Genomic DNA, 72,089 nt, shown 5'->3' on the forward strand with positions numbered 1-72,089 from the left:
ACAGGGCAAAAATTTTAATTAGAAATTTTAAAGGACCCAAGTAAAATCCGCCTGCCTCTACCTGTAAGAGCTCACAGACAAGGACTGCAGTAGGTCCCCTCCAAGAGGAAACCAGCACTATGCATGTGTGTGCATGTGTGTGTGTGCATTTGGGTGTACGTGTGTGTGCATGTATGTGTGTGTTTGGGTATATGTGTGTGTGTGTGCATGTGTGTATGTGTGTGTGCGTGTGTGTATGCGTGTGTGTGTGTGCGTGTGTATGCGTGTATTTGGGTGTGTTTGGGTGGGGATAAGTCAGGCAGGAATCCCCCTCACATGCACAACTCCCACCCTATGTAGTTCTGGGAAGGAAGTGAAAGTTCCCCTCTGGGGCCCCATCACACCCTCTCTGTCTGTGGTGAGCTCAGCAGGGTATCCCAACCACGTCCTGCACACATTACAGAGGCTGCCAGAGCTGAGTCCCAATCCTGGCTGCACTCCGTCAAACAAGTTCTTGTCACTGCTGCCAACCTCAATTTTCTCACTTTCAAATGGGCCGTTGGCAATATTCTCTTCGATGGTGCTTATGTGAATTAGATAACTGTTTTATTGTTATAAGATATAGCTGAGTTCTTGCTACTCCATTAATAAGCACCCAACACATCAAGATACACTGCATTTCTGTGACTTAGTATCAGACCCTTACCATAGAATCTAATTTTTCATGTTATGATTTTACCTTCTCAAAATACTCCTCATTTCTTTAAAATTAGACACTTTTAGGATTAAACCTTCTAAACTATATCAAATGTTTCTCTGCTAGCTAAATGACTACTCACTATTAAACACTATTTATCTTCTTTTCAGAATGGCCTGAAGTCCTTACTATAAAGTGTGTCCATCAGGGGACAGGACCAATGTCTTCGATAACTTACACTTAATGTCTTTAACTTATTTGTTGAGTAAGATATTGTATTATTACATTATTATCTAATGCATCAGTCACAGCGACCTCACTTTGCAGATTGTTCCAGTTTCACAGATGAGAAAACTGAGGCTCAGAGGATTTGAGTAAAATGTTGAAGGTCAGCCACATAGAAGGCAATGAGGACTCAAACCCAGATGGAGTCCCAAAGCCTAGGTTCCTTGACGGTCCATGGTGCAGTCACATCCTCCACTTATGGCTGGATCCAAGAAGCTTTCGTTGTATAATAAATGCTACTCTGTTTTTGTATCCGACCTTAGAGTTTGTGGAGCTACCTTTCTTTAGTTTTTTGGCTTCCTCTCTGTAAAGGATTCTTGTTACATTTTCGTGCTTTAAATTTTTTTTTAACATTTATTCGCTTTTGAGAGTGAGAGAGACGGAGCATGAGTGGGGGAGGGGAAGAGAGAGTGGGAGACACAGAATCCGAAGCAGGCTCCAGGCTCTGAGCTGTCAGCACAGAGCCTGATGCGGGGCTCTCACTCACAGAAGGGGAGATCATGACCTGAGCCAAAGTCAGACGCATAACCAACTGAGCCCCCCAGGTGCCCCATTTTGGTGCTTTTAACCTGTCCTACTTTGGGAAATGACATAAGCAAATGTCTTATGATTATATCTAAAGGCCAGTTGGCTGTCAGTGAGGATCTAAAAGTCTCCCCACAGGTGTTCTCACAAGTGAGATGCAATGACCTGGCGACTTGTTCTTTGGTTACCTAGTGGCTCTTTTGGCCTCCTTTGGGCTCCCCAGCTGCATTTCAGATCATTGAAGTTCTTTAAATTATGAACTCTGAATACAGGGGATTCTATCATCTAACAAGGACTTATATGCTAAATTGTTGCTAGTTTCTAGTAAATGCCTTTTCTGTCCCACTGTTATTTATAGACATTGCTTCTGCAACTTTGAAATGCAAGTGCTCCTGTCTGCATTTTCTAGGCGAAGAAATGGAGACTCCAAAGTTTCCACACCTGGCCCAAAGCATTCCGTTGAATAGTTCCCTTCACATCAACATGTATATGTAGCATGGGAGTCTCACTAAGGATTTACAAGCAGTGTGGGTTTCTTCATCATCTAACTAATGAGAATTATGAACATTTGCCCACTGTGTCAAACAGGCCGTCCTCATCTTAATGCCTGGAGTTGGTCTAGCCCACATAGAGCTGGGCAAGGAGTCTGCTCTGCACACCTCCAGGGGGCAGCCTTACATTGTGTTCAACCTGGTTGGTACTCCCAAGGGCATATACATCGTGCAGACATCTGAAATGGTGCCCCGGGACTGCAGCAGAGCATCCTTACCTGGGAGAAGGGGAGAAGGTGTCACAGCTGGTGCATTGGAGGACCATCAAGTAAACAACATGAAAAGCCCCACAGGAAGGACCATCAGACATGAGGACAGGATGTGTCTTGGATCTGAGATTTAAAACCAGCCTGACATGGTCTCAAACTCCCTTGCCCTTCTCCCTGGTGGGGAGAGGGGAGAGATCAAATTTTGCATATAACATAGCATTCCTTCTCTGTGAGGTAGGCAGACTCCATTTAACTAACCAGAGTGTCAAAATCCATCTCAAAGTTTTTAACTGTCCAAGTAAAGTGAATTCTTTACAAACTCAACTATGTCTGGAAGCCTCAGACAAAAGTGATCCAAATAAATCATACGACCTTTGTCCAAGCAATCCCTTTTTCTAAGAATCTTTTCCAAACATCAGCCCACGGATGGGGACAGCGCCCTTGAGGAGAGCCAGCCAGGCAGGGACTTCCCAGGCCAACGGTGCCCCTCAGCCCTGAGTGGCCACACAGCCATCGAGTGGCCAAGCAGCCTGCCAAGATTCAAACACAGGTCTGTCCCTATTTGGTCACTGGCCCTAACAGTGCCCTGCAGGCCATCCTGTCACATCTGGGAGTTTTTCAGTCCTCACCCAGGGGAATTCTCCACCACAACCTCTGAGTCTGATAGCTGCAGATGGAAACAGAAACACAGAAAATGTGATTCTTGCGCAGGAAAGTTGGAACAGAGAAGAGTTCAGACGTGGGCGGGTGTGTGTGTGTTTAAAAAAAAAAAAAAAAAAGGGTGGAAACCCCACCAGCCAAGTCTGCAGAAAAAAAATAAATGCAGTCTGCCTATCTGGGGCCAGAGCCCCTCCCCTCGGGCCGCCGGAGACCGTGACACAGGTGCCGCTTCCTCCCGGCTGCTGAGGGTCAGAAGCAGGCCCGCGCGCCCCTCGCCACCGCTCGGCTTCTCAGTGCCCCTGGCCCGACCGGCGCCCCGCACCCGCTGGCGATGAGCAGTCTCAACAGCACGTCGCCGCCCGACCAAGGTGAGTGCCCGCCGACGCCCCGCGGGGTTGCGCCCCAAGCCCCCGGGTCCTGCCGCTCCGTTCGTGCCTCTGTGCGGTGGCCGCGCGTATCCGCCGCGGGAACTTGCCCCAGGCCGGGAAGTAAGGAACCCCTGCGCGGAGGGAGGGGACAACGCCCGCCATGTGGCTCGGCCGCCCCGGGACGTGGGGGCAGATTCCGAGTAAACTTCAGGAAACTCAGCCGGTGCCCTGACTCCTCTCTGGGGCGGCGGGAGGGACGTGCACGCGGCGGGGGCATCTCTGGCCTTGACCCCCAGGGCGTTGTAATTCCTCTTTCTTGTTAAGAAGGCACATGCTTTCCTGCTGACGGGAAAGAGAAATCGGATACCCCGAGCTTCTCTGTAAGGGTGTTGGGGGACCTGGCCTGGCCTCCCCCACCCCTCCTCTGCCAATGGGCTTTTGCAGTAACAATATCAACAACAACAAAAACTTAAAATTTTCTTCTTAAAAAAGTGAATGTTTATTCCTCTTATCCCCAACTCTGCCCAGGTCTGCTCATTAGAAACTGTCAGAGGAGAGACATTCTGAGTCAGTGGTGTCATCCTGTTAAATAATTAATGTGATAATAGGGGTACTGGGGACACCCGCTCCTTTACAAGTCTTTAACATCCAGGTGGTTCTGTGGCCTCACCAGCGGAACTGGAGCATAGTGTACTGTGGCTAGGTCTGTGGTTGTGCACTATGTGCCTGTGTGTGTGTGGCCACTGGCATGCTTGTTTGGGGGTGAGTGGGGACAGGAGTCCTGGGGGGAGGGCCCCTCCGCCTACATTGGCATCAGGCGTGCCACTGATTAGCCAGGGGCCTGAGGCAAGCCAGCCTCTGTCTTAGCTCCAGCACCGTCCTCATCATCCGTGAAATGGGAACATAGGATATTCTTCTTTGGGTCCTGGGAAGGAAGCTCTGTGTAAAGGTCCCAGCATGGAGATGGACCGCTAAGGGCCCCATAAATGTCAGTCATCTTCATTTTTCATTTTACAGGAGACTGGATCTGGGAGCTCATGTTGGCTCCTGTTTACGTGTGTCCGTGAGTGTGAGAGTCAGACACTAGTGTGTGTGTGTGTGTGTGTGTGTGTGTGTGTGTGTGTGTGTGTGTGTTGGGGCCAGGGGTGAAGGGCAAAGCCACTGAGGAAGTGCAGGCAGGCTGCCACTCCCCCTTCTGGAGAGGCTGGCTCCCTCCCCAGGAGCCCTGCCCCGCCCCCTCCCTTAAGCAGTTCTCTAGGCTTCAAGTTTCAGACCATGACCAATGGCTGCAAACACTTCCCTTCTGGAGCTCAGAAGGATGCAGCCATCACTTGCATGCCATTCTAGATTACCCTTAGGACTCCATTTATGGCAGGCTCTTTGCCGTGAGAGAACTGTGGGGCCCTCTCTCTTGCTGCTAACTCAGGCAGGATGTGTCTATATCCTGTGTCAGTTTACATCACTGCTTCTCAGAACCAGAGGTTAGGAGAGGACCGCTTGGGCTCCGCCAGGCCTGTCCCCTACCCTCTGGCCTCAGCCAACTCCCGTAAGCCAGAGTGCCACAGTTACTGCGTAGGAGTCATGTGCAGAAATCCATTGCTTTGCCCTTGGATGGAAGGGGTGATTGCTCAGTGAGGAGATGGTCAGGTTTGTAGACTTTATTCAGAATTCACTGCCTCCGGCAGAAGCAGAAAGGGTTGCGTTAAGTGCCAGGTGAAATTCCATCTCAGACGTTGCCCAACGGCTCCAGATATATCCATGGCAGGAGGAGTCACAAGGCATTGGCACAATCAGCAGCTGGACCTTTCCAAGGGTGTCTGGGGTTGGGCAATTATTCCTGGGTGTTTGGGCAACAGAGGGGTGTGGGGTAAGAGGCATTCTGTGTTTGCAATGGAAACACGTGAGCCCATCGATAACGAGGAGGAAGAGGCAGTGCAGGGAGGTTGGCACCCCAGATCAGTTTCCCTCTTTGCATGGCAGATATTCATATATCAAATGGCCTTCTGCAGCCCCAACCAAAACACCTTCCAGAGACTGTGTGGCCACAGTGAGCCCAGCAAGCTCAAACTAAGAACAAATTTGAACAATAAATCAAGAGTAAATAATAGGAAAGAGAAAGATACCATCCCACCTCCAGAGCAATTTATCAATTTGTGAGAATCCTTCTAAAGTGTTATGTGTATACACAGCTACTTTCTGTTTTACAAAATAAAACTCACTTTATATATTCTCCTTCATCTTGCTTTTTTCTCATAAGAATATATGTTGAAGATTATACTTCATCGTCAAATATAGACTAACTCATTCTTCTCAGGGCGTTGTATGAATATATAAATAAATTGGTTATTTTATTTAACCAGTTCCTACACCAATGGGCATTTAGGTTATGGACAATCTTTATTTGATTAAAAAAAAAAAAAAAACAGACACAGTGCAGCCATGACAACCCTTGTAAGCAGGCTTTATGTATTTACACCAATAGGTATAAATACATGTGTTTGTATAAATTTCGGGCAAATGCCCTCACACACAAATTTGATTTCTGGGACAAAGAGTGTGAACATTCAAAATGTTGAAGATACTAAAAAAAAAAAAATGCCCTCTAAAAAGTCACATGAATTTCTAATACTCACCAGTAGCCCATGAAAGTCATTATTCCCCGCCCCCCATTCACCCTGTGTGGTTTACCTCTTAGCCAATCTAGTAAGTGAAACAGGTTGCCATTTTTGAACGTGCCTCTGTAATTCTAAGTGAGGTTCTGCATGTTTTCATATCTCCATACTGGATTTGATCCCACCTCCAATACCTGTGGGCTTTGAGGAGGTACACACTATAGCAGAGCCTCAGTTTTCTCATCTGTGAGTGGGAATAATAACAGTGGCTTCGCAGGGGTCACGTGATGAATGAGAGAATAAGGGTTTGGCATCATGCCCAAGAATGGTGGTGACTGTGGCTGCTGTTGTGAACAGAATTTATCACAGTAGACCTGACCTGTGAGTGCTGGTAATCTCCAAAGTCTCCTTTACAGACAGTTGCTGTTTTGGCTTCTGATAACATAACAAGGATATCAGTACCCACGTGCTGAGCCTTGTGGTAGGGCCTTGCGTGGGTCACCTTTCCATAGCCTGGTCTCATGGGCATTTTCTTACCTGTTTTGCAGATGAAACACTGCAGGCTTGGGGGACGATGTACCCCAGGCCCCCCAGGCACTGAGGAGGGCACAGCCAGGCTATGGACACAGGCTTTCAGACCCGAGAGCCAGCAGGGTCCAGCCTGAGGGGTGTGTGCAGGCAGGGCACTGTGGGGGCTGTGCCTGGGAAGTCACCACTGTAGTTTTGCACACAGAGGAACTGCATGTGGCACGGGCGCTGAGAACCTGCCAACCAGGCACAGTTCCTCGGCCGAGCCTGTGTTCTAACCACAGTCTATGACCTCAGTCTACCACTGCCTACTGTAGTTCCCTGTTCTGTGGTTGGGCCCGACCCACACCAGGCCAGCTGCTGCCCTTCACCCTGCCTTCCACAGCCTGCTGAGGCTGTCCCCTGGAGCCTTTTCCTGTGGACTCTCCTGATGCCCAGACTGCCCTGCCTCTCTAGCTTCATTTCCAGGGCTCTCTGGGTATCCCCACCACACATGTACCCATGCCCGTGCACTCGCACATTCACACCCACATACACACACACAGCCTGCCTGCCTCACTCCTGTTCATCCCATAAAGCCAAGTTTATGACCCCCAACCTCCCTGGGCCTTCCCTGAACACTAGAAGACCACCCACCGTGGCCCTGGGGACACTGTAGCCACCCCCCAGATTCCTGGATCTGTCTGTTTCCTGGAAATTCTGACCTCCTAAGGGGCTCCATGACCTTACCCACTCCCTCCTTGAGGCCTGGTCCAGAGAGGTGAATACTCCCAGGTCTGCATCCATTCCACACGCTGAAATTGCCTTTTAAAAATCATAGGGGCTCCTGGGTGGCTCAATCAGTTATGTGACAGACTTTGGCTCAGGTCATGATCTCACCTTCTGTGAGTTCAAGCCCCGCGTCGGGCTCTATGCTGACGGCTCTGAGGCTGGAGCCTGCTTCTGATTCTCTGTCTCCCTCTCTCTCTGCCCCTCCCCCACTCATGTTCTGTCTCTCTCAAAAATGAATAAACATTAAAAAAAAAAAATCATTCACTCAATAGCTCCTAGTCCAGCACTTGGCATATACATGGAGGTCAGTGACTAATAAGTTAAAATGGACAGAAAGTCAAAACGAAACAAACTCTAAGAACAGGACTGCTGGGCCCTGGCACTCACCGCCTGGCTCTTTCGCACTCCTGCACTGATTCTCACCTCCTGTTCTCCCCCGACACCCCAACACCTTGCCTAGGGTTTTCTCCACATCTCTCTGTCATCTGAACTTCCGAGGCAGTGCTGGCTCCTGCCTTTAGTTAGTACGCATTTTCACTCTTGCACATTCTTCCAGAACAAATAGCGTGCAAAAGTGTAGCCAATGGCAGATGCTGACAAGAGCGGTTTTCCTCTCGTGCCAGCAGGCGCTGAGCCCAGGACACTGGATTCCATCACAGGTCAGGCGGGCGTGGCAGGCTCTTTGCATGACTCCCTCAGAGAGCCTGCAAGGTTGTCACCACTGCACACACAGCCCCTGTGGCCCCAGCCACAGTGGCCCAGCGGCCCGGCACAGCGGTCTGAGCCCTTCCTCCCCGCCAGGCATCTTTACCCCTCTTGTTGGTAACTCTGACACTGACCGGTTGCTGGAGGCTCAGTGTGGACCACTCTGAGAAGTAGAAACTCCAGGGGGACCCGGTCAGAGGGAGCCCCCACAATTACCTCTGAGAGCGCGACCTGGTTCCCACAGGAAAGAGAGGAAACTTCCCTCAAGCTTCTTAGCCGGGGAAGGGAAAGGTTCACATTTTGATATCGACCAGAGCACCTGTTGTTAACAAGGCCTCCCTCAGCAGAAGCTACGGCTAACTCTTGAACACCAGGGCTTTGAACTGTGTGGGGCCACTGTTACGTGGATTTTTTTCGATAAATACAGTACACGCTGTAAATGCATTTTCTCCTACTTATGATTCTCTTAATAACCTTTTCCTTCCTCTAACTTTCTTTGTTGTGAGGAAACACTACATAAGCCATATAACATAACAAAATCTGTGTCAATGGACTGTTGAGGTTATTGGTAAGGCCTCTGGTGAACAGTTAAGTTTTGGGGGGAGTCCAAAGTTACATATGGATTTTCACCTGTGTGCGGGGTCAGCACCTCTCACCCCCTACGTTGTTCAAAGGTCAGCTAACCCCCCAAAGGTATCATTAGAACCTATCTGACCTGGAGGAAGGGACATAACCAACACCAGCCCACCCCACCCATCCTGTCCCACCTGAAGGGTGAAAAAAGAATGAGAAACACTTGTGAAGTTCACGGTCCAGAGGCACAGGCTCCTACTCACAGAACCGTGGGCCACTTCCTCTGCCCCACCCCACCACGCTGTCACTGCGGTTCCTTCTACCCAATAGGTCATGCCCGACTGTCAACAAAATTACAAGACCCACTAAAAGGCAAATAATACAAATTGAAGAGACAGAACAAGCCTCAGAACCAGACGTGGCAGGGATGTTGGAAGCTGACCCGCACGTCACTTGCAGAGCCCGTGTCCCCTTTACCTGCACACAAGGCATGTTTTTAAGAGGGGTACAAGCATACAGCCGCCCAGCTGACCCCAGGCCGAGCCCTACCATTTCTTCCCCTTGGAAAAATTTTCTCCTGGAATGGAGAAGCTTTGCGTTTTAGCCGTGGGCACATATATTCTCACCAGAGTCTTAGAGTGAAGGACATTACGGTTTGCTAAATCAAACCCAGGTAATGCAGTCATGCCTGCCTGCCTTTTGTGTTGGGCCCCAGTCTGTGATTTCTGCATTCACCAGGCAGCATGGCCCACTGGCTATGACATGGTACTTGCTCCTGAGAGGCTCACCAGACTCCAGGACCTTGCACGCCACCTTCAGCCAGCGGAGGCTTCGCGTTCAGGTCCCCCTTCTGCACTTTTGAAAACCGTTTGACTAAATTCACTTTGTACCAATTTGCTGGTGATGAAGAGGTCAGACTGAAGAGGTCAGAGGTTTGAATCTGAACCCGTTCTGACCTGCCTGTGGCCTTGAACGTGTCGCTGGGCTCCCTGCGTCCAAGTTCTTCCTCCAGGACAGTGCTGGCTTTGTCCTAGACAGTCGCACAGGACCCCCACCCTCAGAGGGCCCCACACTCTCAATGCTCTGCAGTCACTCCCTTGAAATTCTTCGCTTTTGTAAAGGGGCCCCTGTTTTCAATTCGCACTGGGCCCCACAAATTCTATAGCCAGTCTTGAGCCACTAAATGGGGATAATAATAATTTCTACCTCAGGAGTTTGTTCTGAGGATTAAATGTATTAGCCTAGATAAAATTCCTCCCGTAGCACCTGGTGTATGTTAATCACTGCCACTTACTGAGTGCTCGAGTGTGTTGTAAATGAATGCTGGCTCACTCCCCCTGCCCAGCTCCCTCCACGCTCCTCAGTCTCGTCCAGGTTTGCCCATTTGCTGTTGAAAATAGTACCTGAGGCCAAGATGGCAGAGTCTGCCCAGGTCTGTAGGGCCTGGTCGAGGACCTCTCCAATAGCTCTGGCAAGCTGCTCCCTCCCGAGCTGTGAGTGAATCAGAGGGGGTGCAGTAGGGGGAAGGTAGCCCAGAGAGGGTGTGCAGACCACTGTGACCTCAACACCAGCTGTGGCCTCAGCAATGGGTTTCCTTACATGGTGCCTGGTGGACCCTCCTTGTTCCATTAGCCTCATCTGAACACCAGCCCCTGAACAGTAGGGGCTCAGCTGTCCTGTTCTCCATGGGGAAGAGTAGACTCCTAAAAACACTGAATGAATGAATGAATGAATGAATGAAAAGGTCTAGCCCATGCAGGCCAAGCCTGATGTACACAAAGTGCAGTGGGTCCCAGTACTCACCTCCCCACCCCCATCCCCTAAAGTGGCCTCCGAGCTCCTCTTGGTTGAGCCCACCAGCTTGTCCCAGCCCTGCACTCCTTACGCACCCTAACCTGTGTTACCCCCCTACCCATCTCACCCACCACCTCTCAGTGCCTTCTCTCCTGGCTCCCTTCTCTTTTTCTTCAATGCTGCCAATTGTGTGGGTTCACAGCCAGGACTCTGCCAGGTGCTCCTTAATGCCCGGGCTCCCCTCTCTCCTGGAAGGGCTCCCCTTGTCCAGCCTACAGCCCACCCCTGAACTCCTGCAGGGGACCTGAGCCTTGTTTCCTCTGAGACTGGCTTGTCATTTGAATTGCCATCCTTCCACTTCTACCAAAATTCTCGTTTTAGTGAATTAATTTCAGCTATGGCTGACAATCCCGAGTGATCTTTTTTTTTTTTTAATTTCACAATCTCTTTTTTTTCCCTCTTGTTACAAACTCTAAATTATCCTTACTCACTGTCCTCTTATGGTGATGGTCTCCCTGACTCAAAGGACAGAAAGTAGACTTCACTTCCCATATGCTATCTCATTTTGCCTTGTAGCCACCCTAACTAAGGGAGGTATTTTTATCTCCATCTTGCATATGATGGCACTGAAACCTAAGAGGCAACCAGCGTGGCTTGCGGAGAGAGCCACAGCCAACCCCTCACACTCAGGCTCACATACGGTGGATTCAGGCTCACGTTCAGCGAGTTTTTCTAGGAAGGCTCAGCCAGGATTAACCCACACAGCAGGCAAGTGCTTAGAACCCAGGGTGCTTTTAGATATCCACAAAAATGTACATTTCTTTTACAATGAAAAGGAAGAAAGGGGTGCCTGGGTGGTTCAGTCAGTTAAGCATCTGACTCTTGATTTTGGCTCTGATCATGCATGATCTCCCAGTTCATGAGTTTGAACCCTGCATCAGGCTCTGGGCTGACAGTGCTGAGCCTGCTTGGGATTCTGTCTCCCTTTCTCTCTTCCCCTCCCCTACTTGCTCTCTCTCTCTCTCTCTCTCTCTCAAAATAAATAAACATTTAAGAAATTTTAAAAAGAAAAGGAAAAAATGAACTTTTGAGACTAAACATTACATTTGTCTTTATACCTATGCCACTGTAAAATACAGCTTTTGGTATTTTGGGGGAGAAGGGACCCATAAACATAAAGCACCGAGGTCCAAAACGGTCACCCTGCGGCCCTGCCTGGCTCAGCACAGCTGAGGCCAAGGGACCGGGTGCCTGCCTGCTGCTCCCTGCACTGCCGTTCTCCCCGCCGGACTCTGCCCTGCTCCCAGCACTGTGACCCCTGCTCCCAGCACTGTGACCCCTCTGCGCATCTGTCCTGCCTCAAATCCTCACACTTTTTTCCCCTGGCAGTCCTGCCTAACCCAGCAGAGCCCTGGGGGCTGCGCAGCGGTAGTGGCTGCTTCTGGGCCTGCCCTGTACCCCAGCCTTCAGGAGATTTAGAGTCAAAAGTAAATGCTTGAGGGAACCTAGGTCTCTCTCTCTCTGTCTCTCTTTCCCATCCCACCCCCCATCTCTCTATCTTTCTCTTACTCTCTTGGCTATTTAAGCCATGAAATTAGGTTGTTCTCCACTTTAAAAAGTTTTGAAAAGAATAAGTTTTCTTTGCCCTGTTTCACTATAACAGAAACAATCACGTTCGCTGGAGAACTATGTGTATGACCAAGAGGAAAGGTATAGGACGACTGTTTCTAGAGCGGAGGTGACTTGGAGATGCATGTGTGTCAGGCAGGTGACAGCTGGAAGGCAGTTTCAGAGAGAGATCTGGGCAAAGATAAAGACGGCCTGGGGGCCCCAGTGAGGAGCTGGGGGCTGTGAAGAGCCTGCTGGGGCTGCACGGATCACCCCAGACAACGTGGGTCTTCACACAGGCACAAAGGGGCCGGGGGCGGGGGGGGGGGGGGGCGGAGAGCACTTTGCTCCATGCTGTCTCTGTTCCCCTCCAGACCCAGCGACCATATACGGGATACCTTGTTTCATCCTGAAGGCGTTGCACACACGTAGATGTTGTTTGTTCCAGTTTAGGAATACGGAAACTGAGTTTTAAAAAGTCGTGTCCCCAGGCCCTCGCCATGCACCACAGGCACTGTCCAGCCTTGAGCTCCGTGTGTCTCCCTCTGCCTCTTGGATGTGGCTCCCCGCCAGGGCAGAAGGGGGGCTGCCCGTGACCCCGTGCCCTTCTGCTCAGCTCTATGCAGCTCCGAGGTCACTATCAGAAAAAAAAAGGCCTTTTTTTTTTTTATCCACCCACCCCAGGCCACTTGTGCTCAGCTCTAACCTCCTCTGCCAGCCCACACCTGCCAGCCCAGCAGCTGCTAATGAAATGCCCGCAGTGGCACACAAGGGCCGGGCTGTGGCTGTGAGTGCCTTGCCAGCCAAGGCCAGCCCACACATAGGTCTCACTTTCCCCCAGGGAAGCAGTGGGCAGCTGCCTCTCAGGTTCACCGCAAGGACACTGGGAGAGAATGAAGCCCCCACCAATTCCTCACCAATTCCTGGGATGCCTCCACCACAGAACCACCCCTGGGCTGGCAGCTTTGTCTTCTGTTAAGATACTGTTAAGATACTAGCAGCCGCAGGACCTTTCCTGCATTGTGCGGTACTTTGCCAGGCACTTTCAAATCTGTTCCCCTTCTTCATTCAAGAGAGACTGTTCTCCCTCTCTATGAGGAAACAAAGTAAACCTCGGAGAAGTCAAGTGACTTTTAAGAGTTCCCACAGCCAGGGGTAGTAGATGGAACAAGGCTGTGACGCAGGCTGAATCTTCTGGGGGTGTGTTGTTTGTGCCACAGAAACTCATTCATCAGGTTCTGAAGGGGGTGATAGGATGCAAGGACTACAGGGTCACCGAAAGGGAGACACTTTGACACTGACCCTACATTCTCCTGTATATCCACATGTACACACATGCACAAGCACACACACACACACACACACACACACGCATACTCACGTACACACGTGCATGAACAGGTGCACACACATACACACACACACACAGTCCTTACCACTTCCTTACAGTCATCAGCAACAGACTGGTGTCACCCCCAGGTTCAAGGTGGGGAGGAGCTCTTTTGGGTTCTAGTTTGGCCTGGGGCAGCGTGGACAGGCGTTTAGTCTATGGGTCCTATGACCTCACAGAGACAGCTGGAGACAAATGTGAGAAGTGCTGTCTACAAGCATCTTTGGCCTTAGGCATGCTTTTGAAACTATTTCCTCTTCCACTAGTTTTCAGACAGCATCCCATTTCTCTGCCTTGGTCTGGTATCCCTGCAGTACATCTGACTATCAGCGGTCTGTTCTGTCTGTGATCTCTTTTGAGGTCAGTGTGATGTCCAGGCCGGATCCCCTTTACCACCACCCACCCCCCATTGTGGCAGACAGGGACACACAGGTCTGAAGAAGGCAGCAAGGTTGTTTTGGTTATTTGGGATTTGGACTCAGCATTGCCTCTCCCCATTGAACCCATCCCAAGTCTATTAACAAAGGCAACAGTCTATTAGTAAGTCCATTAATAAAGACAGCCTTCTCTCTGGTGGGTTATCTATGCAGCCCATACATGTACCAGTAGTTAAATTTAGGGCTGGTTTCCAGATTTGATCCTTACACACACCCTCTTCACCCCCAGTCTATCACATGATCTGGATCATGTCTTCAGGGATCCCTTGGGTAGCTGGTGACACAAGCCATGAGCCTTCTGGTGAATCCAGTCCAGAGCACAATCTTCAGATCACCATAATCAAATCTGATGCACTTTGATTCTGATCCAATGAGCACCACCGTGCAAGGGGCCACACAGGAGACACAGGGGACCCTGTCTTCAAACGGTCTTCAGCCTCACTGGGGAAGCAAGACCCAGGAATATCAGAGGGCAAAGGAATTCAGAACACCCTTCAGGTTCATGCAACTGTGCAAGTCCCCTCTGGAATAAAGGCTATGTATCCCTGAAATTCCAAAAGAAGTAGCTTCTCACCTCGGGTCTCCACTCCAAACACACACACACACACACACACACACACACACACACAGACACACACAAAATGGTGTCACAACTATAAATCTCCATTGCAGTTATTTTCAGCAGAAAGGACATTCCCCCAAAATAAATTATCAGATAAAGTCTAGAAATACAAAAGAGATAAAAGTTTATTTGATGTCTGTTGACTTGAGGAGAAGAAGTGAGTGACCACACTCCAGGGGCCCCTTGTAATGGTTCACTCTCAAGTTATCACTGGACACCGAGGGCTTTGTGAAACCCAGTCTGCAAATTCCTCCTGCCTGGTGCCAAAGCCATAATGGTTCACTGATGTCCAGTCACTGTTGGTTGTCAGTGATGATACCTGGGAGCTTGGATCTCAGAGGATCTTTCCATCGTGGATGTTTCCATCACATAAAGCCAGAAAATGCTCTCACTGTGGTTAAATGTTTGCCTATGGCCAGATTGTAATGGATGCCTAGCTGTCAATCACTTTACCAATGAATTCCATGGGGACAGTTCTTACCAACTTCAGGACCACTATGCTCAGACTCCATGAAGAAAACCTGAAAAGTGGGAAGGGAAATTGGATGGAAGAGTCCATTATGAAAGCGATTTATGCACAAATTTTTACCAACCACCATATACATTCTTGGTTCTTCAATAGAAACACACATCTTGTCATCTGTCCTAGGGATTAAGGAGGAAACAGATAAAGTATAAGACAATATCCCTGCCCTCAAAGTATTTTTGTGTTTGTTGGAGCAAACAGACACACATCATAATAGGAATAAAAAGTGACCCATCCTCCTAGGGGGAAATTTCTTATCACATAAATTCAGGTTGCAAACCAAATTGCCTATATCTTGTGATTATTCACTGAAATAGCTAAATATATATCGAGATATTTAAAGAGTAACTTAAAGTAATATAGCCCTCAGATGTAAATTATGACCTAATATTAGCTAATATTGGTAGGTAATATTAAATTATGATGAATTTCTACTTAACCAGATAGAGTTTTATCTCGGGTTAAGATTTTGTGCTTGAAAAAACAAGTTGTCAATGATCAACATTGATTCTTGAGAATGTTCTAACTTCGGGGAATGACTTCGGGAAAGATACATTGCAAGGATGTAAAAAGGAAAACTGGTGCAAATGTATGCGGTCCCCACGATGTGCAGGGATGATCTGACCTGTCAGAAGAGCTGAGAAAATGTTCACTGGTCATACTCACCAGTAGCCATCATCCTCACCATCACTGTGAGGTGGGTGCTGTGGGTGACACCCCCATCTTCAGGATGCAAGACATTGCCGTGAGTGGTAGGGCTGTGATTTGAACGCGAGGGGTGGACCCCTGGGGTGGGTGCAGAAAATGGGGAGTTTGCAAGGAGAACAAAGTTTTCTTTCATAGGAGGAGGGAAAGAAAGTTGGTTCCAAAGGATTTTTTAATTACATTTCTGGATGTGGGTCTCTGGTAATTACCCCAGGTCATCTCCTATTTAAGAATCATGGAGCTTCTGAAAAGACCTTTCAGAATGTGCTATTTTTAAACAACTCATTTGAGCGAAGTGACGTTTGTCACTCACTGAAAAAGCAAACAACTCTGGGAAAAGTCAAAATATGTCTTGGAGGACAGGGCAGTCAAAGGGGGAGGAATCCACAGTTTTCCTTCAAATTTCAGAGCTCTGAGGCTGTGTTTCCCATTCTTGAGCCCTTCTGGGCCATTTGTTTCCTGAGGCTTTGGTCTCGCCTATTTTCCCTGTTCTTCCTTTTGTTTCCAGGGTGGTGCTTCTGGGGCAAGCCAACTCTGAGATTCCACTGCCTTGGAGGCACAATTATCTGAGTTCCTGGCTTTATCTTGCCCTCCTTGTCCAGGGGCTGTGGAAACAGAAGGCTGACTGTCTAGGCAGATAAAAGGCTGACCTCCCACTGCCCTGCCTCCTGCCCACCCCCACCCCCACCGGGGTCCCTCATGGTTTTCCTTTGAGCTCCTATGAGAGGGCCCTCCCCAAGGGGGAATGAGTGCTTGGCAGCATTCTCCTCTGCTCAGTTCATGATGTCTCTTTCTGAGCCGACAACCCCCTACTCAGGGATGTTCGGACTGCAGCAGGCCACTGCCTGGGCCTCCTCTGGCCTCCCTCGACCCAGCCCTTAGAATGTAGCCAGGCTGTGGCCATTTCTCTTCTTCTGGGACCCAACACCCTGGAGGCTCAGGACTCCCTGGAGAGTCCCTATGTGACAGGGCTGGGACAATCAGTGCAGTTGACCAGAGAAGGTACACAGGGCCAAATCAGAGAGGCCCAGGCCACTGCCCTCACCAGCAATGATGGCTTCAACCCCATGCAAGGTTTAACTCAGAGGCAGGACCCCACCCCACCCATGCCACCTTGTCAGCTACTGTCGGCTCCACCACTAAGCAGTGAGGATGACTTTGGGTTAGTCACCTCGCCCCCTTTGGCTTCCGTGTCCCTGATGCTTATGTCCTCACAACTTCATGGGATGTCCAGGATGCAATGAGCCCCAGGTGCCACCAAACTCTGCAATCTGTGGTAGCAGCCATGGCAGTGGACAGAGGGCCTGCATTCGAACACCTGAGCATTGCACAGGTTAAAGTTCACGCCTCAGGTGTGACAGACCTGGGTTCAAGGTGGAACTGGGTCACTCGATAGCTTCCTCCCTGCGGGCACCTTAAATGAGAAGATGTGGGTAAAGGCCCAGGCCAAGGGTGGGACAAATTCTTGATAAATATTAGCCTGAGTGGAAAGAGAGAGACTTAGTGACACAGACTTTAAACCAAGGGTCTGCAAATTAAGGCCCATGGCGCAAATCCAGCCTGCCACCTGCTTTTATAATTAAAGTTTTATTGGAACACAGCTGCACCCATTCATTGATATAGTGTCCATAGCTGCTTTGTTGTAACAGAGACCATATGGCCCTCAAACCCTGAACTGTTTACTACCTGGCCCTTTATCAAAAAAAAAGTTTGCTGACTCCTGACTTAAACCAACAGAAAAATCTCTAATGGCTCAACTTCCAGGCCTAGAGCCCACCTGGGCCCCATTGCCCCTCTTTCTGACAAGAACCCATGGAAGAAAGACCAGTGCTGAAGGTCAAGGACCAGACATCAGCCAGGAAGGCTCAAATGGGCCAGGCTGGGGACACACAAAGTGCCTTGGTTCCCATCACTTGATCTACCAATGCCCAGGCCACCAAGGAGAGGGCCTTTGTTATAGTCTTTACTTTCTCTTGTCCTCCAATCATCTACCTGTCAGTACAGGCACTCAGAGCTCTGCTGCTGCCCTGCAGAAAATCCTCACCTTACCTTGACAGGGGTGAGAGGAAAGGCAATATATCAGACAGGGCCCCCTGGACCTACAGCGAAGGAGGGCCAGCCAGCTCACCTCCTGAGTTCAGAAAACAGTGCTTCTCACCCAGGGCCCAGGCAAGGGAGAGGGACACCTCTCAATTTGGGCAGGAGTTGGGCCAAGTACATTGCCTCCTGACCTTACTGAAACCTCCTACCCCTTTGGGGGGTTATCCTGTCACCCCTCTTTTCAGATTTGGAGCTGGATGCTCAGAAGCGTGTCCACATTTGACCAGTTATAAAATGGTGGATCCCTGAGTCTTCACCCATCTTCTCCTGTGCCACCTATACTAGTTAGCTAGTAGGCCAGGAGTCACATTCCATGACCATGTAGTGAGGACCAACTGTGTGCCAGGCCCTACTTGAGGTTCTGGGGAAATGACAGTGAACAAACCAGCAGTAATCCCAAAAGGGAGTTCATATTCTTTTGGCGTTGGACAGGTAGACACCAGACACATGGGGATAATGCCCAGTACATCAGATAGTGCTGAGTGCTAGAGAGGACAACCAAGCCAAGAAGGGATATAAGGAAGACCAAGGGATGAGGGAGGTACCATTTTAAAGACCATGGCCAGAGAAGTCTTCACTGGGAAAGATGATGTTTGAGAAAGACCTAAAGGAAAGCCAGTGAGTCAAATGGGAATATCTGAGAGAGGACATAATAGGCAGAGAGCACAGCAAGTGCAAAGGCCCTGAGGTAGGAGGAGGGCTGGTCTGATCAAGGAATAGCCAGGAGACAGTGTGACTGGGTAGGGGGAGGGGAGGGCAGGAAGTGGTCAGAAGGAGATGAAGTCAGACAGGTGAGGTGGCAGAGAGACAGTGGGACCATCTGTCAGCACCTGTTGTAGCAGCTGGAAGCCCACCATCCTCCTGAGTCTTGGGGCCTGCAAACCTCCTGATAGAACGTTCCAGACCCTAGGAAAGGAGCCATTGAGCACCTCAGCTAATGCTCCAGCAAAAGACTAAGGAGCAAGGCCCTGGGCGAGCCCTGGCAAGTGGTGAGAGTGAACAGGAGGGAAGAAGGAGGTAAGGAACTTCTAAGGGGTGCCTGAAATACAAGAAAGTGGGAGACAGGAGGGACTGTACCAAGAGCTGCATTTGTCCTCAGCCGTCCTGAGAGGTGCCTTAGTGGAGTGCACAGGCACACGCACACCCAAGCCAGCTTCCAGAAGCCTCTCTGAAATTGCTAGTTGCGTCTGCTGGGTCTGAAGGTTTTTCTGCTGGATTGTGCTGGGCCCTACAGGGACTGAGTGTGAGTGCGGGGTGGCAGTGGGGGGCAGGCCCCATGCACCTGCAGTTCCCAGGGCACTAGGACCCCAGAGGAGCAGCTCAGAGCAGAAGGATGTGGATCAGCCCCACACCTGCAGCTCTGGGTCCACAGAAGCCCTGGGGGCAGCCACCCAGCAGAGAGCACAGAGCAGCAACCTTCTCCCCTGGGGTGGAGGGTCTGGCCTGGAAGGGGGTAGAGAAGACGACCCTGAAGGGGTGTGGACAAGGGTGGTCTGCCCTGCTGCTCCTGGGGTCCAGGCTGCCACCTTGCTGGGGAAGGACGTCGCTGCGCCCTGTTCAGCCTCATCCAGTCTTTCCTGGCAGAATGAGAGCACAGCCCAGAATACAGGCTCCTTCTCCCTGAAATCAGAGAACTGAAGAGACAGCTCAGGCTCAGACAGCTCAGGTTAGAGCCCAGGATTCCACCACCTCAGGTTCTCCCAAGCACACCCCCACCACCCATGTGCAAGGTGCAAATTCATACAACTCCCTGCACCCCCGGAGGTCCGGTTCATAAGACCAGGAAAGATGTTGAGAGGCTATTTACACCTGCTTTATATTTGCACGCTTCTCTGTTGAGTCTGATGAGCAGTCCAGACAACAGTTCAGTTAAGTGACCAAAGCCACTTGAACACGGACACAGGAGCTCATCCTGTGTGCCTCCTCTCCTCAGATAATATGATCCCAGTGGGAGAATCCAGTTTCTTTCTTTTTTTCTTTTTTTTAAGTTTATTTCTGAGACAGAGAGAGATAGAGCATGAGTCGAGGGAGGGGGATAAGAGAGGGAGACACAGAATCCAAATCAGGCTCCAGGCTCTGAGCTGTCAGCACAGAGCCCCAGGCAGGGCTCAAACTCATAGACTGCAAGATCATGACCTGAGCCGAAGCCAGATGCTCAACTGACTGAGCCACCCAGGTGCCCCTGAGAATCCAGTTTCTGCTGGAGTGACTGACTTCTCACTTGCTCCACCCGAGGGCCTGTTGGAAGTCAGGCCACCTGGGCTGTACCTGGGCTGTACTCGGGATGGCTGGCACACACCAAAGCCATTCACATTTCCTACCTCACTCTGTCCTCACCCAACCTGGAACAGCGGAGCGGGGAGGGCCAGAGAGGCTGTTGGCATTTACCGAGCTCTCTGTATGCCAGGGTGCCAAGGAGGACCATCCACGTGCCCACCGGGAAGGACAGTGCTGTTACACACTGCTCAGAAGAGAAGCCCGGGGTCCCCATACAAGTTGGTATCCTGAGTGTTCCTGGAAAAGATATAAAGTCTGTCCCAAGGACGCACGGATAGCACAGGGCACAGCCAGCACTGTGATTCAGGTGTTACCTGATCCGCTAACCTCCTCCCTGGCCAGGCTTATGGGCGGGCAGGCAGTGTGCCGTCCTTATGACACCATGCACTTTATGTGCTACAGTTTCAAAGGGATAAATGCTTCATGCTTAAGCACTGTCTGCTCCCCCCAACACATACACACACACACACACACACACACACACACACACACACACACAAGTCCAGGAGACCTGAAAGGCAGCACACACACCAGTACTGAGCTCAGGTCTCTGTGAGCTTGAGACCCGGTGTGCAGGAGGGTCCCCACTCACTCCAGCATGGGGAAGCCTGTGGTGCCTTGTCCTGAGTCCCCCTCCACCTGCACTTGACTGCATCTGAGTGCGAGCACATTATATTTCTTCCAGGGGCCTTTTTCTCTCCCCTTCACTCGCATGGCATGGAGGAGAATGGGGCCTCCACCCAGGCCTGCCTCAGATAGGACTCTGGGCGGGAAGAAAGCAGAGTTGAGCCTCTTATCAGGCAGCTGCAGCGAGACGAGATCCGGTGCCCCGCCTGGCAGGCCTGGGGCTGATAAAGTGCATCTGGGCCCAGGCGCTCACCAGCTGCTCTCTCAGACCTGTCCCCAGGGCCTAACCGCTCAGAAACAGGGCCAGTGAGACCCAGGAAGCTTCTTTCCGTTCTTCCCCAAAGCAGACTTCTGGTGGCCACAGGCAACAGGACCCGATAGGAAGCAATTGGGGGCAAAGGTTTGGCAAGGAGGGTCGATGGAGAAGGGGATGCTGGAGAGTTCTTGGGGACTTGGACATGGCAGCGGGAGTAGACACCTCTCCTGGACATACTCAGAGTACTTCTGTGGTTTGAGCCCCCTCAGGACCCCCTGGGAGGCACACAAGGGTTCCCATTTCTTTAATGTTTTGTTTATTTTTGAGAGAGAGAGAGAATGCGCAGGGGAGGGACAGAGAGGAGGACACAGGATCTGAAGCAGGCTCCATGCTGACAGCAGAGAGCCTGAGACGGGGCTCGAACTCACAAACCATGAGTTCATGACCTGAGCCAAAGTCGGACACTCAACCAACTGAGCCACCCAGGCACTCTCTGTTCCCATTTTTTGGATCAGACACTGAACCTAGGAGAGGGAAGGTGTTCAGGTACTTCGTTGACTGTGGTGTGGTCAGGTTGAAAGCCGGTTGGCTGACCCCAAAACCTCAGGTAGCCTCCCTCTTTCCTGGGAGCTCTGGTTTGAAGGAGATCAAAGACTCATCCCACCACCCCTCACACACACACACACGCGCGCACACGCGCGCACACACACACACACACACGTGCGCACGCACACACACACACCTTCTGGATGACAGCCAATTTTACCTTCAAAAGTTAACTACTTTTCCTTTAGGCTGTTAAACTTCTCATCGTTGGGATAGGGCAGACTGGGTTAGCAGACTGTGATGTTCACCAAATTGTCTCTCTGGCCTTAGTTGTCCTGTCTGTAAAATGGGCTGGTCACCCCTGCCTCACAGAGCCGCTGTGTCCAGTGCCCTGCCAGGAGCACACAGGCTCCAGAGATGAAGGGCATATTGTGTCACTGGCTGCCAGGGTCCCATCCCCAGACTCAACACTACACTGGGAGACAGGGCCAGGGGCTTTCAGGGGTGGACAGCAGTAGACCTTTGGGCTTTGAATCCTGGTTCTGACTTCGGCAACTGAAAATGTCTCTGAGCCTCAGTCTTTTCATATATAAAGCAGGGATGGAATATAAAAATATATATTTTGGGGGCACCTGGGTGGTTCAGCCGGTTAAGAGTCCAACTTTGGCTCATGGTTTTCATGGTTTCGTGATTTCATGGTTCAAGAGTTCGAGCCCCGCATCAGGCTCTGTGCTGACAGCTCAGAGCCTGGAGCCTGCTTCGGATTCTGTGTCTCCCTCTCTCTGCCCCTCCCCCTCCTCCCTCTCTCAAAACTAAACATTAAAAAATGCTTTAATAATAAAAAAATTAAAAATTAAAAAATATATTTCATATGTAAAGCAGGTTGTTTGGGGGAGTTCAGCTAATGAGAGGTGCTCATGATTTATGTCTGTCCCATGACACAGTATTTTGAATGAGAGAAGCATCATGAGTGGCTGGAGGTACAGTTGAATTCCCAGCATGGAACAGACCATACAAAGCAGTGGCATGGGCCCGGCTGACTTCTAGCTGCCCTTTGCCCCAGGCTCTGATGCACACGGATACAAACAGAGTCTGAAGGACCCTCCAAGACAAGGCAGACACAGCGGCCTCTGTGCAGGCGGGTCAGGCAGGGCCTCCTGGCACCCTGGCCCAGTGACTAGAGGCTTCCCTGGAGGGGGCGGCCACCCAGAGGGGGCGGGCGAAATGAGAGCCTTCAGACCACCTGCCAGGACGGTTCATCACAGCAGACCTGATAGGAAAAGTGCATCTCCTGACTCAAATCCCCAAATTGGGACCATACAGGTGGTATGCCCTGACATGGAGACTGAGCTCAAGGCCTGGGATTATAGCTGGACTGTGGAGAAATGAGCAAGTTTCAGACCCCAAGGCTGACAAAGCCTGACGAGCTAGAGAAAGGGCAGATCAAGGGCAAGGGCAGAAGGACTGACAGCATAAGGGAGGAACAAGGCGGGGACTCCTCTGATCTCTACCCTGGAACGAGCCAAACCATCACCAGACATCACTAGTGCTGAAGGATTAGTGTATGTAAAAAGTTCTCTGCACTGTGGGGCACCTGGGTAGTTAAGCGTCCCATTCTTGATTTCAGCTCAGGTCATGATCCGAGGGTGGTGGGATTGAGCTCACGGGATCTTGGTTGGGATTCTGTCTCTCCATCTCTCTCTGCCCCTCCCATGCTCGTTCTCTCCCTCTCTTTCTCTCTCTCTTTCTCAAAATAAATTTAAAAAAAAACATTTTAAAAAAGTTCTCTACAGTGTGGAAAGATAGATGCAAGAGATGGTTTTACCACCTGGTACCTAGTAGGTGCTCAGTTAAGTTGGTTTAGCACACTCCTGCTTCCATTGCCTGCTGCATTTCGATGTGGTCTGCTGAGAGGAGCTTGCTCTCAGTAAGCTTTTGATGACCACCTACTTACAATGTGCAAGCCACCTTGCAAAATGCCAGGATACCGAGATGAAGTGGCATGGCCCTTCCTGCACCCCCAGAGTTATTTTGACATGCTTTGCGAGTCTGTCTGTAGTAACAGGAGGTCACTTCCACTGGGAGGTCAGGACAGACATCCTCCTTGATGGGTAGACATCCATTCACCAGGTAAGCTGGGTGGAGTGGACATTTCAGGCAGAGGGAACAGCATGAGCCAAAGTCTGGAGGTGTGGAATAGAATTAGAATCCGTGTTATGTACAGTAGGCTCACCTGGGACAAGTAGGAGGGATGTGAGCGTGTGAGATAATAATGTAGGAATTCAGACTGGCTTATGCCTGTTGTTTTGGGCTCAGGCCCAGGAGATCCCAGGGCTCTCCTCTGGGTGTATCCACGGTAGGAGACCCCCAGTCTACCTGGTAAGCTGACAAAGAACTAAACAGTCTGTGGAGCTGGCGTGCAATATTTGGGCCATACTTATTATACTAAAAAAATTGTTGCTTATCTAAAATTCAGATTTAACTGGTGCCCTGTATTTTGTCTGGCAACCCTAGGAGGGTGGGACCTGGACAAGAGAGTTTTTTAAAGGGTGTTGTGTGGTTCTAATATGCAGCCAGAGTTTAGAACCACCAACACACACTCAGTGCCCCAACTCCCAGGCCAGGTTGCCTGGGTGCAAAACCTTCTATGTGGATGGAGCCATCATAATCTTCAAAAGCATCCTCGTTTCAAGCAGTGTCGAGATCCCCTTGTCATTCATTCTTCCCATCCATACATGGATGCTTCACGCAATAGTCAAAAACGTACTTTTTATGTAAATTTGAAAATCCGAAACACAGCCTAATATTTAATACTTTAAATGGTATATTTATTTGATAATAAGTTATGTTATGTAACTACAATATAATTATTGTGTGATTATGGAAGTTAGTCATTAAATGGATATATTTTAATACAAAATAATAAATCATTGTTCATAACCCTCCAACCTCTTCAATTACACTGTCTCCTTCATTTAACTTCTAATCATACTCCTGCCAGAATCTCAAACTCTCCAACCCTCAAGACTCCTAGCCTTGTCGACTGGGCCTTGCTAGCCCCTCATTTCACCTCCGTACCTCTCCGCTCATGTCCACTTCTCTCAGCCTTGTTGGTCTCTCATTGTGTCATGCTGATTCTTTCTTGTATTCCAACTGCTCTTCTAAACTTGGAAGAGAGAATGCTCTCCCTCTCTCCATCCCTGTACTACTTCAGGATTTCTAGAGAATCCCTTTTTTTCATAATCTCTCATTTGCTCATGGCCTACAGTAGTAGACACAGCTTCTTTAGCCTGATATTTAGGACTCTCTACTTCCCATAATGAGTTGAATAATGAATAATGAAGTTTATTAACAATACTAAATGTGGTAGTGATGGTGGAAGAAGTAATAAGACACGGAAAAGGAAGAGAGGAAAATAAACCCAAGATATATACTGGATTTAGCCATTCATGTCTCTCCTTCCTTCCTAAACCATAGCTTTTATATTTCCCCCTCAAAAGTTAAAAATAGATATTTGGAAGGCACAGAATTACAATTTGACAATTTGCATTGGTTTACATATGAAACCATCCCTGCTAAAAAAAAAAGGGATAAAATTATTTGAAATCTGCCCTTGGACCATCTGGCATATCTGGGAGTCCTAATCCTAACCACTCAAACAGATCCAAGTCTATAAGTGGCTGATGTCTCTTTTGGTAACTCCATTTTCACTCTGTTACTTGGTTTGCTTAAGAAAGTAGTACATCAGTTTGATGGAATAGTAAATTGTGTCTGTACCTACCCTTTTCCCCTAAGGTTACATGTTAGATTTCAACCCCACATTTTGAAATGCTAAAAACCTTGATAAGGAAAGATGCACAAAGTCTGCTTTCCATCTCAGCTGTATTAAAACATCCAATTCACCAGTCCTGTTGGTCATGCGATGTAACCAGTTGTTGGACTTTAACCACACCACCTGCAAAATTCCGAAGTGAAACAAAGTCTAACTTTGTTGGCTTTCTTGATTGGTCTCCAGGGCATTTATCACTTTCTGTGAAAGAAACATTTAATTTAGATGGCAGTTGATTTGTGTCATGGGATTTCAACTGACGGGAGGAAGAATTATGTATGTGTTTATAGCTTCTTTGCTTTTAAAAGATTAATGTTGGAGAAATATAAATCACAAGACCTTAACGGGGGGCTGGGAAGATAGAACAGGAGTGTGCCCGCGTGATGGATTGAGACATATTATAAAGTGTCTCCATCAGTCAGAAACACAGTGGGAGGATGGGGTGGTGGGGTGGTGGGGAGTGTGCAGTGAAGAGAAATGTTTTTTCCTCCCCAAGCACAAAAACAGTGCAGTGGCCTGACTGGGGGCAGTCAGCCTCCTGGCTCTGGTGCTGGATACAAAATGACGTGAATTGGTGCCTTCCTAAAGTTCCTTTCCTGCCCTGATACCCAGAGGACAAAGGAGGAGTAAAAGCAAAGTGGGAAGCATTGGGAAGCCCATTTATCCCAGGAGATAAACAAGCACTCCCTGCCCCCCAAGTCACAGGAACTGGGCCCCTCTGCTTCCCCACAGGGGCCCTGCATCCAGGGGCCATGTGGGCCTGTACACACATGCAGGAACCATGCTCAAATAAATGGGGATTATGAGAAGAGCTTGCATGTGTTGGAGACCGCCTCTCTTGGAGCCATGCAGGTGCATCGTTCTGTTCTGGCAAGTGAGCTGAGGGTTAGAGAGGGTCACATGCCAGTGGGACTCAGAAGCCAGGACCCACAGCTCTGGCATCACTACCCACATGACAGTGCCCCCGTCAAGGGCTGTAAGATGGTTTCTATAGATGGCGTATTGATATGCATTTGCCCTTTTCTTCATTAACACCCCAGGATTACGCTTCCTATATATATATGTCAAAATGCACCTTCCCTTTCAAACACTGGTCCAGCCTAAAAAACAAACCACAGAAGTATCACTCACAATACTAGCTAACAGGTATCGTGTAGCAAATCATACCTCGCCATCGACATGCATCATCTCATGCCATCCTCATAGCTGCCCTCCGAGGCAGGTTCTCTTATGGTCCCATTGCACATGGAAGAACAGTGAGTATCAGCACACCTCCATCCAGTGTGGAAAGAAAGCAGCATCCCTCAGTGTGGGTGCCCTCACTGGCTTAGGAGGAGGAGAAATATTCCAGGGAATGGGGGAGGAACTACTCATGCCTCTTACTCCTGTGGCTTGCCTTCTTTCCAAAATCCTTACCACATCTCTACCCTTCTGGTCCATAACCTGGAGGTCCAGCTGTCTCTGGATCACTTTGGCTTCCCTTAGCACGTCCTGGGGGGGAAGTGACCTTGTCTGGCTTTAGAATGTGGGTACTTTGACAGGCTCTACCTGAGGCTTTGAACCAAGATCCCCAGGCAACAGGAATCCCCCCAGCTCCCATTCCCCTCTCCACCCTGCTCCCCTCCTGCCACTCCTGCCTGTCAAACCTGGGGAGGGAAGGAGAAAAACATTCTCCACATCCTGTTCACCAACTGATGAGCCTTCTGGAAAGCCAATAACAAAGCACGGCTAACTAAATCATCATTATTTACACATGCAGCCTGATCGAGGACATTTAGTCATGTAATTAGGTACCTAATTATGCTGAAAATGCAATTATATGATTTTTTAAGTGAATTAAGTCCTCCAGAGAAGTGGGAAGGATTAGCACACGTGATCCAGCTAGAGTGCAGGGAGCATGGAGGGCATGTCAGCGCGACCCTGAGCTGCACAGCGACCCAGTGATCTGTACCTAAGTCACATGCATGAGCACATGCACGTACATGCACACACACACGCACGCACGCACGCACGCACACACATGCACACGCACAGTATGGTGGCTTCACTTTTGTGTCCATAGGACTCTACATTGGCCTGCTGCATACCGGGGACTTAATAAATGACATCCATTAATATCACTGAAAGCTTGGTATGCATCTGTGGAGGGACTGTTTAATGACTGACTTAGAGACTCTTAGGGAGGTTGTTTATTTAACATGTGAGAGGCAGGTGTGCAGAAAAATGATAAAAGAGTCAGCTGGGACACGTCAGAGGATATTTTATGCAACATCAGTTATTCATTCACGTAGCATTGTGTCAGATGTGGAGGTATATAAAATACAGTCCTTGCCCTCTAGTAGTTAAAAGTCAGTGCAGAGACAGACAACTGCAAAGCATTTTAATGGCGATTTGAACGAGTTGTTCAGCAAACTGCAGCCTTCAGGCTAAACCCAGCCTGTGGCCTGCTTTGGTAGAGTCAACCAGCTAAGGATGTTTTTTACATTTTTAAAGTATTTAAAAAAAGCATACAAACCAACCAACCAATAAAATAAAGAAGAATATGTAATAGAGACCATATGTGGTCTGTAAAGCCTAAAATATTTATGAGGAAGTTTGCAGCCTTCTGCAGGGGTAGAGGAAAGGAGCGCACAAGCCATTTGCAGAAGTCAGGGAAGGCTTCCCGGAGGTGACGTGGTCTAAACTTGATGGCAGAGAGGAGTCTGCAAAGGCCCGCAATCACTGTGGCATAGTGCAGCACCTTGGCCTTCCAGAGCCTCCTGCCAGCCAGGCGGCCAGCAGCACATGAGAAAAAAGAAGAGGCAAATTTAGAAGACTTGCCCCTGAAATAAGAGCTGTAGGCACCCAGAGGTTCTGAAATGTCAGGCAATGGAACTTGGACTGGATCTTCAGCAGAAGGAGCACGAGGCATCCGGCCAGACACAGCTGGCCTGCCCCCAATGCCAGTCAGAGGGGAGGGACAGACGACTCAGCTTCTTAGGCCCCTTGTGGCCCAGATGCCACTGATTTAGCCCTTGAATCATCCGAGGGTCCCTTCTGGGGATGGAATGACAGGGAAGAGAAGAGCGGCTGAGTGGAAGAGACAGGCACACACAGATAACTCTGTGTGAGGGTCCCCGGCCCTCTCCCTGTGGCTCAGTGCTCCCCGCACAGGGCCCCGGACTGCATCACCAAGCTTCACCTTTCAACCTCTTTGAGCACAGCCTCACCTCCTCCCCAGGGGAGGAAGCCTGGCTCCCCGAGGACACTGCGTTTCTGTCCCACACTCTTGTGCGCTGGGTGCAGGATAGAGACAGAGGCCTTTCCCAGGCACTGTTACCCTTCCTTCCCAAGTGCTCCTTCCTTCCACGAAGCACACCTCCTGTCCTCCTGGGTGAGACGGGCACCTCTGCCGTCCCTCGCACACATCGCCACCGCCATCCTTAGAACCGTGTGCACACACAGGTGACTTACTTCAACTCCTGCCTCTGGCACCCTGCTCCTGCACTCCCTCGTTGCCATGGGGGCAGTGCCAGGGACCCCAGTCTCCATTTTGGCCACCTCGCCCCCCGACGGCCCACACCACTGCTAGCTCGTGCTGCTGTCCGTTCCACGTCTCCCCTCCCTCAGTTCCTCAGCCCAGGAACACCTCCCCTCCGTGGCCTGGCTGCCTCCCTTCCTTCCTCACCTCCTCCCTCTCACAGCTCAGATTCCATAGCCCACCATTGTGGTCCCTTGTTGTATGTCCTCAACTCCTGCCAGCACCACCTAGAAGGTATATTCAAGCCCACCACCTCTCACCTTTTCTGCTGGAGTCCAAGCCACCATCCTCTCTACCCTGGGTTTTACCACAGCCACCCCCGCCCCCCGCCCCACGTGGGTCCCTTCCCCTGCATAGTATAATCCTACCAACATGTCGGTCAGTTTGTGTCCCTCTTCTGCTCAGAATCCTCCCATGGCTCCCGTCTACCTCAGGGTGAGAGCTGACGCCCACACAGTGCTCTAAAGGCCCTATGTGGTCTGGCCTCCATTCATGCTCTGACTGTCTTCTACAACTCACTTCACTACGGCCACCCTTCTGGCTGTTCCTGAAATATGCAGAGCTGTTCCCACCTCAGTGCCTTTGCACTTGCTGCACCTCTGTGTGCAACACTGTTCCCCAGATACCCACATCTTCCCGCCATCACCTGGCTCAGGCCTTAGCCATATGCCGCCTTCTTCCTGACGCCCTCCCGGCCACATTTTTAAAATTGCAGCTCCCACCCAGAGCCCCATCCTTTTCTCTAGTTCATTTTTCCTCTTAGCACCATCTAGCACACTGCACACCTCATTATTTCTCCTTTGCATCATCTGTATCCCTTCCCTAGAATGTGCACTCCAGGAGGACAAGACCTCTGAGTTGGTTTTTCCCTGCTGTAACCCAGCTGGATTTGGTTGAATACACTCTTAGCCTTTTTTATTCTCTCTGTCTTGTCTCAGTCTAGATTCATCCAGCTCCTCCCTCCTGCATGCCTGCACCCAAACATGGCCATGGCTGGAAACTCACACACACACTTGCACACTCACACACATTCACACTGACCGGCCTCACCTCAGCGCCACAACCACAGCCCAAGTGCACTGTCCAGCAAACCACCACCTTTCTCTGGCCAAGGCCTCCCCCTGCCTCCACTCTCTCCAAGATTCCCACATTCTGTAGAAGGCTCTGTTTCAGTTTATGTCACCAGAAGACAAAGAAAAAGAAGCACTTGAAACACCAAAAGTATGTAGAGAAGGCCTTTTGCAGAGCTTTGCTGTGAAGGGAACAGGAAAGAGGCCAGGAGCAGGAGGGAGACAGGCCATGGTGGGGGGCAGGGGGGTCCCTTTCCTAAGTTCGGGAACAGACATGCTGCCAGAGGTGATCTGGTGGAGGGGGAAGATTCCGTGATACATGGGAGAGGGCAGGATCTTAGCAGAGTTTGGGCAAAGTGAGAGGAAATGGGGCTAGTATAGACATGGAGGCCTGGAGCACAGGAAGCTCTGGGCAGCAGCAGAGGGAAGGCTGGGATCTTCCTGACATGGTGCTCCCTGCTTTCCTCCTGGCCCTCTGCCTGCTTCCCCCCGGGATGCCCTATGCAAGACCCCCGGCTCCTTTTCTTGTCCCTTCCCATGGCTGTCTGTGCCTTTGAGATGCTGGAGGTGCCAGCTGGGGCTCCAGCCCTCACCTGTCCCCTGAGCCCTAGACTCTGTGCCAGTGGCCTACCCTGCACCTGTGCTGCACATCTGATGGGATCCCTGGGCATAGTAGAGGTCACCCTACATCTTTGCTTGCCCTACAGCTAATTCAATAGCAACTCCTGTCAGCCTCAATTCCAGACATGTCCAAAATACCTCTGTTCCTCGTCACCAGTGCCACCACTGTGCAGGCCTAAGCACTTGCCTGGACCGTGGCCAGAGTGGCTCCCAGCACAACAGCCATGGAGATGCTTCTCAAATAGACACAACCCAAAAGGCTCCTATGATGGACCCTCCCTGGCCTCTCAGATGGAGGCCACACTTCTTTCTATGGTTGAATGCTGCACCTTCTAGCCCCATGGTCTCTGGCTCACCATGGAGCTCACCCAGCCTGCCTGCCCCAGCCTTCACACTGGCCCATGTCTTCCTGGAACACTCCTCTTTCAGACTCAGAATGAGCAGGCCTCTTTCTGTCCCTGCTTCACCCTGTATGAGTCAGGCTGCTTCCACAGAGTACTGGTAGACTTCAATGACAGACATTTACCCAAGAGCAAGGCACTGACAGCACCTGCATCTGATGAGAGTCTGCTTCCTGGTCCATAGACGATTGTCTTCTCTGTGGGCCCTCACAGGGCAGAAGGGGTGAGGGAGCTCTTGGAGTCTTTCTCTAAAGGCACTAATCCGAGGGCTTCACCGCCCAAAGGCCCCATATCCTAATACCATCCAGTGAGGGCTTTCAACCTAGGAGTTTTGGGAGGACACAAACATTCATTCAGTCTCTACCACAGCCCAAAAACACCTCTTCTGAGAGGCCTCCCTGATCACTCCCTCTCTTCTCCTTTCTTTATGTCTTATAGCATCTATCACCACCTGGCCTAACAACATGGGTCCACATTTTTTATGAGCTGTTGACTGTTCCCTCCCCTAGAATAGAAGGCTCTGTACTGTGCACTGTTGGATCCTTGGGCTCCAAAACAGGAACACAGTAGCTTCTCAGAGACTTTTGTTAGACAGATGATTCTGGAAGGAGTTTTGGAATCAACAGACCTGGGTTTCAGTCCCACTCTTACCCATTATGTAACCTCGGGCAAGTGACCCAACCTCTCTGAGCCTCAGTTTCCTCAACTCTAAAGTGATAGGCATTATAACACCCTCCTCAATGACTTTGGTGAGAAATTGGAACAATACAGGCAATTATAAAGTGAGCCCACAAAATGATGGCAATGGCATCATTATCCATATCAGGAAAGGAGGGTTTCAAGTAGAAAAAGAGAGACTCGGGCAACCTGGATCAGTAGGCAATCGGGATCCCAGGGGAAGTAGAGGGTGTGGAGGCCAGAGGGGTGGTCCAGGCTTCAGGCCACGAAGGGGAGAGCAAACAGAGGCCAAATAGACCTCTGGAGGTCTGGGCAAGCCTGGAGAAGGTGACATCCTCTTCAGAAAAGCTTCAGATGTAGCCAGATGCCCTGGGTTGCTGTAGAGAGAAGCTTTATAACACCGACCTCTGTTGTGTCCTAAGCTGGATACGTCAGGCGCTCCCTAGGTCCCCTTGCCTGAAATCAGGATTGGGGAGAGTCTCACTGGCCCACTTCCTTGGTGAGCACTGTCATTCTGAGCCTCACACCTCACTGAGAGGCACAACTGCTCCTTACAGAATTATCTTCCCCATACATGGCTCTCGCTCATCATCCATGCACTTGACCTTGGGCTGGGACAGTCACATAGCTGGGAAGCTGACAACCTGCCAACGAGTGCCAGAGCCTGTGCCTCAGAGAAGCAGCTGCATCAGCCAAAGGAGGGGCCAGACAAGGCTGCAGGTCCCGGAAGGCTGTGTGTGTGTGTGTGTGTGTGTGTGCGCACGTGTGTGTACATGTGTGTCTGTGCCTGTGCACCTGCGTGTGTGATGTAATGCAGGAATTTCCATGAAGACTCAAAACTGAGGATGGGGAGCAGTAAGCACATTCACATGCCAAATGCGCACTAGGCATAGCCTGAGTGGAGTCCACACTGGTGCAAGCACGATTACCCACAAGCCATGCTCGCAGAGTGGATAGATAGCCACCCGGAGCATCCCTGAGGGCTGTTGCGGGAGAATCCCACATCATCCTCATCTGTCTGCATGGTGCTCAGCTTCTCTCTGCCTCGAGCCAAGTGAGGAGGGCCCAAGAGAGCCCCAGAGCAAGCAGGGCTGGCGCCACAGGGGAGCCAGCTCCCCGTCCGTCTGTCCATGCAGCATTGGAAGCAGCAGCACATCCTCGACACCCCCGCCTGTGCAGGACTAGGCCCAGAGGGGCTGGGTGTGAACCATCTTCAAAGCAGCCCACTCCCAAGAGCCCTGTCCAGGCCGCACAGGGGGTTGCTGAAGGGTCAGTCAGCTTGAGGCCCCCCAGGGTCAGGGGCAGTGCAGTGTGGACACACCTGCCTCAGTTCTCCCCAGAGGCTATCACTCTGTCCTCAGAAAGAGCCTGCCCAGCCTAGGGCTCCCCCCACCAAGACCAAGTAACCAGTGTCACCCATGAGGGTGAAAAATGGTTTCCCTTAGCCTCACATCCCTTTCCCACTGCAGCTCTGAGGGGCTGAGCTCAGAACTGGTGGGGAGAGAGGAATTAAGGAGAGCAGGCCAGGCCCCCTATCTCACTGTGGCATGAACACTTACCACGAGATCTACTCCCTTAACAAATGGTCCAGTGTACCATGCATTATAACTGACCATGGGCACAATGTCCGAAGACACATCTCTAGAGCATCCTGCCTTCCTGTTCCGAAACTGTGCTCACTGATCCGCAAGCCCCCATTTCCCCCCAGGCCCTGACACCCGCCATTCCCTGCTTGGATTCTATGAATTGGACTCTTTCAGATTCCTCACATAAGTGGAATCATGTAGCATCTGTGTTTCTATGACTTGCTTATTTCACTTAGGAGCTTTAAAATAGATGTGAGACCCTAACTTTTGTTTCCGACTGGTTTTTTTCCCAGAAGGGACTGGAAAGTTATAGAATCTGCCCACAATGCAGTCCCAGGTTAAGAGCAGCCACATAGAGCCTGTTCTGACAACTCACAGGAAGGACATAAGCTGCGTCCCCATTGTAGGGCCCCATTCCTTTTCCTGCCTGCCTCTCCTGCACCACAGAACCCTCCTTCTCCCGAGGTCTCTGCTCAACTCAGGGCCTCCCTGCTGCAGCCATGACCTGGAGACCAGAATAAAAATTACATTGTGAATGAGTGGTTGCTTTGAATACCCATGTGCTTAACAGGGCGAGAGAATGTGTAAACTTGCTAACAAAGCATTGCCGTACCCCATACGTATCTCATTTTCTACCCAAAACAATGGGAAGTGGTGGCGACAGCCCCATATGCCAGCTCATGAAACTCTCCCGGACACATCAGGCCACAAGACAAACGCCAGATGGAGGGTTGTGTCCTGAGGCCAAGGAGCCACCCAGCTCAGGTGGAAAGAGGAGGAATCCAGGACTGAGTTGATAACCCCAAGAAGTTGTGGACACAGTGTAAGCGTTGTGGTCAAGGAGGCTGTAGAGTGATGGAAGAACAAGACAGTCATAGCCAGAATGAGCATTCAAGGTCATTTCCAACCCATAGCTACTGTGATCCCAGCAACTGATGAGTACATGCTCACTGCATGCCCACAATAGATGATTTTAACTCCTCCAACACCCTCCCCACAGGCACTTTGAAAGACAAGACATTCTGTGACCTTAAGGCCCAGTCCTAACAATCCTGAGGTTCTAATGTTTGGCTTTCAGGGACTACAAAGATCTTTCCAGATTGAGCTCTCTGACACCCACACAGCTAAGTGCACCTCTCTGCAAGGCAAGCTAGAAGTCATTATTCCAGATGCTAAACTCTACTACTTCTTTATAAGTAAGAGAATAGACACAGCCTGCAAAAGTATAGGGGCAAAATCATTGATGGAAGATTCATTGTGCTTGAGAAAAAGAAGCAAGAGATATGGATGAGTGTGAAGTGACTGACATTGGCCACAAAGATAAGAAAAAAGGAAGAGATGCAGGAAAGAGGAGGCCAAGAGGGGAAACTGAGTCTGTGCATTTCCATTATAAGGTCCCTTCCCCTGAGACTGAAATTAAAGGGACAACTGAGGCCTCCCTTCAGAGAATCCTGTCCAGAGGGCTCTAACCAGTCCAGGAGGTGAGAGGGACCCTTCCAGGGTCTTTAAGAAGATACTCAAATCTGAGGATCCTTGGGAGCCCAGCTGAGTAGGACACCCACAATGACTCAAGGAGCTCCAGAAAAGCAAAACCTGGGCTCGAGCAGCCACAGGTTGCTAAAATCCAGGCTCTGACCCATTTCCTGAGAGGGCCAGAGCTTGCTCCATTTCCATCTGCAGAAACAAGGGTGTCTGTGAGCACTTTGGGACTCAAGCCACATCTGGAACTCCCCCATCCACAACTGCAGCCCAGGGAAAAGGCAGGGTGAGCTATGGGTGTCAAATGCACATGCACTTGCACTTGTCCCCGGCATGCACCTCTTTATTGGAAGGGAAAGTGTCTACACGGAGCTGTCCCTGACCAGGTCAGGCAAAAGGTATGTGAGAACAAGACTCAGATATTCGGGAAAGTGCAACCATAGTTGCACTGGGGTGGGGCGGGGGAGACCATAGCGGGGGATTTAGGGGGGAACTTCATGGACTTTCCAGTCTGAGGCTTTGAAGACTCTGTGACGAGAGCCAGTTCTGAAGATCCACTCCCATTTCTTGACCTGAAGAGTAACATGTTTGTTGGAGATGATTTGGAAAGTACAGAAACTGCATGTTAGAAGAAAGCAACACCACCCCAACCCCCACCCACCACCCAAAGCCACCACCTCAACATGCTATTTCCTTTTATTCTTTTATCCAAGAATTTTTTTTAATATTTAACAAAATTTATATTTACAGGGTCCTGGGTTTTTTTTTCCTTTAAATCACACTGTAAGCATTTCCTCCTGTCACTGAGAATTTCCACACATCACTTCAATAACTGCATACTATTCTATCACATAAGTGTATTGGAATTTACATAACCAATTCCCTAATGTGGAACATTTAGATGGTTCTCTCTCTTTTATTTTCCATTTTACACCAAGTTGCAGTATACATTTCTGAGCATGAATTTTTGTTTCCTTTTCAGGTTATGTCTCTAGGGCCCATTGCTAGAAATGAGGTTTTTGATGCTCAGGGTGACACATTTGCCAAATAGCATATGAGAGAATTAAAGGTGCCGTTTTTGGAAATCACACTTGGAGGCCATTTTGGCATTGCTGACAACAGTCAGAATGGTGACAATGGTGTTACCAACAGTGAGAATCACACTGCTGCCCTGTGCTGGCCACTGCACTCTCCAGGATGGTCCCGTGTGGTCTAAGTGGGAGTTCAGTCATGCTGCGGGATGGCCCATTGCTCTGGACCTCACTCCCTCACCTGTTCACTCTCGCACCTGGCCGACTCAGCCAGTGTAGGCAGGCAGGCAGGCCCCCACCCCGAGCCCAGCAGGTGGAGGCTTCCTGCACCCTCACTCTCCCCCAGTCTGGACAGAGCTGGGGCTGGAAATAGGTGGATCTAGGGCCTTCTGTGCTCCAGTCACTTCTGCTGACTGGAGCTGGAAAGCCAAGCGAATGCTGATTGGGATACACTGTCCCCTCTTGACTCCACAAAATGTCCCCAAGCACCCATTTCCTTTGCCACTCTGGTGCCCCAGACACCTTTCTTTGGAGAAGCGCTTCCCTGGTGTGTCATCAGAGCCCAGGGATACTGAAAGAAATCAGCAGAGGTTACTTTTCCTTTCAGGGGATAGCTGAGACTTTTGGAGTTTCCAAAGAACGAGGCAAAAGAGACTACAGTCTCCTGATCAGGCATTCATCGGAGGCCAGTGCACCTACCAGACGCTGGCACAGGGCCTTCTGTCCTGTCTCCCAGCTCCAGTCGCTGGGGGCAGGCAAAGGAGCCAGCGCAGGGGACAAGTCCGCAGAGTAACCACTGTACCAGGTCTCAAACTACATCCACTGGTCCTCAAAGAAAGCACACAAAGCTCAGAGTTGTGGCCTGGGCAGCTGTGACTGTGTCTTCTTGTCTTCATCACTAAGAAAGTACGACCCATCCCCCGTACTTTCATTTACTGGAGCCTGCTATCACCTCCTTGCAAACAAGAGCTGTGTGATAGCACTGGAACTGGGCACGTGACCTATAAGCCAGTCTCACCGTCATGAGCTCAGGGGTCCTCACAGGGCCAGCGGCATCAACAGCACATGGGAACATGTTGAGAAATGCAGATTCTGGGGCCCACACTAGGTGTCAAAATCTGGGGTGAGTGCAGGGATCTGTGGTGTCACAAAGCCCCCAGGAAATTGCGAGGCACACTCAGATTGAGACCCCACACCTTGCCGGCAACCCCCACTAACCCTATCAGGAGCAGGTTTCACTCCCTACTTTACAGAAATGGTAAGGAGGCTCCAAGAGGTGAGCTAACTTGCCTGAGAAGTTCTGCCTCCCGCAAAAGCACAGGAAGAGGGCCCTGCATCTCACATACGATGACCAGGTACCACAGCAGTTATGCCCACACAGAAGTCCTGGCCACTCCACTGCGAAGTTCCCTTCCGTGCTCTTCTCTCACCACTGCACGCAGGTCCCCCTGCTGGCCTGTCCATCCCACCATCTGAGCAGGCCAGTCTTGGGGGGGGGTCTCCTCCTCCAGGAAGCCCTTCCTTAAACTACCCTTTCTGAACTTACCCACAGATGCATTTCTCTCAGTCTGTCACACAGCAAGCTCCCTAAAGGCAAGGGCCTGGACTCAAGTAGAGAGCTTGCTGCTGTAAAAGTAGGTGCTAGAGACACTTTGCTGAGGAAAGAAAGAACAAATAAAAGCATGAGCAAAATCAAAACCACTGTCACAGAATCTGGGAGTCCTGCAGCCCAGGGTCTGATGGGTGAGTGCCCTCTGTGACACCCCCAGGCATATCTTTATTGCTTGTTTTGACACCTTACGACAAAGACAGTGTCGGCAGTCCCTTTTCACATAAATATGTCACGTGTCCTCAACCAAGTCCTGAGCTCCCTGTGGGCATGTGCCATTGGGGCTGGGTGAATGCCACCTACACAGCCAACATGGCTGCCGTGCGAGAGACATGGACAGACAATGTGTAATTGTTGCTTTGTCACACTTCCATCCTGAGACCAACTCTTCCCCAGTTGTAGCTTCAGTGTTACAACCTTTCAGGCTGTGATAACAACAAAGCATCCAAGAAAAGGAAATATGATTGACCTGTTTCTCACCAAAAAAAAAAGGCAGTTCATAAACTTCAGCCGTCAACTGCTTTCTGCTTGACTGGCATGAGGACTTGGAGGCATGAATCTAGTGCAGGAAGAAGAAACCCCAGTGGGAGCCAAGGAGAACTTTCTGCAGCCACAAAGTTTCCTGTCCCTCCCCCCGTCGCTGGCCTCATCCTGAACCCAAATCAGACTCACACAAAGTCACAGCCAGGGGAGAGCAGCTCTTCTAACCAGATCCATAGTTTCCTTGAAATAGAAGTCTGGGTGAGTGGCACGGAACTTGGCAAACCGTAGGCGGTGGTGTGGCAGCCTCTGCACTGCTGTCCTTGACACGGTTGTCATGGGAGGAACTCTCCAAGGACTCTATGACTTCCCCTTCATGGTTTTAAAGCTGAAACAATCTCCTCTTCCCGGAACATGTAGGCCGCCTAGTCTGAAGGCATTCTCCCCCTTGACTCGAAGGAACTCACTCTCCCAGAGTCCTCTGCCCCAGTTGGGCAAGAGAAGCAGGGAGCAGGCATTTCCTCCATAACCTTGAGGCGCCAGGAAAACCATCTGAGGTGGGCGGGAGGTGGGAAGATAACACCTCTAGGGGAAGAAGATTGCCCTTGGCACAGCTTCATCAGAAAACACCAAAGAAGGGAGATTCTGGACCTGTGTCCCTGGGGCCAGCACCTGACCTCTGCTCTCTGTCAACATCTGGGAAGCACCCCCAGCCCCCAGGGTCCAGCTGCGGCTAAAGTCCTGTGTCCTGTTGGCCGTGCCCAAGCTGCCAGCCAGAACCGGGAACATCACCTTCAGTGAGGGGCAGCACCTGTGTGCCCTGCTGCCTTTGACCAGAAGACAGGCAGCCAGCCACCCTGTGAACTATATGGAGGGTCGACAGCCTTTTGGCTGCAGCCAGATTGCAGACTGCACAGGAGAAAACCATTCCCAGCACTTCGGAGGGTGCACACTCTGGTTCTGGAGAATCCTCTGATTGAACACAGGCTCTGCCCTTGGTTGGCTGTGAGTCTCGCCCCATTATTTGACCTCTTTGGCACGCATGTCATTTTCTGTAACTTAGAGAAAGGGAAGGGAGTTCCCTTTTGCAGGCTTGCTGCAGGATGAAATGCGGGGACTTCCGTGGAGACCGTGCCCAGTGCCCAGTGCCTATGCCGGCCGAGTGGCCTTCCTCCTCCACACCCTCTCGAGGCTAAACCCCCAGGACACGTGGCCTCATCCCCATCATGAGGGAATGTTCCTCCCACTCACCACCCCACCCCTGCCCCCACAGAAGGGCAACTTCCCTGAACAGTTTAGGGCAGTAACAGCTCTTCCCTTTCCTCTCTCCGCAGAGACCCACCAGTTCAGCTCACAGGAAGCATCTGTTATCCCTGCACTTGGCTCATGGCCCAGGCCCTGGCCTTGTGGCGAGGACTCTGGCTGGCCACACTGGGGTTCAGAAGCCTGGAGCTGTCACACCCGTGGCCACCTTCCCACCTTGGCCCACGTCAGCTTTTGTCAGAGTGAAGCTGTGTTTTCTTCACCATCTGCCTGCTCAGAGTTGGGCTCCCTTGAGCCCAATGCTGCAGGACTAGGGATTTGTTTTTTTCCCTTTTATGGTGCTGTGGTCTAAGTCACGGCCTCCAAACAGTATGGTGAATGCATTTGGTGTGTGTGCCCAAATGAAACCAAAGCCCCACCAAACAGTATTTACCCTGGCTGAATGATAGAGCCTAATGCTTTCTGAGCTCTCCTCTCTCTCTCCCTCTCTCTCTCTTCCTCTCTCTCTCTCTCTCCCTCTCCCCTCTCTATTTCTCTCTCTCTAGTTAGGACCCACCAGTGGGTTGGGATTTACTGTTTGACAAACCCTGCCTTAAATAAGTTCTATGTCACAGTCGTATCTCCCAGAGAGAGACTCATTCTCTGTTTCCTGGAACTTCCTCTGTGCCGACGGGATCCCAGGAACACAGAGATACTCAGCACCTAGATGTTGATTTACTGTCCACCAGGCCCGTCCTAGGAATCCATGACCAGTGCCCATCCTCTGCATGGACTCCAAACATTTGCGAGTGGGTCACTTAGGTGATTGGCACTGAATTACGTGCAAACCAGAGTAGTAATGAGGATGAGATCAAAAGAGTGGAGACAGGATATGAGTACCATCTGGCTGCCACCTCTGTGACAGCAACCCATTGATGGCCCGGGTTGATTCAGCAAAACTGCCTGGCTAGGCGGGCATCCCCTTCCTCCCTCACTGCTCCCTGTGCGTCCCTCCGAAAGCTGCACACTCTGTTGAAGACGATGACCTTCCCCGATAGAGGAGGACTGCTCTTCAGTCAAGGGCATATGAGTGGCTGCACTGTCTTGCTAGAATCTCCAAACAAGGTCTCAAGGTCCATTTGTAGGAGAACATAGGCTCATCAAGCTTCCAAGAGCAGATACACCCAAATGAGGTGCTGCACATGGCAGTCTGCTTTTCTTTAAAAAAAAAAATGATGACAACTTAGTAAATACCTATTCTGAGCTATGTGCCACGTAGGTCTTGTCTACACAACATACATAAAATATCATTATCATGCATATCTTTTCTAATCCCAACCACAGGGTGGGTATGGTTAATCTTGTTTTACATACACAGAAACTAAAGCCAGTCAATGTTAAATATTTTGCTGGATGCACTACTGTGAAACTGGTCGAGTCAAGACTTGAACCCAAAGCTTGTCTTCACAATGATGTGGACAGCTCAAAGGGCAGTTTGATTCTCAGTTCCTCCAAAGGGGCCAGGTTTCAAATAATATTCAACAACCGTTCTTGGGTGCCAGGTACACAGCCCGATGCTGGGCATAGAACTGTGAGCAGGGCTAATGTGGTTCTGGGGTTTGTAGAGCTTTCTCTCTGGCGAGGGCATTGCAGTCTTGAAGGGAGCCAAGAAAGAAAACCACAGGGTACCTGGGATCTCTGTGAAAAGGTTGAGGTCTCCAGTGCCTGTCCAATCTGAGGGCTACACAGTTACTTTTTTTTCTGATCTCGGACCCCCACCTAGCCATAAATAACACCTACCTCTGCCATAAATGCACTCCCTAAGGCTTCCCATAAATCCCTCTGCCCCAAGTCCTGAACTCAGAATGATGCCATCTCCAATCACATACTCACCCTTCAACCCCAGCCGGGGGGGTGGGGGGGGGCAGCTTTTATTCCAGGGTCCTTATCTGCTTGCACACTAGCCCATCAACTTCCTTGGGCAGGATGGAGCTGGTTCCAGCTACTCTTCCAAATATCCCTTATCATCACCACCGGCTACAGGGACCCAGGGCAAGAGAGCATAGCCGATAAGCATTCTAACTCCATCTCCAGAGGCAAGAGATGAAAACGTAGGCTTCACAAGCCTCAGTGTCATGGATGGCGAACAGACATTTAGAGGGAAAGTGAGAGCTACAGAGAGGTGAGCATTGTTGTGGGTGCTGAGCTCTCTGCCTACAACACTTATGCTCCTGTCTGTGCAGCAAACTCCTATTCATCCTTCAAAGGCCAATCCTAACGACTTCCCTCGGGGAAGCCTTCTCATACACCAACAGTTCTCAGCACAGAGCATGCATCAGAACCACCTAGAGGCCTATCACCACAGATTGTGAGATCCGGGTCCTTGTTTCTGATACAGCAGGTCTGAGATGGGGCCCAACAATTTGCGTTTCTAGCAGGCTCGTTGGAAATGCTGTTGGTCCCAGGACCACGCTTTGAGGACCACTTCTCACACCATCTCCATCCTCCCAGACAGGCCTGAGCTTCCTCTGCTGTGCCAGTTCTGAGTTCTATAGCAGTTCTGGTCATGCTGAAGTGTCACCTCCCTGGGATCAATCACATTGTGCAAATCCAGTTCCACACACCCAGAGGGGTAGGGCATGGAGATGAGGCATGCCTGCCCACCTTGCTCCCGGGCACACATGAGCTCAGAGGGAGCCCTGTTGACCCCTCAGAGACCTTAGATCCCTCCTGTTCCCACCCCACTGGCCTGCAGGGAGAGCTTCCAGTGTTCCAGTATATAGGTTTGGGTGCAAGGTCCCTAAACACAAGCTAAGAAATTCACCCCAAGTGGTTCAAGCCAAATACCTCATCTAGCACTTAAGCAGTACTGGGCAGTGCCAGGCAGGGTTCAGCACACTGACCCAGAGCAGCCTGGGCTTGACTTGGTTGACCTCTGACTCTCTTTCAGCTATAAGATCCAGGGAATACAGTAACACTTTTCTGGCACTCCGATTCCAAATCTGTAAGATGGGAATAATAGTAACTTCTACCAAATGGGATGGCCATGGGGGCCAAGCCCGGTAAATGCTGAGGATGGCGCCTGTCACAGGCTAAGCCGTTGCTAAGTGTTTTTCAAAGAGGAAGAACCAGCAATCCCTTCTAACCCTGACTGGGTTGGACACACTGGCCTAAGAAATGCTGGTCTTCAACCTGGAAAATCCCAAGTGGCAATTCTAGGTATTTGAACTTCTATGGCCATCCGTGCCAACTTCAGGAGGGGGCCATTCTTTATTCTTCCTGAACTCTGAAGTTCTTGGTGATTGAATAAGGTCTGCAGTGCCAGCATCTGAATCCATTCACTCATATATGCCTGCATTTATGGATGCAGTCATGCATTCAGCAGATGGTTATTGAGGACCTACTATGTGCTACATGCTGAAATCCAGGCTGTTGTTGTCCACCCTGAATCTCAGAGTCAGATGCCACTTGCACTTCCTGCCCCTCCTGCCTCAGTTCTCAGTACTATGAAGCACTTAGAAGGCTGAACTGAGCTCTCCTCCTGCCTCCCCCTCCCTCCCCTGCCCTGACTCCTGCTGTGTGCTTGCTCTGTCTCTTTGCTGACTTGAGGGACCACTTTTACCCTCTTCACCACCTCCAAACTCTAGGCGGGCTCTCCTCCTCCTCTGCCTCCAGCCTGGAGCCTTCCCTTTACTCACCACACTCTCCTTTCTCGCACCACGGCCAGTCCCTTCTCAGAAAGAGGCGTCTGGAAGCTGGGGAGAATGACCTCATCCCACTATAATTAAAGTGATTATCTGAGCGGAAAGGACTATTACGAAGTAGCCTTCTCTGCTTTAATATGCGTAGCCATTATAATGGGAACATGAGATTTCCATGTTAACACTGAGATTTCTGTGGTCTAATAAATCCTTCTCCTCACTCATCTCCCAGAGGAGAGAGGAGACACTCTGTGAAGCAGCTGGAGGTGATGTACAGCTTCCTATTCCAATTGAGATGCTATCCCTGTGGCCAGACCAACCGGTCAGTAACTCTGAGAGTGCCCCAGTGCGGCCCTTCCCACAAGAGAGCCAATCGGAGACCACAGAGGGGACTCGGGGAGGAGCCACCAGACAGGAGCCCTCCTGGGAGAGCGGCTTCAACAGAGAAAGGAGAAAGTTGCCCCCCAGATGCAGGAGTGTGGGCTGACCGTCCTGCCAGTGTGACCTGGGCACGTTACTCCCTCACTCTCAGGGTCCCACCTGTGAAATAGGCTAGTAATACCATCCACCTCATGGGACTGCTGGGAAGACCACATGATATGATGGGTGAGAGGCAACTGAACCAACACCTGGCATGTTTGGACCCTCCACGTGTGGGGACACTTCACAAATGGTCTGTTTTTACCATTATTGTGAGAAAGCTGAGGCCCAAAGGCAGATGCTGCTGGTACCGGGCACATGACTGCCTACCTTCATGCGCACTACTGAGCTAGCCTACCTAACGTGTCTACCAAGCACCTGCCCGATGCAAGGAGTCCGCCCCTCACCCCACTCAGAGACGCGGGAACCAGGTCAGCCTCCACTGTGGTTCCCACGTCCTCTCCAGGCTGGTCAGTGGCCAGGCAGAGCCAGAAGCCTGTCCACACACACACTGCCCTCTGTCCACTTGGCCCATTCACAGTGCTGTGCACCTGTGAGCGGGGGGGTGCAGATGCGCTGCTGAGCATGGGAAGATTTCCTCTCCCCACTTAGGCTCTTCTCTTCTGTTCACAGAAATGGTCGACTCTGACCACATTTTCATGACGTTGGGTGTGAACATCGCCATCATTGCAGGTGAGCTGTTCTGGGCTTCCAAGCAGGAGAATCAGAGGGAGTGCCCAGGGGAGAATCCACCCAAGGCTTCAGAGCAAATGCCTGAATGAGGGTGAGGCTGCATAAGCCCATCTAAAACTCACTGGTGTCCCCTCACCCCATCACTCCCAGACCCTGACACTCAGAGATCCTGAGTGACCTGGCCCTTACTGCCCAGCCTCCAAGCTTCACCTCCCAACCGCTCCTGAGTCCAAACAGAAATGAGGGGCTGACTGCTGTTCACACTCCACGCCTTTACTGGGTGTCCTGCAGAACCCCCTCCCTCTCCAGTCCTCTGCTTGGCTGCCCCTGCTCCTCTGGCAAACCCATGCAGCCTTCACCTCCGGAGAGCGTGCCAGAGCTAAGGTAGGGTGATGAACAGTGAGCCACACTCCCCCCAACCTGTCCCAAGTGCTTCCCATGGCCCTGTCTTGTTCCTCCTAACAGTGCACAAGGGGGGGCAGCCACCAGGGCCCAGCCTTCGGGGCACTTTCCTAGATTTAGTACCAAGTCTCACGCCCTGGGGAACTTCTCAGTTGAGATCGTTCTGGATTTAAAACTGCAAGTCCTGAGGCCATAAACCTCTCAGTTTTAGGTAAATTCATGTAGTTGATTCTGCAGGGTATGCACAGAAGTCTGTCTTCCTCAGTAGACTGAGTGACCCTGAGCAAGGGTCAGTGCTGGAATCCTATCCCAGCCTCAGTCTGCACCAGTCTGAGTGGAAGGAGGGGGAAAGAGGAAGGGAGATCAGAGTAACTCAGATGGGTGCGGATAAGGGTGAGCACATGCCAGGCAGGAAGGAGAAGGGCAGGAATGAGCCAGCCTGTCTGGGGTTGGTGCTGACTGTAGCAGTGTCTGTCCTGGCACAAGCCCTATGAGTCCTGACCCCAGTCCCAGGCGCCTGCCCCAGACAGAGCCATGCGTTTGTTTCCTCTGCAGGCGTGATCACCGCGATAGCCATCATCCTGATCTGCCTGCTTGTCATCACTCTACGCTACTTGTACGGGCACAAGGGCACTTACCACACCAATGAGGCCAAGGGCACAGAGTTTGCTGAAAGTGCAGACGCAGCCCTGCAGGATGACTTCTCCCTCCAGGACACAGGTGGGGACAGCAGCAGAAAGGAGTACTTTATCTGAGGGGCACCAGGTCCCCTCTCCCCCAATGCCTTCTTCACAAGAAAAGATACACCCCACAGCCCACTCTGCTACCTGGACCACCAGGCAGACCATGAGAGCACCCATCTCATCCCAAGATATGCACCTGACCTGAGAACTCTGGGTGCCGGCCTGGGAACAGGAAAGAAAGAAGGGGAAACTGAGCCAGGAGAAGCCTGTCCCAGGCACCCAGGGATGCAGTGGTCACCCAGGAGGCCCACCTTTGCTCTGCCAGAGGGAGAAAATCTGGGTCCTCCTGGTCAGTGTGGTTTGTCATCAGCATGGTGTGAAAGTCCTTGCTGGGTGGGTGGGCCTGAGGGCTGGGGAAGCAAGGAAGTGAGTCATCTGTAAGCTGACTGGGGATAATGGCATCAAATGTCAGTCCTTGACATTTGGGGGGAACAGCAGGTGCCAGCGCTAAAAGGCACCTTTGTCTCCCATCGATCCAGTTCTAAATGATTGGAAATAAATTTGAAATGTAACCAAGCATTCAGTCAAACAGCATTACTGTAATTGGGGAAAGATAACTACCACCCAGGCCTTGCTTTTCACCAGTGTGACATTGTGTTCTCCACTACAGTCTGCGTGTGTGAGGCTGGGACCGTCCACTTCTGGCCCCATTGGCCTGTCCTCAGCATAGACAGTGCAGAGGGCTTCTGGGCCTCCCAGGAGAGGAGGGCCCAGTGACCAGCCTTCTTTTCCCCACAAAAGTACCAGCTTCATGAAACAAATGTAAACATGGAATGTTCCTCAAGATAGGTTGCCCTGGCTGTGAGGACACTGGCTGAAGTGATGGTTTTCTAAGGCACAGTTTTAGAGAAATCGGTCCCATTAAATAACTATGAGTGAACCCATCCTTCCCCTAATGACCATGGCTGGAGCACAGACTGCAGAGTGTCATTGTCTTGGGTTTGGGCCCTGGATCCTCCTTTCCTGATCCTAGGTCCTCAGTCAACTTGCTTGACATTTCTGGCTTCAATGTTCTCATCCCTCAAGTGGACATGGCTCCATGGTAGTGTTGAGGAGGAAAAAATTTTCTTCTATGTTTCAAGGTCCTTCTGGCTGGTCTAAGGATCAAGTTGGCATGAGACAGATTGGCCACAAAAATCACATTTAATTTTGTATGTCCTGGGAATCCACATAAACGTGGGATTCCAAAGACAGGCAAAATGAGATATATATGTCATCCTGAACTAAGAGGAAGGAGGTAGGGGTCTGGGACTTCAAAGGGAAGGAAGGCGATTCACTGGAAGGTGAAAAGGGTAATTATTTGGTAAACAAATGTGTACTGGGCCCCTCAGAAACAATGGGACAGGGAGAGGAATTTTAACAAAGATACTTTGCTAAACTCCTCCTTTTACTTCCTCTGGATAATGTAATTGTGATGATAGCTCCATTCCTGGAGTAGGTCCTCTATCTAAATTCTTAGAGATAGTTGGGGGAAGGTCAGAGTTTCTTCCTTGGTGTTTTGGGCACCAATTACTTTCAGCTCAAAATAATCTGCATGGCGAAGTGGCCCATCCTGAGGGACTCCTTCTGAAACCCTCTAGTACCAAGCGTCAGGGTTGATGGTGGGAACAGATGCATCAGGTGCTCAGTGCTGTCTTCTGATGTCAATTACTAGTGCTGCATAGGTAGTGCATATGTATTGGTTAATGAAACTTCCTCATTGTACCACTTCTAAACATTTCCTGAGGAGGAGTAACTGTCACTTAAACTGATGGGGACATCTGGGTGGTTCAGTCAGTTGAGCATCCGATTTCAGCTCAGGTCAGGATCTCATAGCTCATGAGTTCGAGCCCCATGTCAGGCTCACTGCTGTAGGTGTGGAGCCTGCTTCAGAACTTCTGTCCCTTTGTCTCTCTGCCCCCACTCCTCTCTTTCTCTCTCTCTCTCTCTCCCTCAAAAATAAATAAACATTTTATGGGGCACTTGGATGGCTCAGTTAAGCATCCAACTTCGGCTCAGGTCATGATCTTACAGTTTGTGAGTTCAAGCCCCACATTGGGCTCTGTGCTGACAGCTCAGAGCCTGGAGTCTGCTTCAGATGCTGTGTCTCTCTCTCTGCCCCTTTTCTGCTCATGCTCTGTCTCTCTCTGTTTCAAGAATAAATAAATAAATAAATAAATAAATAAATAAATAAACAAACATTTTTAAAAGATAAAATGAACAACAGGGAGAGAAGATGAACTTACTAACCATCCTCTTTCATAAGTGTCTTTCTAGACTCCCCGCAACTCAGCAGTCACTCAGAGACCAGCAGGTCCAAGTTTAAGCCTGCAGCCTGAGCTTCCCTGAACTCCCTACAACTCAGGTTTCTTGAGGCTGCACCATCTATGCCCAGGAGTCAGCAAAAAGGTCCCCCATCACTCTCCCTAGGGGATAACAGGATCCAAGCCCTGCCAGGAGTGGCCACCAAGCAAAAGAGCTGGAAGTTATAGGGTTGACATGGGAACAGGGGGAGAAATAGAAGGAAAGGAACTGGTATCTTCAAACGGTGAGACCTTCCGTGGAGTAACCCAAGTTCGCTGCCCCACCACTTTTTCATCTGTAAAACCAAGGGTTTGACTACACCCATGTGTCCCAAAGTGTGATCTATAAAATACCAGCCTGGAAAAATGGTGATAAACAGCCCAAACAAAAAGGGTGTTCCGTGTGCAAATAGATGTGTAAAATGACATGTGAAGCAAATCTAAAGCCATGTGAGGCCTCTTGCCATCCTGTGTTCCAATGTGTGCCATGACTCTTGGGGTGTGGGCATAGGGGGATGAATTCAGCATTTCCCAAATGTATTTTTCCAGACACCCCATTGCTTCCCAGAATACCTCTTACAAACCTGGGGGCCAAGAGTCCCCGGAACACATTTGGGAAACAACTGTACCAACCAGCTACCCAACATCCCTTCCTGTTGTGACATCACTTCAGGATTTTGAGAACATACGGGCATATGTCCTCATGTTCAAGGATGATGAGCACTCATCACTGCCCAATGGGCACAGAGGAGGCACCCAGAATCCACATGCAGGCATGCCTTGCTTTACAAAAGTCTCCAGGGAGAGGGTCAGCCCAGAGGACCTGGGCCCCCTGATGCTGCCACTGGTGTCTGTGCTGGAAAAAGATGCTGGTGGCTCTTCCCCACTCTTTCTGCAGCAGCCCCAGGGACCCCCTACTCACTGCTCTCTGAGAACTGGTCCCTCCCTCCCCTGGTGCTTGCCCTCCATGTCCACCGAATGTCCTGGAAAACCGTACTGAAGCATAGCCCACTCCCAGCCCTCAGTCCCAACCAGAATCAGATGCAGAGGTGACATGGATGTTGCCAGGCTGGGTCATCCAAGGTGGCCTATCCAAATGTCCCCAGAAGGGAGCTGTCACAGGCTAACTGTAGAGGTGAGCGAGAGCATCCTACCAATGAGCATGCACATGCTCACCCCCCATGGGCATCCAGTGCACACTGGTGTGCAAATAATGGTGCTCCCTCTGGTAAGGGACTGCGCTTTCCTTTTTATCCCTCCCCCAGCGATGTGTAGAGTCACCGTGTAGCATGTCTGCAACAAATGTGGATTGGGGCGAGTGTGCACTCCTATGCATGCGCCCATTCTCCAAAAGCCATTAAGGAGGAAGGAAGTGGAGAGGAAAGGCCGAAAGGGCAGATAAAACAGGAGAGGTGGAGAGAAGGAGGGCTGGAAGAAGAAGGAAGGGGAGCTAGCACACTCTGTATGCAATGTCCCCTTCCCCACGCATGTTCCTCTTAGCCTCACCACAATCCTCGCAAGCGAGTGGCCTCATTCACCCTTCACACCTGCAGAAACTGAGCCTCAGGAAGCTTGGAGGGCTTGCTGGAGATGACACAGCGCCTAATGGCCATGGGAGCATTTGAGCCCAGGCCTGTCTGACCAGAAGGCTGGAGAGAGGAGACTCTTTCCTTCTGTAGGCTGAGGTGAATCAGCGAGGACTCTTTCTGGGAACAGAGCAGGTGGCACCAGGACTCAGGGACCCTGGAATGACCCAGTGCTGGGGTCAGAGCACTCCAGGCCGGGGCTCCGTGCCAGCAATGACCTGGGCTCTTACACTAACATCCCCATCCCTGTCAAGGGCCGGCCTGGGACAGAGGCAGCCCTAGAGTCCTGGGCTGTTGGCGCTCTGCAGGATGATTAGCAAGATAAAGACAGCAAGTGTTTTCAGGTTGATCACACTTGATTCATGTGCTAGGACCCAAGAATCTTGCCATCCAGGTCACTCTTATCAAAGAGGAAAATGATTGGGTAGATTACATCTTGTCAGAATATCCATAAAACATCTGTACTAATCCTCCTTGGATGTTTTGTGCTTTTAAAAAGTGCTTAACCCCAAAATAAGAGTAATGGTAAAATTTCAGATAGAGAGATAGATCGTGTGTGTGTGTGTGTGTGTGTGTGTGTGTGTGAGTGTTTCTGAGTCTTTAACTGCAAGCCACAAATATGAGCAGCCCTGTTTCAAGAGCTCATGGCTTGGTGGGAAAGATAAACATATCAGTGTAGATAGCTCCAAAGTGTCACAGATTCTGTGAGAGAAGGGAAACAGACAAATGTGGAACACAAAGGAAGGACAGGCCGGTTCCACCTGAGGCATGGGATGGATTAGGAAGCCTTCAGAGGAGAAGGGAAGGTTGTGTTGGCCACGCAGTAGACTAGGGCTGGACCATGGAGGGTCTTAAGCCCCAGCTAAGAAATGGGGCTTTGTGTCACAGGCCACAGGAAGCCACCGGAAAAACAGGTCACTCTCTATCATAAAGATAAGGCAATGATCAAATTAAACAGGATGAAAATGCATTGTGGAAATGTACAAGGTCATTCTGTCATCCTGGAGTAGTAGCCCATTACTCCGGCCACCCCATTGCCCCATCTGAAATTCACGTGACTCAGCCCATCCTGCTCATTGGGAAATGGATCCAATCCACTCACCAGAAGAAAGGACAGTAGGTCGGAGCTGCAAGCCAACTGTTACATAAATATCAGAGAAAAACTTCTTCAATGGAAGCAACTCCTGATGGTTTTATCTTGTTTATGTTCTTTTGGAAGAGATGCTGTTTAATTGTTTTCCATTTCTCACCTGAGCTTTCTTATCATCATAGCAACAGAGATGCCTCAGAGGTCAAGGGGTTTGGGGGAGGGGGAAGGAGCTGTGCCACAAATAGAACTACAGGCACTTGAACATCTGCGATCATGTCAACATGTTATGGAAAGTTGTGGTTCTGGAATTGGACAGAGTTGAACAAAAACCTCCCCACTAGCACTAACCACCTCTGTGACCTAGGAAGAGTTAACTTCTCTGATTCAGTTCTAATCCACAAAATGAAGATTAAACTATTTTAATTTATGGTGTTTTGAATGTGAAATTCAATAAGGATATAAGCTTGTCAGGAACTGTGAGGGCACTGAGATTTTACCTGCTTGTGAGGTAAGCCAAGGTTGTAACAGTTCCATGGGTGCTGACAGAAGACACAGGGCAGAGGGCTTTCTTACTCACAGCAAGGGCATAGACATTGGCATATTTGTGTGGGCACTTCCTGTTCCGTAGCCCCAGGTGGACAATGTGGGTGGTCCCCAATGGATACTTGTCCACATGGTAGGTTGAATTCCAGAAGAAGAACCCTGAACTAAGAGAACCAGAGTCTCTTCTGATGGGCAGTAAGCATGTCTGCCCCTCTGATCTGGAGGAATGTACTAGCTCAGTCTTCCAAAGCTGTTTGCTATGCAAACTTCCTTGAAAAGATAGTCCAAAACAGCCAGGTCATACCTCACAAGATGTAAGAAATTTGAGAGACGCACAGAACATTTTTACCCCAACAAGGTAGGCACTGCCTAACAGTACCTGGTGGCCCATGAGTGTTCGGTACTTACTGAATAAGCGTGTACATACATTAAACTCTAGCAATGTGCTAAGTAGCTGGGCTCAGAGCCCATTGAAATATCCCCACCTTGTCACCAGCCAACCAAAAAGCATATTCTGCTTCCTAAGGCACGTGGGGGAGTTTCAAGGGGAAAACTTTTCTCCATCCTTCTGCTAATCCCTGAGAGATGTAGCTTCAAGTTTTGTGGGTTTTATTAGTTTGCTGTCACAGGAACAAATAGAGGTATACACCGTGGGAATGTCTCAGTTCATGGGTGAACTCATAAATCCAGAGCCCTGACAATGAGACTCAATAGAATTCTCCAGCTTCTATTTCTAAGGCCACCCAGTGATCAAGAGGTCTCTCTTACCAACATTATAGATCTCAGAGGATGCTTAAGATAGGCAAACCCCCCACCCAATCTTTAACTTTAAACCAAACACTTTGGCCACCTTTTATTTTTCAGATAGCTGAAATCGTTCTTCTTTTCCCCCCAAGTCAAAGAGTAGGAAAGTGTTCTACAATCAGCTCTCCAAAGATACAACACTCTGGGGGCTCCCTTGGCTGCCCCAAGAGCAGGCCGCCCCTTCCTCTGGAGCAGGACCATTTAGGTCACAGCCGCTGCTTGTCGGACATTGTCCTCTAAGGGTGACAAGTGGAGACATTAGGACAAAATGATGGTGAGCATCCAGAACTCAGCATCCAGGCAGTGACATACCTTCATTCAGTCCCCAAATGTCCCCTGAGTTTATACCACACAGTAGGCACCATGCCAGGGACTTAGGGCGAGCAAGGCACTGCCACTGCCTGGAGGACACTCATCACAATAGGAAATATGTTAAAACTGCTCAGGTTGCATGGGGTCCACACTGGAAGAAAACTGAAGAGCCTAATGGAGGCCAGGGAAGCCTTCTTGGAGGAGGAACTCTAAGCCTAGTTCTGAAGGAGTCAGCCAGTCACAGGGGTCAGAAATGCAAAGAAATAAAAGTGAGTCCAGAAACTGCCAGTGCCATGTTCTTCTGGAGCATGTGGTCTGAGCAGAAGTGAAGGATGAGGCTGGACCCAGAGACTGCAAAGAACCAAGTAATGAGGGGTCTGGCCATCATACTGTGGAGCCTAGATGTCATCTTGTAGGTGATGGAGAGCCCTTGGAGGGGCTACAGGAGGAAATGGGGTGTAGATGTGGTCCGATTTGCACATTACATTGGTAGCCAGAGGTGAAGATGAATTAGAGGCCTGGGGAGAAAGATGGCTTAGAAATTGTTGAGGCCTGGATAAGGAAAAGCACCTTGTAACAGATCCCTTGGGATCAAAGTAAAATTCTCTTTTGACACAGTTGTGAATTCACCTGACTCTGTATTGGTTATGGCATGCCAGGCACACAGAAAACTACAGCCCCTGGAGCGGAAGTTCATACCAGATTTATTGGGTTTGTAGATGCAGACTGTTCATCAGCCATTGTCATTAAAATCTACAAAGAATGAATCAACGTCTTCTGGCATCTTACAGTCACATCTGCAACTCCTCTGGGACAAAAGATACTTGACTAGAACCCCAGAGGGGAAAGAAAAACAAAGGATTCAGAAGGGCTACCTCTTAAAGCCTGTCCATAGAGCACTTGAGATGCCCAGGGAAGGCATTCTACCCAAACTTCCCACCCCAAGGAAGTCAGAAATTCTGCTACTCAAGTTTTATTCTTTAGGATGAAAAGTTGCAAAGCCTTCTGCCACACACATCCTTCCAGGCACAGGAGAAATGGTGGGTAAGCCTCTGCACATCCTGTCTCTGACCAGAGGTATAGGGCATGAGAGCCTGGAGGTGGGAGAGCAGAATGGGGAGCTGAGGCGTGTTTGCGCGGTGCATGGTGGGATAGAGATGGAAGGGCAGAGAAGGAAGACATTTCTGACTTAATTACTTTGCAAAGGTTCAGCTCTGAAGCCTTTCTCGGGTCAGAACCTTGTCCTGGCCCACAGAGGACTATGATACAGAAAAGAGGCTGTGCCTTGAAGTCCAGCAAAATAGCTGCACATGTGCCAGACAAGGCCACAGAAACCAATCTGCATACTTATGTCCAACCTTCTAATTTCCCTTGGAGAGGAGAAATGGGGTATTGGAGCCTCCAAAGGGGGCAGGCTCCACATATTTTGTAAATACCAGCACCTGTGCCATACTAGGAGCTATGCATATACCAGCCTCTGGGCAATGCCCAGCACCTGTGCAATACTAGAATATATGCAATACTGATATCTGAGCAAAACTTGCAGCTGGGCACCACTGGGTACCTGGGCAGAAGTGGGCACCTGTGAAGCCTTCCCACTCCTTATGTCCCTGGCAGTCATTGTTGACTGACTGTGTTGTTCTTCCACTGGAACCAGGCTGGGCTTCACCATCTTCCCCACACCTCACTCTCGGCAGCCTGAGCCAGACTGGAAGTGACCTTGCTGTCATCTTGCCACCATCTAAAGAAGATAAGCTGGTTCCTGGGAGTTGACGTGGAGCCGAATCAGGAGGCTCCCCTCTTTGAGTCTTCATTTTCTCATCAGTAAAAAGGGAATAAAAAGCCCTAGCTTCCCTGCTTCATGAAACTATTAGGAGTAGGCATAGCCAGTGCTGAGACAGCGTTGCTAATGTGTGACGGGTGGAAAGCCTCCACCACCGGTCCTCCTGTCCTTGCCAATACCCTGTTGAAACGTACCATGCAAAACATATGGAGGGTCCCCCCACCTACACACAGACATGTTCGATTTTCAAAATAACAAAGCTGGAGAGTTTCAACAGCCAAGCTGAACTGGAATTCTTGGCAGCCAACAGCAGCTCCCCGCCAAGGGAGGTAGAAGGAAGTTCTCTAACTTGTTTATCCCACTTATTATTAATCACCTGCCATTGAAAAATGATTCTAAGAGGAAAAAATGTGCCGCTGAGTTGCAAATCAAAGAAATATGTATATGCATTTTATTTTATTAATTAAGGCAGAGATTATCTAAAAGAAGCTTACTCAAAGCCACTAAGGGTACAAAGGGCCCACACTGGAAGGAGTAGACTTGGCAGTCCCTTTGGCAGTGTGCCAAGAATCTCATAAATGTTCACATTCTTTGACCCTGAAATTCTCTCTAGAAGTCTATCCTGAGAAACTATCTTGAAATGCAGACCAAGATTTCAGTTAAAAAGCATCTTTAATCGCTCTATTTACAGTAAGGGAAATATAAAACTGCTTAAGTGTTTATCATTAGGAGAATGTTAAGAAAATTATGATGTGAACTTGAAATTAGATATTCTGAAGCAATAAGATGATGTTACAGAGAATTGTTAATAAGTTCAAGAAATGCTTGTGATATAATGTTAAGAGGAACACATTAAAATACATGATACACCCCCCACCCTGCCCTGTGCAAACTCAGGCGTGCTAAAAAGGCACAGAAAAGAGAGGAAAGCCCACCTGCATGCTAACAGTAACCACTCCGGGTGCTAAGACCATTGAGAGAAGTTTCCACAAGAATCAAGGAAGCTTTTCTGAGACTCCTCGTCCTTTGGAGGTGGAGACCAGAGCTTCACTGCGGCCTGTTCAGTCTTCGCCCTCGGGGTTCAGTACCTTCGTGGGCTCCCTCACCCTGCTGTGTGTCTCTTGTCAAGGGCTCCACACTGTCACATCATGAGTCCACACAGAGAGACTGCAAACTGGAAGTCTCCCTCTCTGTCTCAGTGACTGCAGAGGACTTTGGCTCCTCTGGACAAGCAGAGGTTCTGCTGCAGGCAGTTACAGGTATGAGTCATCATTTTCGGCTATTTCTTTCCTATCAAGTACATTTCCAAGTCTTCTACGAAAATTATATAATCAGGATAAAAAAAAGTAGTATAAATTAAATGAGCCTCAGCCAAGAATCGGCTCTGCTGTAAAATGCAGAGTATTCTACAGCCCACCTTCCTCCCTGAGCCCCGGGCAAATCCCTATGTGAATTCCCTCAGTGAAGGTTATCTACCCAGGAGAGGTGGTCTGTAGAGCCAAACAGAGAAACAGGGCAGGAGTATTGCCCAAACCACAGACAAGACCTTGTGAAAATTGATTTAGACCTATGCCCAGCCACACTATTCCATGAACACACCATCCATGTTTGGAAGTACTGTGCACCGAGGTGGCAAGACAGAAGACAATGGGGGCCCCTGCTGCTAGAAGGCACAGATGAGGTTATACAGCCCAGCTCTCTCACTGAACAGATGGGGACACCAAGGAGACGTAGGGTACAGGCTTGTCGGATACAACACAATGCCTTGGAACTGAGCTATGACTAACATTTATAAGCTTACTAATCACTGACTGTGTACCCATTGTGATCTACTGACTCACTTAACTCTCACAGCAGTTCTTTGAGGTAGGAACCCCTTTTACAGATGAGGAAACTGAGACACGGGGACATTCGGAAGGTCATCCAGATTGCATGACATGACATGGCAGAGAGCCAGGATTTGAACCCAGCCTTCAGCCCATGAACTTAATCAGCACACAGTTTCTCAGAAAGGGCTGATTCTGAAATGAAAGGGCTGCACTGAGTTTCCGGGAGCCTGATGTTTGTGGGCCTGCAGGAGAATTGATCTAAGAGTGTCTAAATACTCTTTTTGTCTGGCATGAGGAGAGTGGGCTCATCTGCAACCCTGACCCAACCAAGCCAGCATCTCTAGCCCCTGAACTAGCATTTATTCTGACTGATGTAAGTGTTTTCCCAAGCAGACTCCCAGAGGCTAGGCAAATAGATTCTCAGAGACACCCCACAAGGTATATGTTCCTTCAGGGTAGCCCTGCTTCCCCCAGGATGTCTGCATGGGATGGGGCACTAGAAGAGGGAAAGGTACTGCCTTCCAGAAATATCCTACCTGGATGCAGACACTCAGTTCTTCGAATAACGGAAAACCCTGATGATGGTGTTGAGCAAGAGGCAAGCTGAGGAGCTTTGTTCATCAGCCATGGCAAAGCAAACCTGAGACCCTGAGAGAACACAGCAGCACTTGTACACCATAGTAGAACAGGCCTTCATTTTGAGTCACAGAGCATGTACAGAGAACCTTCTGTGGCCTGCTCTTATGTGGACATTTGGTCTACAGAGATGAATGAGGGAGGTCACAAAGACCAATAGTGATAGAAAGGAACTCAAAAACTTCAATACATCTTGCTAAATACAGAGACAGAGGAGACCACAGGATGTTTCCGTATGTGACCCAGGAGACAGTGGGATGTGGGAGAGAAGCAAGGGGAAGGAAGGAGAAGGGATAGAAGAGAAGAGAGGGATCGGTCAAGCAAAGGTCCCTGGGAGAAGAACTCTGCTTGTCAGTCTGAAAAAAAAAGTAGGAATTACTGAGTTACCATCATTTGAATGAACAAAAGAGAATCTTGAAAAGAGGTGGGTGACAGACAGAAATGGGTCTGGTATGCCTAAAGTGCTAGAAGAATGTTCAATAACAGCCTTGAGGGCCAAGCTATGAAGTATGCATTTCACTCAATAATCATTGGGACACCCTGGAAGATTCTGGACAGGAGGAGGCTTAATCAGTCTTGAAATTTAAAAACATCACTTTTAGTGTCATGACAGATGGGCTAGAAGGACTCTTCTCCTTCCACAGGCCAAAGTCATGGAAATTGCCACTACTTCTTAAAATCCCTAATTGAGAAGAATATGTTCTCTTCAGAAAAGAACTTAATAGCACACAAATATGTTCCCTGGGTGCCTCACCATATTTCCCTAGGTATTTCTTAATATTCAGTGATTAATACATTAGCATCCACCAATACAAAAACACCTATAGCATATTAGCCTGTATCCCATTTTCAGGTTAAATGACAAAGCAAATGAAGGCCCTAAAACCATGAAGCAACGAAAGTACATTTAATGTATTTTTAATTTTATTTTTATGTACTTTTAGTACATAATGGCTGACTGAATGGCTCCAGTCAAGATGGTGTAAATAAATTCCCTCTTTAGGTGCATCATATCATAGTTTGAATAAAGCCCAAAAGAGAGAAAGCAGCCTCAAAAGTAAGGAAGGTATTTATTTCTGTGGAGTCAGAAAGGAATAGATATGCAGAGAGGCACCAGCTTGCTGGCTCAGAGATGGTTCTGGCTGGGTGGTAAGAAGTAAAAGTATTCACCTGGAAAGGGAGATCCAGAGTTTAGAAAGTCTGACTTTCAGAGAAAACTGGCCCTCAGAGAACCAAGAAGCATGAACAAAAGTAAGCTCACACCTTGACACATCCTAGTAAAACCACAGAGAACATGGGGATAGAGACCCCCTCCAACAGAATAACAATTGAGCTAATGGAAAGTGTCTTAACAACAAAGAAAATCAGAAAGCAATGAATTACCTACAATGTACTGAGTAGAAATTATCCAGGAAATGAAAAATGTGAACAATAATATGGAAAAGAAGTTTTAAGAGATGAAATATATATAAAGCATTCAGGAAGGATATCTAATATACATCTAGTCAGATTTCTAGAAAGAGAAGAGAGAAACTGAAGGAGACAAATTTTTAGAATTATTAAAAGACACCAATCTTCAGAATATAGAAATCTTAAAGATTCTCAAGTAGGAAAATACAAGGAGCCCACAACTAGGCAAATCAGCAAAATGGCTAAACAGTGAAGACAACAAGACTATATTTGAAATAATGATAGAAAAAATAAAGATTAAATTCAAAAGTATCAGCAATTATTTTGACAGATAACTTCTCAACAGGAAAAAAAAGCATCCTTGAAAACTGAAATAATACTTTCAAAGAGAAAGTAGAGAAAACTGTCAAAATTGGATACTTATCAAAACTACCCTTCAAGAACATGATGAAAGAAAGACATTTTCAGATGAACAAGAAACTCTCACTAAAGGACATTCTAAAATAATTCAGGCAGAGAACAGAATCCCAGATGGAAAGTATAAGATGCAAAATAAAATAATAAGCAAAATATGTGGCAAATATATAAGTAAATCTAAACAAATTCAGACTTTATAAAACAATAATAATAATGTCTTGTGAGATTAGAAATATGGTATGACTAAAATATTGAACATCAACCCCATATTTAGAAAGGGAAGTTAAAATTAAATGTTCTTGAGGTTTTATTGTTTAGGAAAATTACAATGATATTAATTAAATTTTGACTCATAAGTTAAATATGCATATTAAATAACATTACATAAAAATGTATAAATTCCAAATTGTAAGCAAAATATGGAATGAGAAAAAATAAGCAATCAATTCAAAAGAAGGCAAGAAAAACACAGAAAAGATTAGACAGAAAGCAAAAAGGAGGTTACTGGAAGTCAATCTTATTCTGTCAGAAATATAAAAATGTAAATTTATTAAGGTCTCCATTAAAAAAAAAAAGATTGTCAAAATAGAAAAGTAAAAACAGCTATAAACAACACACAAGATGAAAGTAAAACAGGACAAAAAAACCTAACCATTTAAATAACTGATTTCCCCCAAAACTAATAAAATACTTAGAAACTTGTATGCATCTAAAAATATGGTCTCTAAATATATAAAACAAAAGTTGACAGAACTGCAAGAAAACATAGACAAATCCAGCACTATTTTAGGAGATATTGACACAACTGTCTTGGGAATAGCTAGACTAAGCAAGCAAAAAATAAAACAAAAAAAAACAAAAAATAGAGACATTAAAGATCTGAAAAGCACAGCAATCTTGACATAACCAAGATTAGATAGATGATAGATAGATAGATAAATAGATAGACAATTAATATTCATAGCATTCAACAGTTTTGAAATGCACATTCTATTCAAGTGTACATGGAATATTTACAAACTTGTCCCAGTATTAAGACCAAAAACAAACAAACAAAAATGTCTCAAATACTTGTAAAGAATTGGTATCCTGGTATCTTCAAACTACATTCTCTGACCACAATGTAATTAAATTAGAAATGAATAATAAAGACAATTATTGGATGTAAATTCAACAACATACTTCTGAATAACAAGGGTCAAATAAGAAATCATAATGGATACTAGAAAACACTTCAAACTGGAAGAATGTAGAAGAATGCACATCAACATGTAATGGAATGCTAATTTGATATATAGATGGAAATCTATCACCTTAAATACTCATATTAAGAACAAGAAAGGTTAATGAGCTAAATATATGACTTAAAAAAAACCAATAAAACATACCTAAAGAAAATGAAAGGAAGAGTATACTAAAGATGAAAGCAAAAATAACTGAAAAATAATCAAAACAGTATGGTACTGGCACAAAAATAGATACATAGATCAAAGGAACGGAGTAGAAACCCAGAAATGAACCCACAACTTAATCTTCAACAAAGCAGGAAAGGATATTCAATGGGAAAAAGTCTCTTCAACAACGGTGTTAGGAAAACTGGACAGAAACATACAAAAGAATGAAACCGGACCACTTTCTTACACCATACACAAAAATAAATTCAGAATGAATTAAAGATCTAAGTGTGAGACAGGAAACTATAAAAATCCTGGAAGAGAAAAAGGCCATAACTTCTTAGACATCAACAGTAACAACTTCTTTCTAGATGTGTCTCCTGAGGCAAAGGAAACACAAGCAAAAATAAATATAGGGACTTCACCAAAATAAAAATCTTCTGTACAGCGAAGGAAACAATCAACATAACTAAAAGGCAAACCACAGAATGGGAGAAGATATTTACAAATGACACCTGAGAGAAGGTTAGTATCCAAAATATACAAGGAACTTACAAAACTCCACACCCAAAAAATGAATAATCCAATTCTTCTGGGCAGAATAGGCAGAAGACATGAATAGACATTTTTCCAAAGAACACATGTGTCCAACAGACACACAGAAAGATGCTCAAATCACTGATCACCAGGGAAATGCAAATCAAATCTATAATGAGATATCATTTCACTCCTGTCAAAATGGCTAAAATCAACATGTGTTGGAGAGGATATGGAGAAAGGGAACCCCTCTTGCACTATTGGTGGGAATGCAAACTGGTGCATCCACTGTAGAAAACAGTATGGAGATTCCTCAAAACATGGAAAATAGAACTACCCTAAGATTCAGTAATCACACTGCTGGGTATTTACCCCAAAAAATACAAAAACACTAATTCAAAGGGATACATGCACCACATTGTTTATAGCAGCATTATCTATAATAGCCAAATTTTGGGAACAGCACAAGTGTTCTTTGACTGATGAATGGATAAGGAAGATTATATAATATATACAATGGAATATTATTCAGCCATAAAAAAGAATGAAATCTTACTATTTGCAATGACATGGACAGAGCTATGGAGTATAAGGCTAAGCAAAATAAATTGGTCAGAGAATGCCAAATACCATATGATTTCATGTATGTGTGGAATTTAACAAACAAAACAAGTGAGCAAAGAGAAAAAAGAGAGAGAGAGAGGCAAACCAAGAAACAGACTCACTATAGTGAGAAAACTGCTGGTTACCAGAGAGGAGGTGGGAGGGGTGGTATGGGTGAAATAGGTGATGGGGATTAAGGGCACTTGTGATGATGAACACCGGGTGATGGATGTTAAGTGTTGAATCACCATATTATACCTCTGAAACTAATGTTACACTGCATGTTAACTGGAATTTTTTCAAAAAGCTTAAAAAAGAATAAGTAAATAAAAACACTCCCTTCTTATTGAAGAAAAATTAATGAAAGATAAGCACATACAATGAGGAGAAAAATAATGCCAAAGACTGGTTCTTGGAAAAGGCCAATTTTAAAACTTCAGGCAAAAGTAATCAAGGAAAAACATGAGAGAAGGCATAAATAAATAATTTAAGAATAAAACAGAAAATGTAACTTTAAATGTTGCAGATATTAAAAAGGCAATACAAGGACATTATGAGGAATATTACACCAATAAAGCTGAAAACTTAGATGAAATGTAAAAATTCATGAAAAATATAACTTACTAATATAGGAAAAATTTTTTTAGAAAACACAGAAATTCTGAATAGTCCTATAATCATTTTAAAAACCTGACCAGGGGTGCCTGGGTGGCTCAGTCAGTTAAGCGTTCCACTCTTGATGTTGTCTCAGGTCATAATCTCAGAGTTTGTGGTTTCGAGTCCCATGTTCAACTCTGCTGACAGTGCAGAGCCTGCTTGGGATTCCCTCTCCTTCCTTCTCTGTCCCTCCGCTGCTCATGCTCTCTCTCTCTCTCTTTCTCTCTCTCTCTGTCTCTCTCTCTCTCAAAATAAATAAATAAACAGAAAAAAATTTTTAAATAATAAACCTAATAGTTAAAACTTCCCCACACAGAGACCACCTGGTCCATAGAGTTGCACCAAGAGCTATATCAAATATCTAAAAGACACAAAATTCTAATTTTACCCAGACTCTTCCAGAGAAAAGGCAATGGGCTCGTTTTATGAGGTTGGCATGAGCTACACACCAATATCCCACCACAACAGTATAACAAAATAAAATTACAGGTTATTTTTTTATGAATATAGATGTGAGAAATCCTTGAAAATGTATTAGAAACCTGAATCCAGCAATATATAAAAAAACTTACATATCACAACCACACTGGCTTGAATATAAGAGTGTACGATTAATTTAACTTCAAAAATCAATGAATAGAAATCATCTGTAAACATACCAAAGGGAAAACATCATAGGCTTATCTATTAGATGCAGAAAAAGCATTTGATATAATTTAGCATATATTCATTATAAAAATCTTCAGCATGTTAGAAATAAAATGAAATTCCTCAATCTAATATGCAATCATACATAACAGTGTCAAGTTAAAAGCGTTTCCTTAAGACTAGGAATAGTTAAAGGGCCTGCTAGCATCACTTACAGTGAACACCATCCCAGGTGCCACAGAAAGACAAGGAGGCAAATGTTTAAAGACTGGACACGAAGAATCAAGACAGTCATTACTTGCAGGTAATATTACCATCCATATAGAAATCCCAAATTATTGCATTAATAAGAGAGTTTAGCACAATTACTGAATACACAGTTTTTAAAATTGCATTTCTGTATACTACCAACAAGTATTTTAAAATGTCACTTTTGTGTGATTTTAGGTGTCATTCAAAATTATCTCATGAATATAAAGTCCACAAGAATAAATCTAACACAGAATGTAGATGACCTATATGGACAAAATTAGAAACTTTATTAAAAGACATTAAAGAATCCTAGTTATATATATTGTGCTCATGGATTGAAAGAACTAATGTTGCTAAAATGCCCATACTACCAAAAGCAATCAACAGATTCAGTGCAATCTCTATCAAAATACCAATGGCACTTTTCAGAGAACTAGAACAAATAATACTAAAATTTGTATGTAACCAAAAAAGATCCCCAATAGCCAAAGCAATCTCGCAAAGAAAGAACAGTGCTGGACGTATCACATTTCCAGACTTCAAACTATACTACAAAACCATATGGTATTATATGGCACTATAGATCTCTGATCTATAGATCAATAGAACAGAATAGAGAGCCCAGAAATAAAGCCATACTTACATGGTCATTTGACCTGTGTCGAAGGAGGCAAGAATATACAATGAGGAAAAGACAGTCTCTTCAATAAATGGTGCTGGGCAAACAAGACAACTACATGACAAAAAAAAAAAAAAATGAAACTGGACTACTTTCCTACATCATATACAAGAAAGTGAAAATGAATTAAAGACTAAAATGTAAAACCTGAAACCATAAAACACCTAGAAGAGAAACATAAGCGGTAAGCTCTTTGGCATTGATCTTAGTGATATGTTTCAGATCTGTCTCTTCAGGCCAGGGAAACAATGGCAAAAATAAACAGGTAGGACCACACCAAACTAAAAGTTCTTTGCATAGCAAAGGAAACCATCAACAAAACAAAAAGGCAACATACTGAATGGGAGAAGATATTTTCAAGTGATATGTTCGATAAGGGGTTAACATCCAAAATATATAAATAATTCATAAAACAATATTAAAAACCAAACTATCCTATTAAAAACTAGACGACCAGGGCATCTAGGTGGTTCAGTCAGTTAAGCGTCCGACTCCAGCTCAGGTCATGATCTCACAGTTCGTAGATTCAAGCCCTGCATCAGGCTCTGTGCTGACAGCTCAGAGCCTGGAGCCTGCTTCGGATTCTGTGTCTCCCTCGCTCTCTGCCCCTCCCCCACTCGTGCTCTGTCTCTCAAAAATGAATAAATGTTTTTAAAATTTTTTTTAAAAATAGAGGACCTGAATAGACATTTTTCCAAAGAACACAATCAGATGGCCAACAGACACATGAAAGTATGCTCAACATCACTCATCATCAGGAAAATAGAAATTTCTTGATTCTTATTCAGGAAACTGAGATATCACCTCACAGTTGTCAGAACAGCTATTATCAAAATGGTGAAAAATAACTAGTTTTGGTGAGGATGTGGAGAAAAGGAACCCTCAGGCACTATTGGTGGGAATGCAAATTGGTGCAGCCACTATGGAAAATGGTATGGAGGTTTCTCAAAAACTTAAAAATAAAACTACCCTATGTCCCAACAATTCCACTTCTAGGAGTTTATTGAAAGAAAACAAAAACACTAATTTAAAAAGGCATATGTACCCCTATGTTCATCAGAGCATTATTTACAATAGCCATGATATGGAAGCAACCTAAATGCCTATAGACAGATGAATGAATAAAGAAGATGTGGTGTGTACACACACACACACACACACACACACACACACACACAATGGAGTATTACTTAGCCATAAAAAATAATGAAGTCTTGCCATTTGTAACAAACATGGATGAGCCCAGAGGGCATTATGCTAAGTGAAATAAATCAGACAAAGAAGACATCATATATACCAGTGACAAGTTGAAAGTGTTTCCTTAAGATTAGGAATACGTAAGGGTCACTAGCATCACTTACATTGGTATAACCTTCCAGTTGTAAAATACATAAAACACAGGGATGTAATATACAGCATAGAGAATAGTTGATAATATTGTAACAACTGTGTATGGTGACAGATCATAACTAGACTTGATTGAGGCGACCATCGTGTAATGTATATAAATATCAAATCACTATGGTGTACACCTGACCTAATTGTATGTCAATTGTGCTTCAATTAAAAAAGAATCCCAGTTATGTATGTCTTCAATGCATTCAGATCAAAATACACAGAAGTGGTGACAATTTGTGTTTGTTGTGTTGTATTGTGATTTTGTGACTTGATCTGCTATTTCTGATATTTAGAAAGAAAAGCAAAGAGTAAGAATAACCAAATATTCATGAAGAAGCAAAATGAAGTGAGAAGATCTATCCTACCAGATACTAAGAATCATTACATATCTCAAGTAATTATGCAGCCAGGTATTGGTGCAGGAGTGGGGAAAAGAAAAATGGAAATGAACTGAGAGCCAAGAAGCAGCCCCACTCATAAATGAAACCTAATTTGTGACAGAGCTAACACTGCCCTCCACGAGAAAAGCTGTATTGTGAGGAAATAAAGAACACAGAGTTTCCATACATCTTGATCTGTATCCGAACTCCCTGATCTCCAGTGTCTGGTTCTCATGTCTCTGAGCCTGCAGTACAGCCCTGGGCACCTGCTGCCCAGGAGAGGTGCTGTTTGGTGGTGTAGCGAATCTACGAGAATAGTGAGGATGAGTCTGCAGTGGTGGGAAGCTGTACATTGGCCGTGGCCACCACCCAGGAAGGAACTGCCACTGCTCTGTGCCCAAAAGCACTGCTGGGAGATGTTCTCAAGAAAGGGGAGCAGAGGGGCACCTGGGTGGCTCAGTCTCTTGGTTTTGGCTCAGGTCATGATCTGAGTTCGAGCCCCACATCGGGCTCCACACTGACAAAACAGAGCCTGCTTGGGATTCTCTCTCTCTCTCTCTCTCTCTCTCTCTCTCTCTCAAAATAAATAAGTAAACTTTTAAAAAATTTTAAAAAAAGAAAGAAAAAGGAGCTGTGTCTGCTCAAGGGACTGATGGGAAGCAAGTAGCGAGCCCTTTCTCCCTGCTCCAGCCCCAGAGTCACCCCACAGTGACCCTGATTGGCAGATCCAAACAAGCAGGAGCCAGCAAAGCAGAAGCAAGATCTTCAGAGTCCCAACCTCAGCATCACAAAATATATTACTGATGGACCGTTTGGGGCTGAGACACAAGAGCGTGGTATTAAACTGACACAGGCCCAAGACTAAAGAGCCCCAGTGACTTGGTGCCTTGAGCTCCTCTCGCTTACTCCCCCTCACTGTCCGGCTCATATTTTAAGGTAAAAGCCAAATTGTCACTCCCTTCCCAGGTGTGGCCTCAGACTGCTTGGAATTCCTTCCCCAGACATCTCTGGTGCTCGGCTCTGGACACTCCACATCTGTCAGCTTTTGCCTTCTCAAGGCATGAAGAGGGCCCTGGGACACCAGCAGGCTGAGGGTACACTACCAGGACTCAGAGGTTTAGGTGAGAGGCTGTAGTCTTGACGTGTGACCAAGAAACATCATCTCTTCCCACTTGATGTTAAGATGGGCCCCAGCCACCCAGGGCTGCATGACAGCATGAGCTCTGCTCTGACAGTGCAGGTGGACAAGGCTTCTCCCGACACTAGTCAATCAAAGCACCCCATCATTGTCCAATATGGTTCCACCAACTTGTACATACCCTGCTGTCCATTTCCCCAAAGTGCCATGGGACCACTGGCACAATGACCAGTACCAACTACTTTTGTTCCAGAGTAGCACTGAGTTAGCAAAAGAGGCAAAATAAGTGGATTACAGTGGTCGTTGATGCCATTTATAGAACGCAAACCCCAGTTCTCTGGCATCATCCCCCAAGACATGAGGCCAGAAGAAAGAAAATATTAACAAAAGCCATAGCAGTAGTAATTATAACAGGAGCAGGGGTGAGCTATTATTTAATGTGCTAAAGGCTATACTGGACAGTCCATAAGCATTACCTCATTTAATTCTCCAGAAGAATTAAAAGTGAAGAGGAAGGAGATAAATACAATTACCCTCACTAGAGAAATTAAACCTCTGACCCTCAGAAAGTAAAGAATAAAACAAAACAAAACCCACCTGAGGTGACAGAGCCAGTATGTGGCAAGACCTCACACCAGGAAAGAGTGTTTTCACAGTTAGTTCCTGTCCAAGGATGAAAATGACAGGCCTGCATGTCTTAGGCGAGCCTAGTTTGTCTGGGGTAGTACATTCGTCACCTTGGGCTGGTCCAACAGAAAACCACAGACTGGGCGGCTTAAATAGCCTTTATTCTTCACAGTTCTGGAAACTGGGAAGCCCAAGATCAGGGTTCCTGCAGGGTCAGGTTCTGGTAAAGATGGGCTTGCTGGTTTAAAGATGACTGGGTTCGGGGCACCTGGGTGGCTCAGTCAGTTAAGCAGCCGACTTCGGCTCAGGTCATGATCTCGCGGTCCGTGAGTTCGAGCCCTGCTTCAGGCTCTGTGCTGACAGCTCAGAGCCTGGAGCCTGTTTCAGTTCTGTGTCTCCCTCTCTCTGACCCTCCCCCATTCATGCTCTGTCTCTCTCTGTCTCAAAAATAAATAAACGTTAAAAAAATTTTTTTTTTTTAAAATAAATATGACTGGGTTCCGGCCACGTCCTCACCTGGTGGACACAGGGACAGGGAGAGGGAGAAAGGGAAAGAGAGCGAGCTTTGGTCTCTTCTTGTAAGGGCACTAACTCCATCATAAGGGTCCCACCCTCGTGATCTTGAAGGAGTTCAGGACATGACACCCCAAAATAGGTTATGTTACTATATACATTATTTTGAGCTGAAGGCACTTGAAAAAGAGTGAATGCAGGGAGATGCTTTCTGTGAACTCTATCTATGTAAGCACAGAGCCTTCTCCAAAAGGAACTCAGCTATCATAAATCTCCTGGGGGAGGGGGTGATATCAACCAGGGAAACATTGTGACTTCTGTCACAGGAGACTAGAAGTCTACACCTCAGTCAGCGAGGCTTTGACACAGGCTATCACACCTCCCATCTCTTCCTCTAAGGGCCGGTTCATCCTTCCTCAAAATCATTTATTCTCCTATAAGTGGCTTCCAGCCTCCCCCACCTGACCCTATGGCGATGCTACATAAGCCCTCACAGTCTCACCAACTTTTTGGGCATTCGCTTTCTTTCCTGTCAATCTCCCATGCACATAGTAATATATTTGTATACCTTTTCCCTTATTAATCTACCTGTTGTAAGTTTACTTTATAGACCCAGCTATTGAACCTAGGAGGACAGAGGGGAAACGCCTTCTTCCCCTGCAAGCTCATCTAACCCTAATTGCCTCCCATATCCAAATACCACCCCACTGGGACTTACAGCTTCAACATATGAATCTGGGGAAGACACAAACATCCAGGCCATGACAGGAGGGTCTCTCTGTCTCTCACTATCAGGAATATCCCAGACCCTGCCTACCTACCACCTCTCCCTTCTTCAAGGATAGGCGCCTGCCCACCCCGACCCCTGTAATTTACATAGAGCCCTCCATGTACATGGGACTCACCTTCTGGCCACAGTTGATTGGTCCAGAAGAAGCACCTGACCCAAATGGAGCCAATCAGAAGACTTCACCCCCCCCCACACACACACACTCTCACACACATGCATACTTTATAGATGAGGACTTTGGCTCTAGTTGAGTGGACTCTAAGCCTTTCTGTAGTATTTTTTTTTTTTAATGTCTTTATTTACTTTTGAGAGAGAAAGACAGAGCATGAGCAAGTGGGAAGGGCAGAGAGAAGGTGAGGAGATACAGAAACCAAAGCAGGCTCCAGGCCCTGAGCTGTCAGCATAGAGCCCAATGCAGGGGCCCCAACTCCTGAACGGGGAGATCATGACCTGAGCCCAAGTCAGACACTGAACTGACTGAGCCAGTTTGCCCAGGTGCCCCATGAGCCCTTTGTGGGATTTTTAACGAGTCCCAGAGAACATATGCTTCAGTCCTCCTGTGCTGGTGAACAAGGCAGGGTGATGTAGGCAACACGTGCAAAGGCAGGCACGTCCCCCACCTTGGACCAAGTGGAGAAAATCTGTTTTGTAAATGAAACTCTATGGAGGACCAGGGTATTCTGGTCCATGTATGCAGGCATCACACTGTATGCTGTCATGGACAGCAGCTGGAGAAGCTTGGAGAGTGAGTTGGCAAGGCCTCTGTTTTGACCCTTCAAGAAAGAGTGTACATTTCACTGCGGAACTCACAGTGCGGCCCTGCATAGCGCTTTTTAAAAACATTGAGTTACTTGCCCAATTTCAGAAATCGGGAGACATCCCATAAATATCTAGGCATCTGGGTTCTCTTGAAAAATCAGGGCAGCCAGAAACATTGGGCTTTTGTCCCTCCTGGCTTTCTGGAAGCAAATGATGGCTGTTCCCTGCAGGTAGTACATTCTCCTGTCTGACCCCAGCCTTCCTTCTTCCCATCACTTCTCTACCCAATGCCCTGTGTCAACGACCATTTATCATGGCTTCTCCACTGCTTCTTTATGGAATCTAAAGAGCTACACCAGCAAGCCCATGCATTTCAAGAAGTTTGGGAGAGAGCACGTTACTCCGTGGAAGAAAAGTGTGCTTTTACTTGATTATCGGGCAAGCAAAATTGGTGCCCAAAGAATACAGCTGAAGATGCTGTCATGAAGTAAACGGTTGTGAGTTCCCACACTCTTCCCAGTGCACTCTATGGACCCTTCTGTTATTTGGTCCTACAAGAACTGCTCTAAAATGTAAATCATTCTTGGCACCAGTAATTCAAATGTAAGGTCAGCAGTTAGTACCCAAAGGGCAGGATTCTGTGTTTCTTGCAGGGAAACTCTGGGATCTGTATGCTACCTAGGAAGAATTAAAAAAAAAAAAAAAACACTCTGAGAGGCAGAAATATAAATTTTCAAGAAATAGTTAGTGAATATCCAAGAGGTGGTGTGTTTTCATCAGTAGGATCTGGGAGGGCCTGAGTACAAACTTATATATCCTGTTTATCTAGCAAGGTTGGCCTCGCCACCTCAACCTGACTCCTCCTCACTGTGTCTCATAAAAGTTGGAATTCACTAATCTGGTTTTCACCTGCCACCCTGTGCTTTTCCAGCCCCTCTCAGCTACTTCAGAAAACCACTACATCCCACCTCCCCACCACAAACTGCCAGAGGAGGTGGAGGAGGCAGAGAGGTAAAGATTTCTAAAAAGCAAAATGCCAGAGCAGTTCTGTATTCAATGCTTACTATGTGCAAAGTATGTGTTCAAAATGATGGCATGTTGCTAAGGACACATTATCAAATCTAACCCTAAAAATAACTACGTGTGGGATGTATTGTTTTACTCTTTAGGAAACAAGGAAGCAGTGACCCACAGAGGCACATTGCTTCCTCTCCATTCCTCAAGTAAGACAAACTTTCCTACCAGAGGGCCTTTGAATCTGCTAAGTCCTCTCCCGGGAGCATTCCTCTCCCTAATCTTCAAATGACTGGTTCCTTCTCACCCAAACATCACCTCCTCACCAGTCCTTTCTTCCATGGTGTCTGCCTTTCCCTGCCCAGACCTCCATCAGATCACATGTTATTCCTTCCTAGGCATCTAATGCTCATGGGCTGAATGACCGTTGACTCTCAATCTCCTGTGGTTCTTGGGGTTTTCTGTAACTTTCTGCTCAGAAAATTTCTGCTCTGGACTCAAAACCATCAAGTGGACATCAAGTTCACACTGACAAGTACAAAATTCAAGGTACCCATTGTCTAGGACCAATATACCCTCTCAGTATCATCACCCCCACCAGCAACCTTCACCCCTCCACACTGCACAAATAAGATGGGCTTTAAATACACCTCAGGGGCAGTTTAGAAAGGAGAATGGATCCTAAGCAGGTAGGTGGTGTAGGAAAAGGGTCTTTAGCCAAGTGCTGGTCATGGGGACGTGGTAAGGACAGCTGATGGCGTAGGGACATGGGGTGGGGTGGCAGTCATGCTGGTACTGAGGCAGTGACTTGCCAGACTTGAAGCTGGGATGGGCTATGGATGATAGTGGTAGCAGCGTTGGTGGTGGGAATGTGATGGGTACTGATGGGGTGACGGTGATGGCAGTGTTCAGTGGCAGCAGAGCGGCAGAGGGGACAGGGATGAGAGGGACAAAGATGGTGGGCATCACATTTGAACTGTTAGCATCTAACCTCAGGTCACTGAGCTGACACAGCCACCTGGTTCTCCCCACTGCCAAGTTTTCACCTAGCTCACTACCCATTCGGGAAAACCCAGGGGTACACCAATTCCAAGGTCTCTGTAATCACCCCCAGTGAAACGACTCAGGATGTGTCTGTCAAGGAACGCACAGAATTCAGGTGGAAAACCTGACTTCCTGGAGAGTGAGGGGCTGACACGGCCACAGCATCACAGATCCAGGCGCTAGCCCCTGTCAACCCCTCCTCCTCTCAGACTCCCTTCCAGCACCCAGCGCGTGGAGAAGTCAGCCAGGAGATGAAACTGCTTACTGAGTATGGCTCCAAGCAGCTGACCGACAGAGTATAAATAGCCAGCGAGGGCTGGCAATAGCCGGCCGGAAAAAGCAGGCAGGGACTGATGATCCGGCTATGGAGACTCAGGCCTGAGAATGTCACCCCAACTGCCCCGGGAGCAGGAAGTGCCCTGGTATGGAAGAGGGACACCTGCTGAGGAACAGAGGGGGGCAAACATGGCAAAATGGGCAGCTTCAAGAGGCCTCTGTGAGCTGGCGACAATCAGGAAGCACCAAGCAGGGATCAAATAAATCAAAGCCAGCGACCCCACTTGCACATGAAGTCTCAGCCACTTTGCAAAGAGGGAAGGGGCTCCAGAAGACAGATGCGAGCGTGGCTCTTTCCAGGGCGGCTTGCAGTCATTTATTCCTGCTTTAATGTGTTCCTTCTTTCTGTCTGCATGCATTCATATTCATTTTTTTTCTTTTTTTAATATTTATTTACTTTTGAGAGAAAGAGAGAGACAGAGAGCAGGGGAGGGGCAAAGAGAGATAAAGACACAGAATATGAAGCAGGCTCCAAGCTCCGAGCTGTCAGCACAGAGCCCCACGCCGGGCTCGAACTTACAAACTGTGAGATCATGATCTGAGATGAAGTCGGACGCTTAACCGACTGAGCCACCCAGGCGTCCCAATCTTCATTTTTTTCTTATTTCATTTGCTCAATAAATATAACACCAGGCTAGGTGTTCTACGAGATGGAAAGCAGGACCTTTTAAGAGGCGAGAGTCACCTGACTTAACTGGGAAGCAGAACGTGGCAAACGTCCACCCCGGGGGTATAGTTTGTGGAAATAGCCAGAAGTCAGAGGCTTGGAGGAAGTGACTGGGGAGGCTTCCTGAGGATGAAAAGCGTCAGGCTTCGCAGCCGGAACAATGTCACGGGCAAAGGGGCCCCAGAGGGACCTTAGAGAAGCCGAGCTCTGGCAGGAGGTGTGGGGATGAAGACAGAGCTGCCTCCTGCACCCTGAGCTCGTGCTCAGCCCCCCACCCCGGGCCGCTCATGGTTGTGGAGGAGACAGATTTTGAGGATCATCATGTCATGCGCCCGAGTCACCCAGGGAGAATTTCAAAGTTGGCACCTCAGATTCCAGAATCAGAAGGCCTGAGGTGGTCATCGCCCTTGATTCTTAGACCGTCGTCCAGACTTAGATGACGTAGTATCTCAGCCTTCGTACCGACCACCAGCATGCCTTCCGGACTCCCGGGCTGAGCCGGGTCTCTTGGGCGCCGCAGGCTCCTTCTGAGCGCTGCTGCCCACAAGGCCGTGGGTCCAGCCCTCAGCTCCAGCCTCCCACTTCCAAGGGCCCTTGCTTCTGCACCTGCAGGGTGGGGGGCCCACCACGAACACCAATACACTTTCCTTGTGGAGGGACTCCTGCCCTCTTTCCTGCAGCCCTTGTCTTCAGGCCTGCAGTACCTTCCAACTGTCACATCTCAGCCCCGGTCGGACTTTGATCTTGTCTTCTCCCCACCTGCCCTAAGAATGGCCTGCAGTGACTGGTGCTGAGGGGAGTCCACTCCAGGCTCAGCTGAAGGCACCGGGAGAGCCTGGGGACAGAGCCAGAGGGCAGGGAGAACAGAGTCAGAGCCCCACCCACTCCCCCAGGGTTCTCTGCATGGAGTGGAAGGCAAGTTCAAGTCCTTTCCCCTCTCTGACCCTCAGTGTCTGCATCAGTAAAATGAGCTGGTTGTGATCTCAGGTCTCCAGCGCCCACTTACCTCCTGAACCCCTTGGAGCTGCCAGCACTATCTTCAGTTGGCTGTTGGCCATGGGCCTCTCCAAGCAGAAGCAAACTCTTCAATGGGACTTGTGGTTAT

The 72,089-nt window shown here is 48.1% G+C and overlaps 1 protein-coding gene across 1 annotated transcript; it reads left to right on the forward strand.

Annotated features, from left to right (window-relative positions):
• The first annotated feature begins 2,856 nt into the window (after positions 1-2,856).
• On the forward strand, positions 2,857-45,372 carry GYPC (glycophorin C (Gerbich blood group)). Its single transcript, XM_019469413.2, has 3 exons — positions 2,857-3,274; positions 43,652-43,711; positions 44,669-45,372. Exons 1-3 carry the CDS (start codon positions 3,238-3,240, stop codon positions 44,866-44,868), a joined length of 297 nt encoding a protein of 98 aa, XP_019324958.2. The 5' UTR covers positions 2,857-3,237; the 3' UTR covers positions 44,869-45,372.
• Positions 45,373-72,089: the final 26,717 nt, after the last annotated feature.

This window comes from Panthera pardus, unplaced genomic scaffold, assembly GCF_024362965.1.
Source record: "Panthera pardus isolate Hobbes unplaced genomic scaffold, ASM2436296v1 HiC_scaffold_10, whole genome shotgun sequence".
Lineage (NCBI taxonomy): Eukaryota > Metazoa > Chordata > Mammalia > Carnivora > Felidae > Panthera > Panthera pardus.

Coding starts and splice junctions, on each gene's coding strand:
- GYPC (XM_019469413.2), top strand. CDS start 3,238: ATGAGCAGTCTCAACAGCACGTCGCCGCCCGACCAAG. Junction 3,275..43,651: donor CACGTCGCCGCCCGACCAAG/GTGAGTGCCCGC, acceptor TTCTGTTCACAG/AAATGGTCGACTCTGACCAC. Junction 43,712..44,668: donor GAACATCGCCATCATTGCAG/GTGAGCTGTTCT, acceptor TTTCCTCTGCAG/GCGTGATCACCGCGATAGCC.